The sequence below is a fragment of the Cricetulus griseus genome, chromosome 3 (genome assembly GCF_003668045.3).
Source record: "Cricetulus griseus strain 17A/GY chromosome 3, alternate assembly CriGri-PICRH-1.0, whole genome shotgun sequence".
NCBI classification, from domain to species: domain Eukaryota; kingdom Metazoa; phylum Chordata; class Mammalia; order Rodentia; family Cricetidae; genus Cricetulus; species Cricetulus griseus.
The window spans coordinates 116,410,534-116,471,943 of record NC_048596.1 but is presented as its reverse complement, the minus strand read 5'-3'; the positions used below and the strand labels follow the sequence as shown (position 1 = coordinate 116,471,943).

General features: G+C 47.9%; 2 protein-coding genes and 1 long non-coding RNA gene across 4 annotated transcripts; 2 read left to right on the top strand and 1 right to left on the bottom strand.

The window, feature by feature from the left end:
- The first annotated feature begins 5,890 nt into the window (after window positions 1-5,890).
- LOC118237613 (sodium/nucleoside cotransporter 1-like) lies at window positions 5,891-12,770 on the top strand. The gene is made up of 4 exons (XM_035442421.1): window positions 5,891-5,986; window positions 6,734-6,819; window positions 7,909-8,000; window positions 12,583-12,770. Exons 1-4 carry the CDS (start codon window positions 5,891-5,893, stop codon window positions 12,768-12,770), a joined length of 462 nt encoding a protein of 153 aa, XP_035298312.1.
- Window positions 11,229-23,740, bottom strand: LOC103161061. Of its 2 annotated transcripts, none has more exons than XR_003483941.2 (4): window positions 23,478-23,740; window positions 14,110-14,246; window positions 13,637-13,738; window positions 11,229-12,910 (listed from the first exon to the last, which is right to left on the bottom strand). It is a non-coding gene; the product is annotated as an uncharacterized LOC103161061 (long non-coding RNA). The 2 variants fall into 2 exon arrangements; XR_004769141.1 differs by lacking the exon at window positions 23,478-23,740 and adding an exon at window positions 19,496-23,260.
- A 1,645-nt stretch (window positions 23,741-25,385) lies between these two features.
- On the top strand, window positions 25,386-49,734 carry LOC100751684 (sodium/nucleoside cotransporter 1). Its single transcript, XM_035442420.1, has 11 exons — window positions 25,386-25,511; window positions 28,625-28,705; window positions 30,787-30,867; window positions 34,005-34,130; window positions 41,307-41,437; window positions 43,694-43,862; window positions 43,963-44,160; window positions 47,081-47,162; window positions 48,093-48,191; window positions 48,303-48,414; window positions 48,707-49,734. The coding sequence occupies exons 2-11, from the start codon at window positions 28,658-28,660 to the stop codon at window positions 48,777-48,779; spliced, it is 1,119 nt and encodes a 372-aa protein (XP_035298311.1). The 5' UTR covers window positions 25,386-25,511; window positions 28,625-28,657; the 3' UTR covers window positions 48,780-49,734.
- The last annotated feature ends 11,676 nt before the right edge of the window (window positions 49,735-61,410 follow it).

Here is a 61,410-nt window from a genome sequence, read left to right as displayed (position 1 = left end):
CTTTGGGGGCCATTTTCTTTCAAACCACCACAGATACCTCAAAAGCAAGCTCAGATTCCCCAAATCCCAACATGGTATACAGCTGCCTGCTCAGTTCAACTCAGGTTGTTTCTGTCCTGAGCAGTCACTCCCTTATGGTACTGGCTCCCTGTCACACACACCTCTGTGGAGGACAACTGGAAAGATGGCAGGCAGCACCTACTTCACTGGGTCATTGTGACTGAGGATTCACTGAGACAGTGCAGACAGAGCTCTATGTGCTCAGCTAGCCATCCGTGCAGCTCCCAAGTGACCAGATGGTCGTCACCATCTCCTGGAACTCTACGACCTGCATCAGGACCCCCCCCCCCACACACACTGCTTTTCTCCTCCATGCCAGGGGTCTCAATGTCTTTCCAGTCCCTGCAGGATAGGGACTAGCAACAAATCTCTGTCCCTGACCCTGAGCACTGACTTTCCAGCTCTCATCTGTCTGGGAGGAAGCAGTCAGCTCTGCCTAGGAATGGAAGACTGGTGGGAACCAAATGAGCCAGGAGCCTGCTGACCCACAAGCTGGCCAGGACGTAGCCTTGGGGTGGCCAGGTTCATCTACTTACTCCTAGTCATGGAACTGAAGGGAGGGGTGATGTAACTTGCTTCTGTAGGCATGACAAAGTGGGAGGAGTGTTTCCAAATGAGTCGTGTGATGCAGGGATATAGCTCGGTTGCTGGAGTGCTTGCCTAGCATGTAAGAGGCCCCGAGTTTGATCCCCAGCACTGCATAAGCCAGGTGTGGTGGCTGTCCAGGCCTATAATCCCTGCATTAGCACATTGAAGGCAGAAAGATCAAATGTTTAAGATCATCTGTGGCCACAGAGTGAATTCCCGGCCATCACAGGATACATGAAACTGTATCTCAATTTTGTTAAATTAAAATAAGTTGTTTTTTAAAATTTTTTTAAAAGCATAATAACTGCTGGGTGTTGGTGGCGCACACCTTTAATCCCAGCACTTGGGAGGCAGAGGCAGGCGGATCTCCGTGAGTTCGAGACCAGCCTCGGCTGCAGAGAGAGTTCCAGGACAACCTCCAAACCCACAGAGAAACCCTGTCTCGAAAAATCAAAATAAATAAATAAATAAATAGGATAATAACTGGGTTTGTAGTGCATTAGTCAAGTTCTCAACAGGGAGCAAGGCAATGTACTAAACAATGAATCATATTTGCCTGTATAATTAAATTCTCCCATGAGTGTAGAGTTCTAGGTTAACAAGGCAGGAGAAACCAAAATGAACAGCTTCCTCATCTCTCTTCACCCTTGCCAGTGACAGAAGGAAGAGGTAGCCTTTGCTGGAAAACCCAAGGAAGCCAGAATGGCTGGAGGGAAGGTGGATCTTGGTTTGCAGAATATCTTAACTTGCTCAGACTGAAAAGGAAACACCTTAGTCCCTCACTGTGTGGCGCGTGTAAGAGAAAGTAAACAGAAAGTAAAAGCACGATGAAGTGGCATTACAAAGCTCCAGCCCATTAGATATTTGCAAACAGTGATCTCTTGACTGAGTCAATTCTCCCTGGCTGATGGCATGGACCACTGCTGGGTGCGGGGCCAGATGCCCTTCCTCTAACTAGTCCTATGCTGTGACTGAGGTCCATGTGCAGCAGACCAGTCCTCTCATTTGGTGTTGGACAGTTGCCATGAGCATCAGGCTGCCAGGTGAGAAGAAGGGCTCCTTGCTAGCTCTTTGGCTAAGAATTTTCCTGAAATGGGGAGTGGCTCCTACAAAAGCAAAGTCAACTATGGGTTGCCTTCAAGAAGTACCTGGGGCTGGATGCGCCAGCAGCTTCTGTAGGGGAAAAGGGCCAGCCAAAGAAACACACCCTGAGCAGAGCCAAAGAAACACACTTTGGCCCTGCAACCAGAACCAAAGAAATGCACCCTGACCCTGAAACCAGTGCCAGAGAAACACACTTTGTCCCTGGAATCAGAGCAAGTGAAAGAAATACACCCTGGCCCTAAAACTAGAGCCAAAAGGCTAAAAAGGACCAGTGAAAGAAACATATTTTGGCCCTGAAACCAGAGCCAAATCTGACCCTAAACCCGTGCAGAAAACCAACCAATCTCTGAGCAGGAGATCTAGCCAGGGATTGAAATCTGACCAATTCCCACCCTGGAAATCTCCCTGGAAAAACCCTGCCCCTAAGAAGCCCTATATAAACCCCATGTCTGTTCAGCTTGTGGCTGTCCCGCTGCCTCCTTCCACCCTAGCAGAGGCAGCCACTCTCCTGGATTCTTCTCTCCCAATAAATCTCTTGAATGAGGTTTGGGTGAGATCTTCTTTCACCAGAGCAGAGCCAACCCTGGGCAGAGCAGAGCAGGACTCTAACACTTTCCCTGGCGAAGCAAAGTTCTTACACCCTGCTCTCAGGGGGACCAGAATTGTAACAACTTTGCTGGGGAAACCCTCTCCTGCAGGAGCAGAGCTGTAACACTGGGGAAGCCTTCCCTGAAGCAGGGCTGTAAGCTGCTGTGCTTACTGTGGCCTGTGGTATTCCTTGGCTCCTGATTGCCAGATACCTTTTCTTCCGAGCTGTAACACTCAGTATTCTGAGCCTCCGGAGTGCCAGAATCCCTGTGGTAACACTTACAGCTTTTTCTCGCCATTTGATGTCAGAGGGATTACATATGCTCTTCTCTCAAATGTTTCAGGACCCAGCACCCTGCTTACTTATGCTTGTGCCTTCCTTGGCAGGCCTAGCAGGGAAAGTGGGACCTCAAAGAATCATTCCCTCAGGAAACAGACTGCAGCATCGGGGACCAGTATGGCAGTGATGTGGAAAGGCAGGAGGAGTAGGACACCCACCCATCCCCCTGTACCCTGTCTTTCCTTGGTGTCTGCATCTCAGACCCTCTTCAGCTTCCTGACTGCCCAGCCTCTGCCTCAGAGAGATTGGACTTCCTGGGTGTGATCCCCGATGGCCACTCTAACGCTGAGGGGAGCAGCCTGCGAAGGACACAGGGCAGGCATCCTGGGATGTAGGAAGGGAGCAGTGTGCCAAGACAGTCCAGGATGGGCCTGGGACAGCAAAGACGGCTGCTGACCTGCCAGCATCAGGCTCCCTGCCAAACACTAGGTTTAATCCTCAGAGTTAGTTCCCAGCCTCAGCAGTTCACACATGAGGGGATATGTTAACTTAAGAGTCCGGGGTGAATCTAGATCTCTGGGCTCCAAGCTCAAGGTTCATCTTGTGACAAGGATCACATTAAATCCTTGTTTAGAGGCCAGGGCCTCTGAGGCTACAATGTAAGGTGGACAGAGAAGCAGCCTACTGACTGCTGGATGCATTGCACCTCTGGCCTGCTTCTGGACACTGAGAGGAAGAAAAGGCAGAAGAAATGGTGGGGTGCGTGAAAGGAGTCACCGAGAAGGACAGAGGCATGAAGATGGATAAGATCTTTTTCCTTCATTGAGGCTGAGGGGACCCCTTCAGTATCAGCTCTGGCCCCATCCCAGGCTCACTCAAGGTAAACATTTATTTTATGACTGAGGGGGTCCAGTGCCCAGACAAGTGGGTATTGGATTTCTTTCAGATAAACAAGCTTGGAAGATCCTGGGGTAGTAAGATTTCCTATTGGAAAATGAATAATACAAAATAGTATACAGTTAGGGGGGAATAAGGAAAATTCCTGCTCTCTGTATATACACAGTGATCGAAGACTAGGTCAACTGTTATGATGAAGCTCGAGGGGAACCTTGTGTGAGGGATCCTTGCGTGGGGGACCTTGGTGGATTCCATATAAAACATGCAAGGCAGACAGAGCTTAAGTGAGAAGTTTTATTAGAAAGGGAAGGGAGGTGGGAAGGAAAGAGAAAGGAGGTAAAGAGACGCAGAGACAGAGACGGGACAGAAGAGAAGAGGAAGACAGGAAAAGTCCTGCTGCCCCAGGGGAACCTCGGGGAAGAGGGCTGGGAGAGAGAGTAAGTGGGCAGAGGTCTGTCTTTTAGGGATCCTTTGCGTGAGCAGACTACGCAACCATGGAATCCTGGGCTGACCAGGATACTGCCTGAGTGAATTCTGCCAGGTGACGGGGCAGGCCGGCGTAATGCCTGAATCCTTACAATGACTGAAGGCCAGGTGTGGAGGTGCATACCTGTAATCCCAGTATTTGTGATGTGGAGGCAGGAGGATTGGGCATTTAAGGCCTTCCTTGGCTACACAGCAGGCTCAAAGCCAGTCTGGGCTAGATGAGATCCTATTCTCCCAACCCTAAAAGAAAAAGAAATTTTCCAAGAGCAGGGGGTACCATTGTCTCCAATCTCTCCTTTTCCAGATTTCTGAAACTGCCAGTGTGTGTCTCTGTGTAAGGACGATCTTTTGTGTATGTCACAAAGGGTCATTAATTATTAAAGAGACATTGCTAATCCTGCCATGTAGGTTTAATGTTTAGCTTGAGGGATGAAAGCATTGTCCCTCAACTTTGCACATGTTGTTTGGATGTTTAGGAAGGAAGGGGAGGGAGGGAGGAAGGAGGAAGGGAGGAGGAAGGAAATGGTGTGCTTTTGGTTTGCTTTTGTGACCGTGTGATGCTTAGACCTGAGCCGCCCACTGTTTGTGACAGTGACGCTGCTTTCTGTATCTTCCAGTTTCTGAAGATGGGTTGCTGATCCCTTGAGAAGAGGAGGTTGAGATACAGGGCGAAGACAAATCACTGCAATGTCTGACAGAAAAAGGAGCAGGGGAGAGTGGGGACAACCAAGGTGGCTTCCTAGAGGAGGCGGCCAGAAGCAAGGCCAAGAAGCAGTAGGTGTGGGAAAGGGAAACAGATAGAGCGCCTGGCCTTGAGTGGGCCTGGTTCCCCCATCTCCTTTTCCTGAGACTGAGCTGGAGTCCCTGCCTCAGCTGTGACCCTGAGCTCTGGGGAGGCCCAACCTACTCCAGCTTTGGACTCTGCCCAGGAATTTCCACAGAAGTGAACAGGCCAAAGCCCAAGCAGGTTGGACTCAGCCCTCCCCACAGCAGCCTGTCCCTCAGCCAGTCCTTCCTGACACCACCTGCTCACTACAGGATCCTCTCCTGCCTCTGCTGCAGCCAGGTAGCGGGCACTCCCCAGCGTGCTCTGCCAGCTTCACTCCTTGTACAAGTGTGTGTCTGGGGATATCCACTTAACCAGCGGGTGTTTGACTAGAGTAGGATACCCCCAAGGCTTAGAGAGGAGAGGGAACTATAATGAGAAGGGGGCTTGGGGGCTCTTATTTTCAGATGAGCTAAAATCTAAAAGCAGCTTTGTTGGAAAGGAAGTGTTTTTGTTTTTTTGTTTTTTGTTTTTGGTCTTTCGAGACAGGGTTTCTCTGTGTAGCTTTGGAGCCTGTCCTGGCACTCGCTCTGGAGACCAGGCTGGCCTCGAACTCACAGAGACCTGCCTGCCTCTGCCTCCCGAGTGCTGGGATTAAAGGTGTGCACCACCAACGCCCAGTGTGTGTTGGGTTTTGAAAGGAAAACCCAGGAGTAGGATTGGCTTCAGCTACGTTTGGATCCAGGGGCTGCTGGAACGGTGTGTTCAAGATGGATGAAACAAACACTTCATTCATTGGCAAGGGTTTTCAGCTGTTGCAGGAGTGATGGACATTATTAGGGCCTCTTTTCTGAACAGTGCCCATACCAAGTGCAGACACCACTCCTTCTTTTCCTTCTCGGTGACAAAGGGACAGTTCACCTTTTCTCCAGGAATACCCGAAGCTTATAAGAACTTGTCTCTCAGAGGATCAGAAGTGAGGGCAGGAAGGACTCTCTCTCTCTCTCTCTCTCTCTCTCTCTCTCTCTCTCTCTGTTTGGCTCCTCTTATTCTCACCTGGCCCTCCCTTCAGCTTTGGACCCTTCCTGGCCTCTTTGTCTTTTAGCTGAAAAGCCTGGCACATGGCAGACGACACACGGAGGCAAAGAGAGTCCGTCTCTCTCACACCTGTGACTCATGGCCTGGAGAACATGGCGGCTGAGTTCTTGGAAAGCATGGTGCGTTTTCCCCTTCCCCCACAGCTTGACCACAGCCGATGGGTGGGAGGTGCCTTGGTCTACCAGCTTCCTCTACTTTGTCCTGCTAACCTCTGCTTTCATAGTGCTGCCCCCAGCACACCTTTATTTCACCCCTTAAACGTGTCCTGAGTACCCACTGTGTGCTGCCTTGCCTGTCGTCACCTGAAGAAAGGTCAGTAAATGTCCCAGGAGGGAAGAACATCCCATCCACAGGAAGAGGAGAGAGGTCGATGATGGGGTGGGGTGCCTGAGGGAGCCTCAGCTTTCAAGGAACTTGCAGTCTTGTCTTGGCTCCCCAAAGGTCAAGCCCAGGACCACAGCTCCAACTATGAAGCCTAATATGATGCCCTCTGTCCTCCTTCTCTTCCCTAACAAGGCTCCCTCTCCTTTACTGAATGCCCTCACTCCCCAAATAATTACATGGATAGTGAGGCAAGAGGGGTCCTGGAGTCACGTGGTGTGTGTGGGGGGACCTGCCTGGGACTTTCCTTAGGTATTCCCTTCTGGTTGCTAGGAAGCTACAGTGTGTCTGTACATAGTAGATGCTCAATGTATGCTTTGCAGAATTTAATTAAGTAGCCCTCTATTTCCCAAGCAAAAGTCTGGTCTCTACCTCAGTCCTCTCATGTGCACAGGGCAGCCAGTGTCTTTCCTATCTCTATGCCCTTCAGCCATAGTTGTCTCCTGGTGGGAAGACTGTCCCTGACTGCTCCCTGTTGGTTTTAGGAGGAAGGCCAGCTCCCACAGGGTAACTCAAGCCTGTCTGAGGGTAGAGACATCTGGGACAAAGCATCGAAGCCCATCTCCAGATGGTAGGTGATCTTAGTGAGGAACTCGGGTCACCAGGAAAAGAGGATGAATGGCTGTCTAAGGGAGGTCAAGGGGAAGTGAGTTTTGCAGGCCTCTGCCTTAGGGGTGACCCAGGCCCACGTGCCCACCTGCCTGCTTATAAGCAGCCAGGATGTCATTCCAGTAGGAAGCCCTATGTGTGCATGGGGCTTCTCAGGCCCTGAACTGGCCAGATCTCCCTGCAACCTCCCTCATTTGCCTTTACTCCATTCAGTTACTGAGCCTCTTTGGGAACTCCAAGACTACTAGTTTGTAACACTGCTGCCCTGGGCCAGACTTCCCACTTTACACAGAGGGGAAGGGACCAATCCACAGGGCCTGGTATGAACCTAGAGGGTCCTGGCTGGCCAAATCCAGCTCTGAGAAGAGCAGGAAGGACACCCCAAGGACAGGGTGTGTTGGTAGAGGGTTCTTCTAGCTTCTGGGGGGACTGGAGAGGATGCCTTGTTCCCTCCAGGTGGGGAGCACTTGGAATAGCAGCAGAGGGCTAAATTTTACCAGCAATGAGGTGCTTGGCCAATGGGACCCTAGAGGAGATTTGGGTAACAGCCCTTCTTCCAGGGACAGGCTAGTGACCAACTAACCAGAGGACAAGTGTCTATTCTGGACACCCAAGGCAGTGGGGATGACGGACTGCATACTTTTACACAACCTGTCTCTTGAGTAGGCACTGAGGACTCAGACAGTAAATGTTCCTGTCCCAGGGAACCAGTACAGGGTTGAGAATCTCTCCATCTTGCTCACTGGGCAGGTAGAATCAGGGAAGAGGCTAGACAGCCGTGTTTGGGCCTCTACCTATTGGTTAGTTGCTTCCATCACCCCAGAGCATGGGTAGCCTTGCAGAGGCCTTAAGTCTCCACATGAGCAGAACCATGGTGTGTGTCCTTTGGACTGTGGTTGCTTTTCAGCCTTGTTGAGTAGCAAGGCCAGCCTGGGTTTATCCCATTATGCACTGGGAGCATACCTGAGTAGCTTGTACCTGTGGGTTTGGAGGCTCTCCAGTGGGGTGGAAGTTGGGGGTCACTTATGAAAGCTGGCGGATCTCTCCTCAGGAGGAGTCTACAGCTGACGGGGCGAGCGAGAAGCTTCTGCAGGGAGCACAAGCAGCTGTTTAGATGGGTCCTCACAGGCTTGCTCTGTACTGGTATGTTGGGGCCCACCCTACCCCATTTAGGAGACAGTTACTGCCTCTCTGGTCTTCACATTACAAACCAGGCTCATTCACTCACCCCATCAACCAATATAATTTGTAGAGCACCAACTCGGCCAGCTCAAGATAGGAGCTCAGGTCTCCATCAAGCCTGACTAGATCCCATTCCCTAGTCCTTCACCAGGAGCAACAAGCCACCTGGGAGGATGGTAACCTTCAGGGCTTTGGTCTTGGACCAGCTAGGTAGAGGGGAAGGCAATGAGGACTGAGACCCTCCCATACCTCACCCCTCAAAGCACAAAGGTCAGGGAGCAAAGGTGAAAAGCAGCAGGGTGTGGGCTTTGATAGTCTAGTGTGGCTGGAGGGTAAAGTTTCTGAAGGGTGCCCAGCCTGAGTGTCCTGAGGCTGGAGGACTCTGAAGAGCCTGGAAATCAGGAGCAAGGAAGGTAGTTGATCTATTCGAGAACTTGGATTTGAGACAGGCACGGAAGGATTTAAACTGAGAACTGTCCAGACTGACATCACGCCGTGAGCCCAAACATGGCTTCAGGAGAGACAGAAGACAATGGGGCTTCGGGGTGTGTGAGGATGAAATAAAGGCAGACTGGAGCGATCTGACAATCAAGGCAGTGATTGGTGCTTGCTGAATCTGGGAAGTGTGTGCAGGACGGAGAAGGTCTTGGGTTAAGGCTGCCCCTGCTTCCTGCTTAGATGATAGACACAAACTCACACATATAAATACACACACATACATACAAACACACACACACACACACACACACACACACACACACACACACACACACAACATGACAGATACAACGGTTCATTCCACAGAGCACAGGTGGAGGAGATAGTCTCCACAGGGAGGGAGAGACCAAAATCTTTTGCTAGGGGTAGAGCGTCTAAGCCATGGGCAGATGAAGTCGTTTGCAAAGGATCTTTGCAGAATGATCTGAGAAATGGGTTAGGGACAGAAAGTCTGGGACCAGCTACATAGAAAGAGCTTGCAGAAGCCAAGGGCTTCAAAGAGGGAAAGACCAACAGTATGTCTGTAAAGGATCAGGGATAAGGGCTGAGCAGTGAGTGTCCACTGATTTAGGGACAGGGGTGTAAAAGTGGGCTTCAGGGTGGTGGTGCATACCTCTAATTTTACCACTTAAAAAGCAGAGGCAGGCAGATTCTGTGAGTTCTAGGCCAACCTGGCTTACTTAGGGAGTTCTAAGTCAGTCAGAGCTACATAGTGAGACCCTGCATTTAAAAATGGGAATGGATGAGAGGTCAGGCAGGGAAGACAGTAAGTATAGATGGCTAACTCTTTGGAGAAATACATTTGTTTGTTTGTTTTTGAGACAGAGTCTCACTTTGTAGGTTTAGGCTGGTTTAAAGTTTACTGTATCATGCAGGCTAGCCTTGAACTCATGGCAATCCTCCTGCCTTAGACTCCTGATTACTGAAATTCTAGGCATGAGACGCTATTCCTTGCTGAGAGCTAGAAGGAAATACCAGGGGTCAGGGTGTGTGACCAAAGGTTGAAGATGGCCATGTGTGTTTTGTTTTTTTTTTTTTGTTTTTGTTTTACCAAGACAGGGTTTCTCTGTAGCTCTGGCTGTCCTGGAATTCTCTCTCTGTAGACCAGGCTAGCCTGTACTAACAGAGATTTGCCTGTCTCTGCCTCTGCCTCCTGAATGCAGAGATTAAAGGCATGAGCCACCACCACTCAGCTTGGCTGTGTGTTCTTGATGGGAGACACTTTGAATGTATTTCTGAGCTAAAGGGACTTTTTAGACAGAAGGTGCCTGGAAGACTGGGAGGAAAGGCCAGCCTCATCTATATAGTGAATTGGAGGCCATCCTGGGTTACATTAGTCCTTGTCTCCAAAAATAGCTTGGTCAGGGAGATGGTGGCTCAGTGGCCAAACATACTTGTCACACAGGCCTGAGGACCTGAGTTCTATCCCTAACGCACAGGTAGGTGTATAAGGAGAGAACAGGCTCCCAAAAGTTGTCCTCTGACCTCTATACCTGTGCAGAGGTACCTGCATGCCAACCCATGATAAATTCCAATTTTCTTTTTAAATGGTCTGTGGTTACAGCTTACTTGGTAGAGATCTCACCTAGTGTGTGCAGAGCTCTGTGTTCAGTTCCAGCACCACACACAACTGGGAATCTTTGGCTACATGGCAAATGTTTTGCCCTCATGGGCTTCTTGTTGTTTGGTTGGTTTTAGGATTATAATAGTGGTTCTAGGAGGGAAGGAGGAAGGCAGGCCATGCAGCTAGAAAGGGTAAAGAGAGCCCTGTTCTGTGAGAGCTCCCTAGTAAGAGAAAGGGAACTTCATTTGTACAGGTTGACTTACACTTCAATTTTGTCATCCCTTGAGTTACCGGAGCTTGATTTCTGGGATCCTGGATTGTCCTTTGGAACACTTTCCAGGAGGCCCTGACCACTACCATTCTTCAGTGTCTACTGCAACTATCCTAGCTTCTCTCAGGGCAGGTGACTCTGGTGTCCCGTTTCCATAGTGTGCACCAGCCCTGGACTCCCACCTCCCCTGCTTTCTGCACCACTGTGAGAGGTTTTTCCAGAGTCCCTGTGCTTGCTGTGGGTATGCGATACTCATGTGCTCACAGGTTCTGCCTACCTTCAGGTCATACAAAACATTTCTCTCTGAAGGTCTGTGTCCTGCTGGGACTCCTTTCAGGAAGCAAGGCCTATGGTCCCTCGCCCCACCATGTCACAAACACCCTGAGCTCAGGCCATTGTGTCAGGTCCACCCCTGAATCTTCTCCAGGCCCCCAGCCCCTCGCTGTGTCCTGCTCTAAGTAACCTGGTAGCAGGTTGCAGGTGAATAATTTTCTTAAATTGCTTCACCTCACATTTTCCGTCGGTGGCTCAGTCTCTTCCACTCTTCAAGAGCCCTGGATTTTGAAACTCAAAAGTCAGGGAGAAGCATTCCCTCTCTGCTGTTGCTGTGTTCCTTTTCTGAGGCAAATACTCAGACAGGCTCAGTGGCCCACAAGAGAGCCAGGCCAAGGAAGAGGAAACTGCAGGACTAAAACTGTCATTGGTGAGGCTGAGAAATGGCTGTCAGTAAAGTGCTTGACACACAAGCTCAGGTCCCCAACATCCATGTAAAAACTCCATCATGAGTCTGCCCGTCTAGGTAGATGTATTAGTGGTGTTGTGGGGTATCCACCAGAGAAGACTTCTCAGTCACGGGTTCAACGGAACAGAAAGTCTTTATTAGCTGCATAGCAAATACGCTGGGTGTTTGGGATCCCCAAGCCTTTCTCAGGGTGAGTTTTTAAGCACAAAGACCATGTCCTGGGTTGACATACTCCTGTTAACAAGAACAGTTAGAAGCAAATCTACAGAAGCCAAAAAGCAAGATTAATATTTTTGAGACTGTGGACTTTGATGGGTTAGGTCTTTGTTTTTTGTTTTGGCAGGTGGTGCTGTCTACTTGCTGAGTTTTATGGCTGACATCATGGTGTCATTCAATCATGAAGTCTGGGGCCCTGTTACAGTAGAGTTCTTAATACCATGGGCAAGCAGCATGGCAGGGACTGGATGAGATCAGGCCCAGGAGACAGAGTAGGGTTCCTTCTCTTAGAGCAGTGGCTCTCAACCTTCCTAACACTGCTTCCTAATACAGTTCCTCATGCTGTGGTCAAACCCCCCCCCCCAATATTATTTTGTTGCTACTTCATAACTGTAATTTTGCTACTGTTATGACTCATAATCTAAATATCTGATAGCAGGTATTTATGACCCACAAGTTGAGAACCACTGTCTTCAGGGTTTCAAAGAGAGGAGGACAATCACGTTCCATGTAGTTAATGAGTAGTCAGTAATATGCGTTTGTAGCCAGGTTGCCTGGGCAGCAGGGAAGGCGGAAGCTATCCTCCTTAGCCAGCGCAGGGTCACAGCAGGGGGCTTATCAAGTTCCCAGAGGCTAGTAACCTGAGCTTTCTGAACTCTTAGAAATGAGGATTGCAGACCCACAGACCTAGTAGGGTGCCTGCCATGTCTTTTACTGCAGCTGTGAGAGCAGAGAGAGGAGGAGGCTGTTATGGATGAGTGTGGCCTAAACCGAACCTAGCAATCCTATGCACAAGCATGCACACACACACACACACACACACACACACACACACACCACATGTGCATGTATGAGAGGGAGGAAGAGAGAGATCGTTATCAACAGTATAGGGTAAAGGCACAATCTGGAGTCCAGGAGTCACTGACTCATCCAGCCTGGCCCGCTGGAGACTTAGCATGGCTCAGGCCAGTTGCTTTGTTGATGCCCATAATGTCATCCCCCAGTCTCTGCTACCACTTTATAACACAAAAAAGCCTTTTTTACACATTTTGCCAGGGCCTCAGGTATGCTGGACAAACCTCCACCCCTGAGCCATGTCCCCAGTCCCCTAATAACATTCTGACACAGTGGGGACAATTGTTTCACTTCCAGGTGAGGACAGCTAGGCTGGGAGGAACTGAGTGACAAACCACGCTCTGGGTTTAGAGTCGTTGTCTTCCCCTGCTGAACCCACCAATGACTCCTCCTGCAGCGTACATTGCTTTCTTGATCACCGCCTGCCTCCTGGACTTCCAGAGGGCCCTGGCGCTGTTGGTCATCACCTGTGTGGTTCTTGGCTTTCTGGCCTATGATCTGCTGAAGAGACTTCTGGGGTCCAGGCTGAGGAGGTGTGTGAAGTTTCAAGTCCATTCTCGCCTGAGCCTCTGGCTGAAAAGGTGAGTGAACCCTCAGCCTTGGGCCTCCTAGAAGAAGGTGTCCCACTCTGCTTGTTCCCTGGAGCTCTGAGCAGAGGTGCTGGGTGGCTTCAAAAGCATTGGCCAGCTCTGGCGTCTTGCTAGTTTTTGTGATGCCACAGGTCACTGAGGGTTAAAGTCAGGCTGATGAGAGTTTTCTATGTTCAAGAGCCTGGCCACTAAGCACAGAGGTCTTTCCATGATGTCTTATTAGGTAGATCACCAGGGGCCAGCTTATAAGCCAACTGCAGAGATCACAGACACCTGGGAACATCCCCAGTGCCCAGTTCAACAGGCTAGCTTGGGCCATGTGCCAACACTTTAAATTAGCCCCCAGGGGATCCTGATATAATTAGCCATGTCTCTGAATAATAGTTTGGTGTTTGATCCCTGGAGTCCATGGTGGAAGGAGAATACTAACTCCCTAAAGTTGTTCTTTAACCTACACACACACACACACACACACACACACACACACTAGTAATAAATAATTTTTAATAAAACATTATTCTAATAGTTCTAGAACTTAAGAAATGGCTTGGTGGTTACAAACATTACCTCTATTGCAGAGGACTCTTGTTTAGTTCCCAGCACCCACACTGGATGGTTTACAAGTGCCTGTAACTCCAGTTCCAGGGGATCGACTGCTCTGGCCGCAGCAGACACCTATACACAAGTGCACATGCCCACCTCCCCACATATATACACAACTAAAAATAATAATAAGCCTTTAAAAAATTGTGTTTTGGAAACCACAGAAACTCCATAGAGAGAGAAGAGGGAGTGCCACCCTTTTCAGTTGCTATAACTAAATACCACAGACAGAGCAATTTATAGAGAAGAAAGGTTTACCTTGGCTCATGGTTCTGAAGTCTGAGAAGTTCAAGAGGTTGGCTTTTTTTTTTTTTTTGACCTTATGTTTAAGCTCATGGCAGCAGAAGGGCAAGAGAGAGCCTGTAGGAGAGAAGAATCAGAAGAGGCCACCTTGATTTATACTACCTGCCTGCTCCCCATAGTAACTACTCCAGACCTGTGGAGTGACAATTCACAAATGTCCCCTACGATTAACCTGTTTCTGCAAGAGAGGACCTAATTATCTCTTAAAGGACTCTCCTTCCAGCACAGAGACAGTTCAATTTCACCATGAAAAGTCAGACATGGTGGTGAGTACCTGTAGTCCCAGCACTTTGGAGACAGAAGCAGGGGACTGGCAAGTTTGAGGCCAGCTTGGGCTATATAAGACTCTGTCTCAAAATAAAACAAATTCAACATGAGTTTTGATAGGAAAAACCACACCCAGACCATAGTATCCCTGCCTGGCCCACCTTGAACCCTGTGCTTTTCACACACACAACGTGGCTTCCTGTCTCAACTGTCTAGTCTTTGCTTGGTCAGATACCGACTGGAGAGTCCAGAGTCCAAAGTCTCATCTGAGGGTCAGGGCCAACTCCTCTTAGTGAGCCTGTAAATAAAAACAGGTGTTTACAGCAGGGCAGTGGTGGTGCACACCTTTAATCCTAGTACTCAGGAGGCAGAGGCAGGCAGATCTCTGTGAGTTCGAGGCCAGCCTGGTCTCCAGAGCAAGTGCCAGGATAGGCTCCAAAGCTACAGAGAAACCCTGTCTGGAAAAACAAAACAAAACCAACAACAGCAAAAAAAATCAAACAGGTGTTTACTTCCAAAATACATCAGGTGGGTAGGATACACAGTCTAAAAGGGTGAGAGAGACAGGAAGATGGGGAAACAGTACCAAGCAAGTTTGAAAAGTTTGAAGTCCAAGAAGGCAAGACCCTAATTTTTAAAATCTATCTTGTTATGTTATATTGTTATTGTGTGTGTGTGTGTGTGACACATGAGAGTTTTGGGTGGGTATGGATGTGTATGTGTGGAGGTCTGAAGACAACTTTTGGGAGTTAGTTCTCTCTTTCCACCATGGGGGTTGAATTCAGGCCATCAAGTTGGTGTGGCAAGCCGAGGCATCTTGCCAGCTCAAGACCTTCAGATTCCAGAATCGTTTTTCACTTCCTGCTGCTTCCTGGGCTCCTGGGATGGTTGGACAGTTTAGCCCTGTGACTTTGCTGGGCTCAGTCTACAGGGCTGTTCCCACGGGTCGGAATTGTACATTAATGCCTGTGGCTTTCCCAGGCTGATGTTGTATATTGCTCTTAGATCCATGGCTCTGGGGTCTCAGGGTGGTCTTATGCTACAGGCTTCTTACACCCACACCCACCTAGGCTGCTCCCAGCATCCTTTGCAGTCAGGAAGAAGTTAGGCCCTACAGTTCTTGCATCACCATGTGGACAGCTTGAATTCTTCCATATTCTGTTATTTGTACCTTCTACAGTGGTGGCACATTAAACTGGAAATGAGGTAGTTGCCCAGAGAGAAAACTCCAGAGAGTTACAGGGTTTCACTGGTACACTCAGCTGTGTGCTGTTTTGTGAATACCTCTGAAGAAACTATCCCAAAGAACCACCCAAAAGGATGGGAGGCAATTGGGTCTGGAATTGCCAAGAACCAGGAAGAGGGTCTGTTCCCAACAGTCAGAGTAAAGGACCTGTAAGGGTCACTCTTTCCCTGGGTCCCTAAGGGTGTGTGTATATATGTGTGGGTGTGCAAATGTGCATGTTTGTCTGTGTGTGATCCTAAGGCTGATGGGTTTTTATCTCTCTCTCTCTCTCTCTCTCTCTCTCTCTCCTGTAGAGGTCTAGCTCTTGCTGCTGGTCTGGGCCTAATCTTGTGGCTATCTCTGGACACCTCTCAGCGGCCTGAACAGCTGGTGTCCTTTGCAGGGATCTGTGTGTTCCTTGTCCTTCTCTTCGCTGGCTCCAAGCATCACCATGCTGTGAGTGTTCAGTTGACTACCCAGGCTGGAAGCCAGTGGATGCTCCTTGGGGGTTGTGGCTGGGATGAGATGGATGCCCCTATTGGGAGAGCATCTGAAGCTCAGCAATGTGCACTGGGACAAGTTCCCAATGCAGCTGTTGAGGGGCACATTGGACTGGCAACCCTAAGTGGAAAGTTATCTGTCTAAGAAGCCCTTGAATTTCCCAGTGGACAGGAGGCTCTCTGGGGACGATTGCTGATCTCTCTCCAAATTCACAGGCCACTGGAATTTATTTCCTTGGTAACATGTTCCTCAGGTCTGTTGGCCCAGGAACCACCCACCCCAGAAAATAGCGGAACTGAGTTTCCGGTTCTGTTGGAGAATCCAAGGGAATTGTGAAATCGTTAGCTTACAATAGTAGTTCTCCAGGTCTACTTCCCAGACCAGAAGCCACAGCATCTCCCCGGAACGTATTAGAAATGCTAAATCTTAGGCCTGACTCCTCACCTATTGAATTAGAAACCCTGGAGTAAGCCTGGCCTCCCAGGTGACTGGTACACGAAGTGCCCTGTTATGAGGGAAGTCCCTGTTGTACAGTACTGAGAAGAGATGGGCTCTTCTCTCATTGTCTCCGCAGCTGAGCAGCCATGCCCCAGAATCAGGACCCCTGTGTCCTTCAGCATGGCTGCACAAGTGTCAGAGGGAGGTATCAAGGAGTCATTCTGTGCTGAGTAGGAAAAGCAGCCCTAGGGCCTGGGCACTCCTCTGTCACATGGGACATCAAGAGACCTGAGGTCAGGGTGCTGAGATCCCATGGAGGATAGAAGGTGAAGGTCCAGGCAGACAGAAATCATACCCTGAGATAGAGAGGAGCTAGGCCTGGGCAGGCTCATGCCTATATCCGAAGGTCTGAGAATTGAATGTTATGCCATGCTCAAAAGCAGGTAAACTGCACATTAATCCGTAGAATTCTGTACTTGCCCTGTCTCACTGCTGCCAAGAGCCTGGCCTAGTCTGAATCCCATGTGATTTTTAGCAAGCTGGCCCCGTGCTAGGCTAGACCCAGGCAACTGCAGGCAGGACAAAGCTCATGGTGTCCTCCCTGCTCCCCCATTACCACCCCCAGCACCTGCCGTGGACCTGTGGATCCTCCAAGCCTCTGGGCTCACTAGAACCTTTCTGTTGGCTGGCAGGTGTCATGGCGGACTGTGTCCTGGGGCCTTGGACTGCAGTTTGTGCTTGGCCTCTTTGTCATCAGGACAGAACCAGGATTTGTTGCGTTCCAGTGGCTAGGGGATCAGATCCAGGTGTGTATGTTGGGTCCTGCTTCTGGGGAGTTGGGGAGAGGCCACTTGATTCAGGGAAGATCAGAGAGATGGATTGGAACCAGGAAGATTAGAGCCCCATAGCTAGGGTGAGGATGTGGTGCTGGCCAGGAGCTTGCAGAGGCCACCAGCCCAAAGAACCCAACCATTCTTATCCTTTCAGAGTCTGGGTCTGGTGTTGAATGGATTCCCAGATGGTGAGGTTCTCAGGGTGTGCAGATGCCAGGTCATATGACCTGCAGTGGTTTTCAGTGGATATATATATATATATATATATATATATATGAGCTCAAATTGCTAACAAAGAAATTACCCACTTGGCACTTGGATTTAGAAATGATGTTTATTGAAGTCATACTTGGTTTTGTTTTCTTTTTTTTTTCAGCTGCCTACTTTTTCTTTTTAGACAGTGTCTCGTTATGTAGCCTTTGATGGTCTGGATCTCACTTTGTAGACCAGGCTGGCTTCAAATTCACAAAGATCTGCCTGCCTCTGTCTCCCAAGTGCTTGGATTAAAAGCATGCGCCATAGTGCCCAGTTTATATCATCTGCTTTTTTTTAATTCTGAGTTGTTCCACGTGAAAACTCTTGGAGTTGGCCTGGCTTAGCTTATGTGCATGTGTGCATGTGTATGTGTGTCTTCATGGTGTAGCTACAAGTGTACATGTATGTAAAGGTTCGAGAACAGTCTTGGGTGTTGTTCCTTAGGCAACATCTCTTTCTTTTGGGACAGGGTCTCCCACTGGCCTGGAGCTTGCCGAGTAGGATGGCTGTCCAGAGATCCTGAGGGTCCCTGTGTCCACTTCCCCAGCACTGGGGTTATAAGCACCTGCCCCCACACCTGGCTTTTTAAAACTATGGATTCTGGGGATCAAAACTTAGGTCCTTGTTCCAATGAGGCAAGCACTGTGCCAATTGAACTAGTCCCTTCAACTTCAGTGGTTGTTGTTGCTTTACTCTTTGAGACAGTCTCACTGTGTAGCCCAGGCTGGCCTTGAACACCTGGTAATCCCCTGCCTCAGTTTCCCAACTGAGATTACAGGCACGAGCTACTTACTATTACTAGCTCTTGAAGTTATATGTCTCTTTTGTTTTGAGAGCGTCTCGTGTAGTTCAGGTTAGCCTCAAACTCACTATGAAAAAGTATATATAACATAAAGTTTACCATTTTCATGTTTGTAGGTTTCATTAACTAAACACTGTTGTTGGAGGCCACACACAGGGACTATGTCCCAGAGCTGGAACATCTTGAGGCAGGAAGGCCCGTGACTGTGGCATCCTTCTTTCTTCTGGGCTGGACCTACTCCCTCCATCCTGGTTTCTGGCCATGGTTTCCCTTCCTTTGTTCCTAGGCCCACTTCTTGTATTTGTGTTCCCCCAGGTCTTCCTGAGCTACACTGTGGCCGGCTCCAGCTTTGTCTTCGGGGAGACTCTGGTCAAGGATGTTTTTGCCTTTCAGGTCAGTTGATTCTTGCTCCAGCAGGGGTTGACAGCTGCTGCTCAGGTCCCAGCTGAGCTGAGAGGAGTTGCGCTCAGGTGATGAGGGTTCCTGTGGGCACAGCCTGCTTGTCTGGTGACACTTGGGCTATATTTTGTAAAATGTGGGGAAGTTTGCTACTTCTGCATTACTTTTCTTAAACACTAATCACAGAACCGCTAGAAGGCTGAGGGCAAGAAGTGGGGAGGGACTGAGAGACAGCTCCCAACTTGCTGCAGGGACACTGGCTCCATAAATGCAGTTTCCTGTCAGGCCACCTCCTTAACCCCTCACAGCCAGCCTCCTCCACAGAAGCTTCCCAACCGACATAGGCTACAGCCATAGGCTATGGCCACAGGCTACAGCTCCCTCCCTCTGTCCTCCTCTTTCGTCCCCCTCTTCTCCCTCTCTCCTCCCTCTCTTCTCCTGCTCTCTCAACATTTTATTGTACATCTACCATCATGCAGAATATTATAGGAGAAATTAAGAAAAGTTACCCCTCTGTTTTCAAGACTCCATTGTCTCATGGCAGAGCCCAGACAGGCCTAGTCTAAAACAGAGCAGCTCATGTTGGGGACACTGCTGATGTGCCCCCCCCCCCTGCTGTTCTGGAGTTCTGATTATATTTCTTTTCTCTCCGGTAACCTGGCCAAGCCTCTGAAATGCCTTGTTTAGTGAGGATTTTGCTCTAGTCCCCCCCTTTAGTATAGCCTGCTTTACAGCCAAACTGTGTAGAGACCCTGAAGCTCACTCCAGACTTACACTGCATTTCCAAAAGCCAGGCAGAGAGAGTGACAGCCTGGCCCCAGTGTTTTGCCTCTGATGCCATAGTAACAAGGAGATGAATCATTGTTGCCAGTCTAGACCACTAAACCCATGGAAGGGTTGTACAGACAATGCTGGTAGGTTCTGAAGTTTCTGCCTTTAATTCTTACTCTGGTTGCTCTTCCCAGAGCCTCTCTACTCCGCTGGGGATGTTGGACCCAGGGGCCTTCTAGCCTCAACTATAGACTTCTGGGCGTGTGTAGAGCCAAACCAAGAAGTCCAGACCTTTCTCTTGGGCCTAAACCCTGACCTCTTACCAGTTTTCCTTGAGGCTCAGTGTCTGTTGTGCCAGCGACCCTTTGAGGAAAATCCAGCCTGTCCAAAGAGTTTGAATGATGCCAGTGCTACAAGGAAAGGGAAGGTCTCAGATTCCTAAACTCTGCCTGACCCTGGGCAGATTTGCCCCGGAGATCCATCATGTATACAGATATCAGGATGGGCAGCCTTGGCCATCCCACAAACTCACCCAAATACCATTCCCATAGGGTGTGGGGAATGTTCTCTTTATATCTACATCACCAAGTAGGGGGTACCCAAAGTTCCAGGGAACAGAGGTGAAGATTGCTGCAGGTCACTTCTTGAAAGAACCTCACAGCATAGCCCTGACAGCTTCTCAGCTTCAAACAACATAAGATGACCCTACCTGCTTCCATTGTGTGGGTTCAAGTGCCTGAGGCAGACGCAGAGCCTGCAGGGGAGAATGTGTCACTAGGGATGCTGAGTGAGACTCCCTAAGGATGTGGAGGAGTCAGTCCCAGGACACTGAGGATTGCGAGGTCCTGGAGGTGGAAGCAGGATGGTGGTAGTGTGGTAAAGGCTTGGAGGAAAGCTGGTGCATCTAAGGGACAGGGCCAGCTTCAGTTTGAGGCATGAAAACGTCTGGAAGGAAGTCAGAGATGGTCTGTGATTTCAGTGGGACTCTGCCTTGAAGAGTCTTATGCCAGGCAGAGGCATCTGGGGATCTTTTGTTGAGACAGGGCCTGGATGTAGTCCAAACTGGCCCCAAACTTTTGATCCTCCTGAGTTCTGGGATTACAGGCATGTGCCACCATGTGTGCCTGGCACCTGGGTCTTCTCCACTAAAGAGGAACCACTGAAGAGTTTTGAGCAATCCCAACTATATTGCTGGTTAGTTAACATGTCAACAGCAGATAGGAAAGATAGTAGGCAGGATGCTGGTGTGTGTGCTGGGAAGGGACCCAGCAAAGAAGATGCATTGTCATCTAGGGATGCCAGGTTAGGGACAGCAGACAGCTGTGCATCATTTAGCCCTCAATCTTACATGTTGCTGTTGCAGTAGCATTTACCATTTGAGGACAAGGCTTGGTCTTGCTTTGCATCCTTCGTTCAGCCTTAAGCCTCACAAAGCCATGCCTGGGGGCTCTGCTGTTCACTGAATGAATGAAGTAAACAAGTGGTGGCTCTGGAGTAGACCTGGGAAGTTTCCCTGTGTCTGCTAGGAAGGGTGTGCAAGGGCACCATGTCCCAGTAACTGACTATACGGTCCTGGCGTCATTTCCCTGAACTACCTTTGTTTTTCAAGACAGGGTTTCTCTGTCCTGGAACTCTCTCTGTAGACCAGACTGTCCTCAAACTCACAGAGATCTGCCTACCTCTGCTCGAAAGTGCTGAGTTAGGGTCTCATGTAGCCCAGGCTGGCCTAGACATCATCACAGAGCTGAGTATGAACTTAAATTCATGATCCTTCTATCAATACCTGTGAAGTGCTGGGATTACAGGCATACAACACCATGTCAGATTCAAGGGCCCTCCTCCCCTTGAACTCCTGCAGCAAAGCCCAGGCCTTCTTATCCCTCAAGGGCCAAACACAGACTCAGAAGCAATTCAGGGTTATTACAAACCACTTTGTCCCACTCAGTGCTGGATATTCTAGTGGAAGAGAAAAGTTTGGGGGGTAGGGGGTGGGGCAAGGGGGGGAAAGTCCTAATAACTGCTCCAACTTACAGAGAGGAGATGTCTCATACCAGCCCTTCCGAGAAAATATGATTATCCCCTTTATAGATGAGGGACCTGAGGCTCAGAATGGCTGATGCTTTTGCAGAGTCACAGGCCAGTGAGTTAAGATTGGAGCCCCAGCCCAATGTTCTTACTTTTTAGTTTCTATGCCCTGACATTAGAGCCCTTTGCTTGGGTGGCAAGGGGATCTGGGTCTCAGAACATTTGTTCTCCTCCTGGCTTATAAGAGAAAGTGTTCTTTGGGATTGCTGGTTGAGCAGGGCAGAAACCTGCTTACCTCTAGCTTCCCAGAGAGGAGGGGGCAGGGCTGCTTCTTGGCTCACAAACTAGAAGGGCAGGTAGAGCAGGCAAAGGCCAGAACCAGGTCCCGTAACAGCTGCAGCTTCACAGCCTTTCTACTTAGCCTTCAGGGTCAGCTTCACCCCTCACACAATGTTTACCCCATCCACACCAGATGTTCATTCTTACAGGACATCAGCTCCATGGAACCACCTTTCTCTGCCAGATGGACAAGTCCAGGGTTCTGATTGGGCTACATTAGATAATATGTCCATGCTTGAACCAGTTACCCTGTACCCAACGACTGGAACAATTGAGCTCTTGTGCTCTACTCTGAAGCACTGATTGCACACCTTTGATCTCCTCACCCAAGAGGCAGAGGCAGGTGGATCTCTGAGTTCGAAGCCAGCCTGGTCTACTGAATGAGTTCCAGGACAGCTAGGGCTAATGTCCCAAGCTTGTATTAGGGGTTTAGGAAGGGATCAGAACAATGATGAAGATGGTCCCCCCTGCCTGGGAAAAGCAGTGACAAGCATGGCACCTCTGGCTGGCTGTCTTCCATCGTGTCTCACAGCTAACTGGGGCTCTATCTGGGGGTCTGGGTTGTACTTCCTGAACAGTGTTTAACTCTTTCATTAATATGCAGAAAGGCAAACTCAAACTGGCTTTAGGGCACAGGAAAGATTAATTTCTATGATTGGGAAGTACAGGGACTTCAGGTCCTGCTGGGCCCAGGTGCTCAACGTGACCCAGGATCTATCAGCCTTCGTCTGATTTTGCCTCTCCTGATTCTGATTCCCCGAGTTAGCTCTGAGCAGACTATCTTGAGGTGGTGGCAAATATTTACCAGGCTTGTATCCAACAAGCTTTAGCAACATTAGAAAGGAAGAAGAGGAAAGGTGGGAGAAGGGATGGAGAGAAGGAGACAGACAGACAGACAGAGACCAACATTCTCACTAGTTCCCACTGAGTGCCTCTAGGCCTGGCTGGCAGCGCATATCTGAGCAGGACCTACACCTGACTTTCATTGTCACACCAGGAACCCACAGGCTGGCAGTGAAGAAGGTGGTTATTGATGGACAGGAAAATCTTTGCACAAAAGAAGGAAGGGAAGGGAAGGGGCTCCAGGCCGGACAAGCAGCAGCCACTTCTCGAAGGCCCCCATTCCAGACTGTCAGTGTCCCTGGGATGGCTGCTGTGTCCTTCCCTCTCTGGTGGAGGCTATGACATCCTTTCTGGAAGAACACACATGCATACATCTGCCAAGTGTGTCTCCTCAAATCACCCTTTAGAGCCATTGAACCTCATCTGTCAGTGCTAGGCAGGAGCTCTGTTGGCATTTGACCTCCCCTTTTATTTATGGAGGGTCTATCCAAGCCCTGGGCCATAATCACCTAAGGAGACAGGGCTGTCCAGGGCTAGACCTGTCACTGGGCTTCCAGTGACAAGAGTCAGCCCCTTCCTCACACTCTGAGGTGACACCAGTAATAGTGTGTTTTTTGTAAATCCAGAAGCACCCTTAATAACACTGGAGAGGCACTCATGCTAACAAAATACTTGAGGATTCACTATTCAGTTAGCAGGAGAATAACACATGACTCATCATTGATTAGCCTCAGAAGTTCAATTCTAGAAATTTCCTGGATCCTGGGAGGTCAGTCCAGCACATAAATTTCTGGTCAGTGTGTTAGCCAATGGCAACCTTAGCAAAGCCAGCCCCCCCCCCACACAAATAGAGAGAGAGAGAGACAGAGAGACAGAGAGACAGAGAGACAGAGACAGAGACAGAGAGAGAGAGACAGAGACAGAGAGACAGAGAGACAGACACAGACAAACACAGAGACACACATGGACACAGACACAGACAAACACAGAGACACACAGAAACACACACACACACACACACACACACACACACACACACACACACACACACACACACACACGCACGCACGCACGCGCACACACACACCCCTCACACACCTTTCCACCTTGAGACTTGCCTCCAGGTAGGGTGGCTGTGTTGGGTACTGAGTTGAACTCAGGCTCTTCTGTGAAGCTCCAGAATCTAGTCTAGTCTCTGGCCAGCGTCCACTCCAGGGAAGCCTTCCCTGAGTGCCTGCAGATTTTTAGATTCAGGCTGTCTCCTGCTGGGACTTAGTCCAAATGATCTTTTCTCCAGGAAGTAGAATCACCCAGGGACTTCTTCAGCCTCCAGTTTCTCCTGGACCCAGAGTTCTGCACAGTCCACGTGGTGTCCCCCTTCTGGCTGCATCTGTTGGATTAGTCACTCTCCCACCCCTGCCCCCACCCCTGCCTTGGCCCCATCTCCCTTCTAGTAGCTTTCCACCCAATCCTCCTGTGCCCCCCTCCTCACACCCCCAGTTCCTGCTTTCTTGCTGGGTCTGGCTGACCCAAGATCACTCTCCTTTGCCTTTCACAATGGATAGCTGCAGCCTCTGGCACAGGCCCCATTCTCAGCTAAGCAGTGTTGTTCAATGGCTCCCCCGGAGGAGCCCCTGAGACGAAAGAAACTTTTTGTCTCCGGAGAGTTTGAGGGTATCTGCTTAAGGTAGACTCCAATCCCCTCAGGTAAACACTACTATTTTCAGAGATGGGGTGGGAAGAGAGCAATGGAAGGCTGAAAGGAAGGGCATGGGATGGCTGAGGAAAGACAGCCAGTTTGAACAGGTTTGACTTCCAGGCAGGATGAAGTTTGTTCCAAGGGTGTGGTGCAGGGGAACCTCTGGAGCAATGGTCCTCAGAGTATGGGATGCTGTGATTAAAAATTATAGGTGTGCTGGTTCACAAACAGCAGGAAACCATTGCCTAATGTTCTAGAGGCTGGGGAGGTGAGCAGAGCGCTGCCATGATCATGTTCTCACGAGGAATCTCTCTTCTTGTCCTCTCTCCTGTGGTCACATGATGGAAGACCAGGGCGTGCTCTAGTGCCCTCGTGTATAAGGGGAGCTGACCCCATTCATGAGGGCTACACCTGTGACTCCATCACCTCCTTGGCCCGTCTAATCCTGTTGTCACCCAGGTTTTGGTATCGTCATGTGAATCTGGGAGATTCAGTCTATTGCAGGGACACATGCTGTCCTGAACACAGAGAAGCAAGCTTTCCCCAGGGCAAATGCCTCAGCCATACAGGACTTTGGCAGCCTTCCTGGAAGCTAGGAGGGCTCTGCCCATTCTCAACTGTGTGGCCTTGGACAGGCAGCCCATACCTCAGAGCCTCAGTGTACCCATTGGTTAGGTGGAGATGGTTACAGACACCTCAGTTGCTTTGAGGACCAATGAGCCACCATATATTGATGAATATCTGACTTGAAGTAGACCTTCCTATCAGGCACATAGTAGGAGTTAATAGTACTTTTTTCATCCTTCCTCAGTATCACTGCCCTAACTTACCTACCCTTAGTGTCTACCATCCCAGGCACTGTAGGTCCAAAGGTGGCATTTGGGCTGTGAGATCATACTGGCCACAGGGGCATTATTACATACCCTATCATAGAAAATTAGCCTGCTTTCTGCCTTCTCCCCTCTCCTCCCCTCTCTTCCCTCCATTCCCTCCTTTTCCCCTCCCCTCCTTCTTCCTTCCCTTCCCTTCCTTTTCCTTCCCCTTCCTTCCTGCTTTTCTTCTATTATTTCTGGCGCTGGGGCTCCTGGGGCTCAAACCCAGGGCCTCAAATGCTAGACAAATGCCTTATCACTAAGCTACACAAAGGCTTCTCTTGCATGACCTCTTCCTTCACCATCCACCCTTCATCCCTAGTGCAGCTTCCCTGTCACCAACAGCCCGCATTTGCATTAGAACATGCCTTCTGATGCCCACTCTGCCAATCCTGGATGTATTTTCCTGGCTTGAGCCTGGGACTGTAGCCAGCCAGTCGCCCTGGAGTCCCTTGAATGAGCAATCACACCAGCTGACTAGGCAGTATGCAGATCTGGCTTCTGGGAGAGCAGAATGATGTCACCACCCTGGGCTGTGGGTAGTTCCAGCTCCATGCATTGGTAAGGAGGAGTTACAGGGCAGGAACAGGGTTTCTGAAGCCAGTACCAAGGTTCCCTGTAGTGTGATGTCCCCAGCAGCAGGCAGGCCGCAGGGGTAGGTGTGGAGTGGAACAATTGCAGGGAAGGCCAGTGATGTTGGTTGGGGAGGGGGAGGGGAAACCTCAGCCAGACTCCTCTCTCTTTTCCCTAGCTGGGCTGCTGGAGCAGATCTTTGCTGCCACCTATGACCATCTGCTTGTTTTGAGAGATTGTGCAAGACCCTCCCTTTTCAAAACACAAATGGCCAGCTCCTGCCAGTCAGTTTTCCCTGCCAGCTTGGCCTCCTGGAAATGCTGCCTGTCCTGGCCATCTCTGGGTCTCTTGGTCCTTCTCAATGTTACTTGGCTTCTGGTTGTGTCCACACACCCTTTCCGTGACACTGCCCATACCTAGCTAGGCTTCTTGCTAATTCCACAGTCTGTCTCAAGCCTTATCTTGCCAGAGTGCCAGGGTCACTCATAGTTGGCTGGCCATGCCTGCTTTTGGCCCCTCTAACTCTGGATGTTCTCAGGCTCCTTTGAGACTCTTTGTTCTCCTCCCACTGTAAGGATGCAGACTCCAGGGTCCTGCTCTGCAGTATTCTGTGAATGGCATTTGTTCTGTTGCTTAAACTGGACCTCTTCATACTTTTTTCTTTTAAAATAATTTTTAATTAATTAATTGGGTATGTGGGTCGGGTAGAGGTGCATGGGTGTGTGCCACCTGTGTCTGTGGAAGTTAGAGGACAACTTTTGACTGTTGAGTCTCTCTTGCCACGGGGCTCTCAAGGATAGATCTCAGGTTATTAGACTTGGGGCAAGCCTTTATCTGCTCAGCCATCCGGAAGGCCTCAACTGCATTTCTTATGGACCAAATCCCAAATCCAGTCAGTCCTGTAGCAGACTTTTTCTTTTGGGTCAACAACCAGCTCCCAAATCATGACACAGAGACTTTTTTTTTTTTTTTTAAGATTTAAAGAGGGCACCAGATCTCGGCCTAGCTTAGGTGCATTTCTAGCTAGCTCTTTTTTGTTTGTTTGTTTGTTTGTTTTTGTTTTTCGAGACAGGGTTTCTCTGTGTAGCTTTGGAGCCTATCCTGGCACTCGCTCTGGAGACCAGGCTGGCCTCGAACTCACAGAGATCTGCCTGCGTCTGCCTCCCGAGTGCTGGGATTAAAGGCATGCACCACCAATGCCCGGTTCTAGCTAGCTCTTTTAACTTAACCTGTTTCTCTTTATATAGGTTTTGTTCCAGGGCTTTTTACCTTCCTTCCTTCCTTTCTTTCTTTCTTTCTTTCTTTCTTTCTTTCTTTCTTTCTTTCTTTCTTTCTTTCTGTGTATCTTACCTTCCTGCTGTTTCTATGTCTGGCTGGCTTCGGGCCCTGGGCATCTCTCTTGTTCTCTCCTCTCTTCTTCCTCTCATTCTTCTTTCTAGATTCCTACTATTTTTTCTCCCTGCATGCCAGCCCCTGTCTAGTCTTCTCCTGCCTAGCTATTGGCTGTTCAACTTTTTATTAGGTGTCTTAGGTAGGCAAGGTGAAACAAGTGCAGCACATCTTTACATAATTAAACACACATCCTTATATTGTTAAGCAAATTCAAGACACCTTTACATAGTTAAAGTAATATTCCACAGCATAAACAAATATAACACATTTTTGCCTAGTTAAAACAATATTTCACAACAGTCCCCATCCAGTGTTCCTGCTCAGCCCTGGACCTTTTCATCCAGTGGGACATTCAACACAGAGATTCTGTGGACCTCTCAAACCCACCAAGTTCGCACAAATTTATATGTCCATTGTAAGCCTCTTCTTTTCTCTTTTAACAACCTGGTTTTTGTTTGTTTGTTTTTGTTTTCAAGACAAGGTTTTTCTGTGTCCTGGCACTCGCTCTGTAGAACAGGCTGGCCTCCAACTCACAGAGATCCACCTGCCTCTGCCTCCCAGTGCTGGGACAAAAGGTGTGTGCCACCACCACCTGGCTTGGTAGCTTGCCTTGAGAATCCGCTCATAAGTTCCCACAGGGAGCTCCCGCCTACTTACCTATTCCCTGGTTTTATTCTTAGTATGAGCACTGATCGAGAAGGGCTTAGGAAAAGGGCATATACTCAAGATGTGGGTGCAACTTCCCAAGAGACTCCCAGAGCTTCCTTGTTCTCATTTCCTGACATTTAGTTCACTACATGCAGCCATGCTATGGGCTACTAAAAGAGCCCTCTGTCAAAAGACATGTAAGTTCTGCTGCTACAAATGAGCTAAAGTTGGGGCTGGAGAGATGATTTGGCAGTGAACAGCCTTGCATGTGGACTTGTTTGGTTCCCAGAACCTGTCTCAGGCATTTCATGACCATCTGCAATTCCAACTCCAGGGCATCTAAGGCCCTCTTTTGGCTTCTGCAGGTACCTGCACTCATGTTCTCGAGTATCATGCCCCTCCATCTACACAATTAAAACAATAAAATAAATCTTTAAAAACAAAGAGCTATAGCAAGAAAGCCCTGGGGTGGGGCTGTGGACCTGGAGGAAAGGAATGGATGGCTGTGAGGGTCCTAGCATGATTGAAGAGGAGGCCGGGTGACAGGATGATATGCTAATATGGAATTGCTAGGATAACTCTGCAACAGGTTTGATGGCCCGAACAGAAGCAGAAAGCCACATGAGGACGGCTCCCTCATTCGGGCCCAGAGTGCAGGAGGCCCAATCAGTCCAGAGCCATAGACCAGAACCGAACTTATGCAGAGGTAGGGTAGTCCATCGGGGTGCTAGACCTGAGCCAGCTCCTTTAACCCTCATGACAATCCCAAGAAGGATTCATCCTCACACTAGATAAATACATGGTAAAGGCAGCCCACACCCCAAGACCAGCACAGGCTCCTGTTGGGGAGAAGCAGGGGTCTTCAGGGGTCTTACTAAGAACAGGGGAGACAGAGGGACCTGAAAGAAGCCTCACTGGGGATCACCTGAGACTTCCACAAGACCTCAGGGCTTCTCCGGGCACCTGGCTGACCTCTGAGGGACAGGGCTTTGGGGGAGTGGACTGTCTCCAAAGCCCTGTCCCGCACGCACCTCTAACCAGGATCTTCTGTTTCCTGGCAGGTTTTGCCCATCATTGTTTTCTTCAGCTGTGTCATGTCGGTTCTCTACTACTTGGGCCTCATGCAGTGGGTGATCCTGAAGGTGAGTCCTCAGGCCTGTGCTTGGTTCTTCTGGGTCACCAGCTCTCAGGTTCACACCCTTCCAGAAGCCCTCAGCTTTTGGAAGGTGTCCCTGCCCTCAGCACCCATGCCTTCCCAGAATCCTCTGCTCCCACACTTCACATTCTCTCCAAACCTAATCAAACATCCCTTCAGAAGGTCTCTTGTCCTAATACGGGGGCGGGAGGGGGGATGGCATCAAAATTCAATTTAGTCTCTATGGGAGGGAGAGTTGGGATCTATGGGGCAACAAAGGCTTTAGGAGAAAACTTATTTATATCAAAATGATCCTGAGAGGTTATAACATCAGGCCACATTGGCCAGACCAAGCTGGTATAAACATGCTTACTTAAAAAAGACTATTGCATTTATCTATTTGTTTATTGTGTGTGTGTGCATACATGTGTGTGTATGCATACATACCAGGACGCACATGTGGAGTTCAGAAGACACATTGCAGGAGTTGGTTTTTCTCCTTCTGCCATGTGGGACCTGGGGCTCAAACCCAGGTTGTCAGGCTTGGCAGCAAGCACCTTTACCTGCTGAGCCATCTTCACAGCCCAACCGTGCCTAGGTTTATGAGATCTTCTGCATAACATCAGGTGCTGGAAATAGCATTGAGCAGCGCTTGACAGCATCAGACCTGGCAAAAGGTTCTGAGGATTTAGTTGACAGAACTCAGAATAAATCAGCACCTTTGGATGGCAGCAAGAATAACAAGTGACCCATGGCTATGTCAAGAAGAATCCAGTGGAGGGGATTATCCCTGGATCTGGAGAATGTGTTCAACTTCGGGCTCGGACAAATGGTGCAAGCTGCAAAGTGCAAGGGCTTGAATCCAGCAGGGCCGGAGGGACAGAGAATGATGGGCCTGGACAAGAGGGAGAGCGGAGGGAAGGCTGTTTCCAAGTGCGTATGAAGAGAGGCTGAACAAGGACAGGCTGAGGGCAGCAGTAGTGCAGAAACATTCCAGGGAAGAACTTCCTAGGACAGTGTGTCCCGAACCCTTTCCCACTGAACTCTAGACCCTGGCATGCTACCAAATGTTACTTGGAAAAGGAAGTCTCTGGTGAAATAGCCGAGGAAAACTAGGCTAGACATTATGGCAAATAAACTTAAATGTTATTTTGGAGACAGGGTCTTACTGTCTGTCCTGGAGCTCACTCTGTAGACCAGGCTGGCCTTGAACTCACAGAGATCTGCCTGCCTCTGCCTCTTGAGTGCTGGGATTAAAAATATATGCCACAAAGCCCAGCTAACGCTTTTTTAAATTACTTATTTGGGGGCTGGAGAGCTGGCTCGGCAGCTAAGAATATGTACTATTCCTGCACAGGACCTAGCTGGGTTCCCAGCATTCACCTTGGCAGATCACAATTCCCTATAACTCCAGCTCTGGGGAATCTGATGCCTTTTTCTACAAGCCTCAGGAACCTGCACATACATACACATCAAACAAACAAACATATACATATATATCAAATATATATATATATATATTTAGTATGTATGTATGTATGTATGTATGTAAGTATGTATGTATGTATGCCACAGACCTATGTAGCAGTCAGAGGATTTGTAAGAGTTGGTTCTCTCTTTCCACTCTGTGGGTCCTGCAGATGAAACTAGGTCATCAGGCTTGGTGGCAAATGCCTTTACCTGATGAGCCAGTTGACTGACCCTCCACTTTATTTTCTGAGATAGTCTCTCACTGATCCTGGAGCTCACTTATTTGGCTAGACTGGCTGACCAGCAAGTCTCAGGGATCCCCTTGTCTCTATCTTGCCAGCACTGGGATTACAGTGCATGCTTTTTACACAGGTGCTGGGAGTCCATACCTGACAGACTGAGCTATCATCTCCCCAGCTCCCCGATCGCCTCTTAATACTGCCCCGGTGCTAATTAAATTTCAGTATGAGTTTGGGAAAGGCATTTAAACCACAGCAGGGCCCTGGGCTGGAAGAAAGACTTCTAAGATACCTTCACCTCCCAACTCTTTCTGAGTCTGGACTTGTTAATGTCCACTCATGAGCATTCTGTTATGTTTTTTTGTTTTTGTTTTTCCAGATTGCCTGGCTGATGCAGGTCACCATGGGCACCTCAGCCACTGAGACCCTAAGTGTGGCAGGAAACATCTTTGTGAGTCAGGTAGGTACTGAAGCTACCCCAAACACACTGGGGGGGGGGCAAGGATCCAATTTAATTCAAGGGAGAGCCATTTGAACCTGTCCCCAGGGTCATTGAAGGCTGTTGCCCAGGGATGTTCAGTTTGGTGGCTGAATGCCCTGCCTGTGTCATGCCAAACCCAGACATGGCCTATTTGGCACCTCTGCCACTCCAGCCTAGGCTGTTGTTATCAGCTTAGAGACTCACAAGCATTAGATGGGGAAACTGAGGCCAGGAAGGTATGAATGGTTTGACCAAGATCCCCCAGGGATAAGTGAAAATAACATTTAGGTTTTGTTTATTTGTTTCCTGAGCAGACTTCTTTCCACTGTATCATTTGTCTAAGCTTTCCTCTGTCTGAAATGTATTTTTCAAGATAACTATGGCTTTGAAGGCACTGGGACTCCTGCGCCTCTTCAGGCTTGACCTTCTTGAGAAGGAAACTGTGTACATCAGAGAATCCCTATGAGATACCCTTGTCAAGCGATTTCTTATTTCATTGGGTAGTTTAGGAATTTTTAGAAAATACCCACCTATTTTTTTTCTATGATGCAAGCATGCTAATTTCAAAGGGTTTGGTATTGTAGACAGGTATGGTTGCAGATAAGTTGTTCCCAAAATGATTGACCTCTGTCTCTCTAGCTCTTTCTGTCTGTCTCTGTCTATCTGTCTCTTTCTCTCTCTTAGCTTTTGTTTGTTTTGTTGTTTTGCTTTTTTGAGACAGGGTTTCCCTGTGTAGCTCTGTAGCTCTGTAGACCAGGCTGGTCTTAAACTCAGAGAGACCCACCTGCCCCTGCCTTCTAAGTGCTGGGATTAAAGGCCTTCAGCTGCTGATCCTCTTGTCTCTACCTCTTGAGTATTTGAATCACAGGTATGAACCACCACCCACATCTCTTTAAGATGTTCAAACTGAGGTTCAAGAAGAGGAGGGCCCCAAACTACACAAACCTGACTGTTGTGAAAGCTTAAAGCCATAGCCTGTTTCACTGAAAAAACATCCATAGCAGTGGGTGTAACATTGGCTGCCATAAGAAGCCCTGAACCATATTAGAGTGTCTAAGTTGGGGATCCAATTGCCCTAGTTCCCCGGCTCTTTGCCTCATTTCCATCAAAGGGAGGGATGGAGAAGGAGCCTTCAAGGTTTGTCGACATCATTACTATCTATAACCATGGCAGGCCTGGGCCACCTATGCAGTCCACACTCCCTCTCCAAGGTTTTACAGTAGTTTTACAGTTTTACATTTACAGCATTACAGGCTGTAAATGCTTTATATGTGTCCTAATCTGGAGCCCTGAGCCCATCCTTCCTCCCTCAACTCTAGACTGACAAGTTTCTTACCCCTCTGAGTCAATAATAACTCAGAGATGTCTCAAATTCACCAAACAGGACCTGGATTCCCTCCCTTGGCACAGCTACATTTTCTTAAGACTTCCAGAAAGCAGTAACATCTCTCATGAGTTGTTCAGACAACTCATAAAGTCATCTTGCCTTCCTCTGCTTTTTCCTCACCCTGCTCTACCCATGCATCCCATGGGGTACTAAGTCCCTGAGCTCTGCCTCTGCATCCATCCATCCCTTATCCTGCCTGTCTTCCTTGCTGTGAGCCATACTGCCAGTCTCCTGGACCACTGCAATCACTACCTGTTCTCCATGCCTCCATCCTTGCTCCTGCCATCCATCCTTAGACAAACAGTTGAATGACCTGTCAAAAACATGTACAAGGAGCTTGGGGGGGGTGTGACTCAGTGGTAGAATGCTTACCTAACATGGGCAAAACCCTAGCGGTTCCATCCAAGTAACACACACACACACACACACACACACACACACACACACACACACCTCATGCCATGCTCCACCCAAACAGGTGATCTCCTTCCCCCAGTGCCATCTGCCCTCTTCTGCCTCCATACCAAACTAGTCCTCACACACAGCACTCTGTGGCAGATGTGTCTTCCTCCTCAGAACTTCTCAAACTTGGCCAAACTTATTCCTGTCCCAAGGCCTTTGTTATGTCTGGACTGCTGATCCACCAATCTGTAGTTGGCTCCTTCCCATCTCAGCTAACATTAACCCAATGCTATAGCCTCAAAAAGGCACTTGCTGATACTCCCTAACCATGAAGCCGTCTTTCTCACATATCTTCGTAGAGTCTATCACCCTCTAAAACCACAGCATGTATCTACCTGGCTTCTTATTGTTATCTATATCTCCTCCCCTTGACCTCCCTCCCTCTCCCATTCTCAGGGAGGAATCCTTGCCCCTTCTGTGTATTGTTTAGATTTCTTGTCCCTTGTTGGGTCATGACATACCCAACACGAGCACTTTAAGGAAGGAAGAAGATACCTATTTGGACTCACAGTTTAGAGGTACAGTCTATCCTGGCAGTGGGAGTGTAAGGCAACCAGTCCTAGCGTGTCCACAGTCAGAAGCAGAGTGAGGTGAATGCTGGTTTCCAGCCTGCTTTCTACTTTGTATTCATTCTGGGCCCCAGCTGGTGGGATGATGCCATCCATATTCAGCCTAGGGTCATTCCTTCTCAGACCTCTCTGAAACAGAGGTGTGTTTCCTTGGAGATTCTAAACCCAGTCACCTTGACAATGAAGATTAGCCATCATCCTCCCATCTCCTATTCTGCCAGAGCAGTACCAAGATGTCAGTGGAGCTGAAGCTTTGGGAAAAAATAAAAAGTGGGCTAGACTTCTCCATAGGTCCCAAAGCAAATGCCCATTGCATACCCAGCTCCTTTCTTGGTGGTAACCCCCTTGGCTTCATCAGAAGTTCAAGCTTGCTTCCCCTCCCAAGCTTCTGTCTGCTCCCCTGGAAAATGAGGAACTTTTCTGTCTCAGGTTGTAAGCAGTGAGGAGGTGCCTGGGTGTGAGGCACAAGGTATGTGTCAACACAGAGAGCATTGTGAAACACAGTGTCATATGGAGGTCCTTCCACGGAGTGGGAGGGCAATGAGGTCCAGAGAGACTCAGCTGAATAGGAACCCACCCTTCTGTTTCCTCCTCTGAGATCCTTTGTCACTCACCATGGCCACCACTTCCAGGGCAAGGGCAGTGAGAACAGAGCCCAGCCACCACAACTCATTGTCTGCCATCTGTCTTGTTTGTAGACCGAAGCTCCTCTGCTTATTCGGCCCTACCTGGCAGACATGACTCTCTCTGAAGTTCACGTTGTCATGACTGGAGGCTATGCTACTATTGCTGGTAGCCTCCTGGGTGCCTACATCTCCTTTGGGGTAGGTAGAACCTTCAGCTGCTTGGCTATGCCAAAGTCCTGAAATTGCCATTCTGGAAGCCCCACACAGTCACAGCAGTCACGGGGTGTCCCCTTTCTGAATCAAAGTCCATCTTTGCCTGAGCAAGGCAGGCCTGCTGGGCTGAATCACTTGCTCAGGCTTCTTACGTGCCTGCTGGGGCAGATTCCCAGAATTCCCTTTACTAAGCTCTGATTATGTATCAGGTATTATGCTGGGCACTCTAATATCCCCATTTTATAGATCAGCAAATTGAGGCTCAGAGAATGAATTAATGGTTAAAGTCAGGATCTGAACTCAGATCTATCTGACTCCAAAATGTGTGTTCGTTCACTTTTCCATAGTCTCACATCTAGGCTATCCCAGGAGATCTGTCCTATCACCACCACCACCCACACACACAAAAATTTTTTGTGTGTTTTCAAGTCAGAATTTCTCTGTGTAGCCTTGGCTGTCCTGGAACTCTCTCTGTAGACCAGGCTGTCTTCTAACTCACAGAGATCTGCCTGCCTCTGCTTCCCAAGTGTTGAGATTAAAAGTGTGTGCCACCACCCCTGTACATCCCCCCTAATTTTTTTTAAGAGCTGTAATCTTAGCACTTGGGAGGTACAGGCAGGAGGATCAGAAGTTCCAGATCATTAACTACATATGGAGCTGGACTGCCTCAAAAATAAAACAAATCAAAACCAAAACAGACAAAAATTGAAACCCCAAACTTTGTGGAACTATTTCTCATAGTGGCATATTGGACCTACCATTTTCACATATGAAGGTCTTTAAATGTCTTAACTTTGCTCTGGGCCTCGTGATCAGTATTAAAAATAATCCCTATGTTCTTTCTAGCCACATGAGCTTTGCAGAGACCTTTAGTTATTAATTAGGACTTAAAATATAAGAGATCTATCTCACAAGTAGCATTTGCCGACCATCTGGAAAGCCCTGAGTTCAGTATACCACACTAAAATAAAAATAAATAAATAAAAGATACATCTGTCGCTAACACCTATAATTGTAGCCCTCCAGAAGCTGAAGCAGGAGGATTAGAAGTTCAAAGCCAGCCATGGCCACATAGTGAAACCCTACTTCAAAAAACAAAATAAAATAAAGCCGGATAGTGGTGGCACATGCCTTTAATCCCAGCGCTTGGGAGGCAGAGGCAGGCAGTTCTCTGTGAGTTCGAGGCCAGCCTGGTCTACAGAGTGAATTCTAGGACAGCCTCCAAAGCTACAGAGAAACCCTGTCTCAAAAACAAACAAACAAACAAAACAAAACAAACAAACAAAAAACCCAACCAACCAACCAAAGAAACAAATAAATTAAACAAACAAACAAATCTTAAGAACTGTTGCCTGTATTGTGTATACAGTGGACTAATACCCAGTAAACACATCTATAAATGCATCGTAAGATGAAAATGCATGGAATATGTCTAACCTACTCCATTGTAGACAGTACACTGTCAGTACCAAGCCTTCCCCTGGCCTGATTGGGGGCACAGAACTAGATCTGGGGCTTGGCTGGCTGCTGCCACCAGCATTGCAAGAAAGCATCCCACTGCATTTGGATAACCTAGAAAAGATCATTTCAAAATGTCAAGTGCAGTTTCTACAAAATGCTTATCACTTTTAAGACCACCTCGATGTAAAAAGTATTTGTTTGAGCCATTAAGTCAAAGACCATCCATACCGGAAGACCTTTGTCCCTTTTACACCATCTGGCTTAAAACTCAGTTCCTTCCTTCTCTTTTTCAGTCATGGGTCCAGGCCTAGCCTTGGGGACATTTTTCCTCCCAGCTGACAGCCTGGCTACTCCTCCTCTGTAGCCCTACAGATGTATAGAGGCTGCCACAGGGTTCCCGGTGGGGAGGGGGGAGCCCCACCTGCAACCATAGCAGGGGCTGGGAAAGGGCGTAACTGACCTTCCCGCTTCCCTTCCTCTCCTCTTCCCTTCTTCCCTGCTCTGTTCCTCCCATCCCCAGCTGAAGCTCTCTTCTGCCCCCACCTGCCCTTGGCCGTCATTGCCTGGCCTCCTGCCCTGTCCCAGGGAGACTCCCAGAGTCTGTCTTTGTTTTGTTTTTGTACAGCTGGGTGACAAACTCAGGACCCTGTATATGCTAGGCAAGTGGTTGAGCTACACTGCCAGTTTACAGATTCATTTAAAAAAACTTTTCCATTGTTGTTTGTGTATGAGCACAGCGACATACATGTCAAAGGCATGCATGTGTGGATAGGAGGACAACCTACTCCTTGGGCTCTGGGGATTGAACTAAGGCTCGTTAGGACAAGTGCTCTTACCTGCTGAGCCATCTCCCCTCAGTTCACAGATTGCTCTTTGTGCCCCAGCTTCTGACTCTTCGCCCACATCCTGCCTATCGTAGGTATCTGGGTAGTTCCAGGACCTGTCCAACAGTAGCTAAGAGCTACTGAGCACTTGAAACATGGCCGGTTTGAAAAGAGGTGCGAGGGAGGCTTTGCACAGAAAAAAATTAAGATATTTTATTAAATAAGTTTAAGTATTATGTGGGTGGAAAGAAAAACTTTGGAGATGTATTGGGTTAATTAAAATGCATTAAAAATGAACTAAGAACTCTCTCTCCTCCACTTTCATTCTTCACTAAGTTACTTAGACTGGCCTTAACTGGTGACCTCCTGCCTCAGCCTCCCCAAATAGTGTTACCAACTTGCTCTCTACAGGTCTGGCTTTCTTTGCACTTTTAAAAATGTGGCTACTCGACACAGGAAATGTGTTGGTGTTTTTCTGTGTGGTGTCACGTATCTTATAGGCTCAGCACCTGGGATGTAGAGGAGAAAGATCCCAAGTTTGAGGTCACTATCAACTGCATAGCAACTTTGAGACTAGCCTGGGCTATACGAGACCCTGTGTAAAAGAATGTGGCCGGTGTAAAATTGTGTGTGTGGTCTCCATCATGTTTGTATTGGACAATCCAGCCTATGTCTTCTCTTTTGTCACACAGCCTCAAGTGCCACTTGACTGAATCATTTTGTTGTGACTACCACATGTGTTTCCAACTATGCTGTTGCTCCAAAGGCTCTAAAATAGACACCAGCTTTTATTACAAATCCAAATGAACTGGTCTCTTGTTGCAGGGGTCTTTGAACCCAAGCTGGTCAGGATAACATTCAGGAATTGGCCACTTGTGTTTCTTAGTGAATTGTACCCAAGTGGAACAGGGTCTTCAAGATTCTGAGTGGACAAAGTGACTCTGTTGTCTAGTTTCCACATGTGTAAAATGGGCAGATATACTGGCTGCCTGACTTCAATAGATGGACTGAAGACGGACAGAAAACACATAGCATGATGCTGAAAAAGTGGGCATGGTAAGACTGGAAATCTGTCCTGTGACTGGCTCCTTTATTTCCTTACTCCCTAAATACCTTTCTGAAAGGTGGTGTTCTCATGTCCTCTCTTTCCATGTGGAACACCTGGGTAGAAGGGAGTCTGGGTAGCTGATGGAGGGCATTCTTGATTGAGCTCCTGGAGACAGGGATGGGAAAAGTGCAAAGGTGCCACAGTAGGCTGGTGTGGGATGGAGCAGTGGCAGCTTCCCTGCCTGCATGCAGGTCTCCACCTCTCCATGAAGAGCAGGAATGGCCAGTGTGACTGCAATGGCTCTGGCATATGTGTTCCCCACTAAGGTTGAAGCTTACAAATAGGGTGTACTCTTCAAGCTGAAGAAGAGGTTTAGGATACAGGTTGGCAGATGGAGAAGCCCCTGACTGCAGGTGTGGCACTGTCCACATTGGAGCTGGGCAGTCAGGGAGGATTCAAGTTGTTGGGCCCCGGCCCCCCATGGGGTCTCTGTGAATTGACAGGTGCATCCTGTTCTCTAGTCCTGGCTTACAGCCCGGCCTTGCCCCACTGGTAAGAGGAAAACACGAGCTCTTACACCTGGGGTCTCTCCACTGTGCTGTGAGTCTGTATATAAGGCTGCTCCCTCCTGCAAAAAAGACAGACGGGCAACACACATTGTCTTAGCACAAACGACTGGAAGTCTCTGCTTTTAACTAAATCTCCAGGCTTTCGCCTGACATTTCAACTTAGTCACGGTGTGAGTGCCACAAGTGGAGGTTCCATTAGACTTAATTGTGGAGCAGGAGCCACACAAGTGAAGCAAACTGCCCCTTATGGGGAAGGATCGGGATTCTGGGTCTGCCATTCAGTGCTTGTGACAGGAGATGGGGGCTGTCGCAGGCTTGTTTTCAAGGTGTGTGGTGAGCTTTCTGTTACTATGACAAAGCTCCCCAGAGAAACACTGAAAATGAGGATTTATCTTCTTAATTATACCTTCACAAGTTTCCACCCATGCTCACTGTGGGCTTGTGTTGAGATGGAACAACATGGCAGAGGGGTGGTGGTAGAAGGATTTCCAGCCTACCTCACGGCAGCCAAGAAAGCAGAGACAGACAAGAGTGTAGGAATAAGATGTACCTTAAAGGTATGTCCCAGTGACCTATGTCCCAGTGACCTACTTCTTCCAACCAGGCCTTCCCTCCCGACTCCATGGATTAGCCTGTTGGTGAAGCTAGCCCCCTCCCTGCTATAAGCCAGCGACTTCTCAATTGCACCAGCTGAGGACCAAGCCTTAACACTTGAGTTTTTGTGAGCCGCACTTCATTTTCACACCCTGAGTGGTTTCTTCTTCTGGCTAAGGAGAAACCAGCAGGGTTAGGAAAAGGAGGAGGAATTCAGAGCCTGAAAATCTTCAGGCCTTCTGCCCGGCACTTCCTGGCTGTCCCTGGGAACTTCTGCCCTCTGCTTTTATTAGCTCATGCAAACTCACCTCCCCCTCCCTCTTTTGAGACAGGGGCTCACTGTGTAGCTCTGACTAGCCTGGAATTTACTACGTAGACCAGGCTGGGCTTAAACTCAGAGATCTGCCTGCCACTGCTGGACCTAAAGATATGTGCCACATGCCCAGAAGAGGGCATCTGTTTTGATGGGGGACGGGGAACTGAACTCAGGTCCTCTGCAAGAGCAGCAAGCATTCTTAACTGTGGAGGGAGGCCTACCCCTTTTAAAAACAGGTTCTCATGTATCTAAGCTGGCTTGAAACTCACTGTGTAACCAAAGATGACTTTGAACTTCTGATTCTTCCATCACCGCCTCAGAGTGCTAGAATCACAGGACGGTACCACCCTTCCCAGATTCTGTGATGCCAGGGATGGACCAGCACTTCTTGATGATAGGCAAATACTCTGCCAACTGAACTGCACCCCAGAAAACTGCTATTGGCTTACTAAAAAATTGAAGGAGAAAAGATCTGTTTCACTTTTCTGTTTATAAAAATGGTGTAGACTGCTGGGCAGTGGTAGTGCACGCCTTTAATCCCAGCACTCGGGAGGCAGAGGCAGTTGGATCTCTGTGATTTCGAGACCAGCCTGGATGACAAGAGCTAGTTCCAGGACAGCCTCCAAAGCCACAGAGAAACCCTGTCTCGAAAAACCAAAAATAAATAAATAAAATAAAATAAAATAAAATAAAATAAAAATGGTGTAGACCTTTGGAAGATATCAAAAAGCAGCAAGGGAGAAATTACTTCAAACCCAGCTCACCAGGGAAAGCCAGTGTGCTCACAACTCGGGGGACCTGTTTCTGGAGATTCTAGGAGGTTTGGTGTTTGTTTCCCCCTCATCACAGTCCCACTCTTCATGCAATGTCGGTGGGTACTTTCCCCTGTTACTGCATGATGCCTGGACAAGCATCATTTTCCAGAGACCATTCTTAAAGATGGAGCAATGACTCTGTGGGTAAGAGCACTGGCTGCCTGTACAGAGAACCCATGTTCCAGTCCCCACATGACAGCTCACAATCTGTAAGGCCCTCTGCTGGCCTCCACAGGCACCAGGCACACAAGATGCACCACAATGCACCACCAGGTAGCAAAACACTCATTCACACAGAATAAACAATTTTTTTTAAAGGCCATTTGCTCATTGTTAGTTAGATAAGTTGAGCTGGTTCTGACTTCCCCGTTTGGTGAATAATGCAGCAGAGGGGAAGGTGGTCTCGTTTGTCTCTTGGAGCAGGGAGGGTATGTGTCTTGGAAGCACCGGCCTCCCTGAGTTGGTGTTATTTTGTCACCCTGCTGGAGTGCCTGTCCACTGTGATTCCTGGAGACAGAGAGAGCCAGAGCCTCCAGAGCAATCAGAGGAGGCTGACTCCCCGAAAAAGAGTTTTTAGAGTATAGGAGTGAGTGAGGTGGCCCACTTTGAGGTGATGAGTGTCCTGTCACCGTAAGAACTCAAAGATTGAAGATAGGGTTGCACTCCTGTACCAGGACATAAGGTATGTGGAGGGATGTGCTGCCTCCTGCATCCATCCCACCTCTCAGTTCTGGAGCATTGTCTGAATCTGTTACAAATTCCTCAGCCAGTGGGAATTAGTGGTCAAAGAGAGACACCCTGGATGAGGAGGAAGAACCGTGAAATTGGGGCCAAAGGCCATTTTGGATTTCAATTCCTCCCTTCCTTTATGTTGAGCAAATCATAGTTATTCCCCTGGAGCCTCAGTTTCCTTGCATATAAATGGGGCAATGATATTTGTGCTGCCTACCATGCAGAAGTATTTTCTTTAGGGAAACAGTGATCACTCTTTTGTTATTTTTTTACATGTACCTTATTTGTGTGTGTAGATGTGTATGTGGGTGGAAGGCAGAGGACAACTTGCAGCAGTCAGTTCTCTCCTTCTACCATGTCATTTCCAGGGATTGGACTCAGGACTTAGGTTTTTAGACTAAACAGCAAGCACCTTTACCTGCTCAGCCATCTCATGGGCCCTTGCAGAAGAAGTACTGGGAGTGTCTTGGAACATAAAAGAGAGTATTAGTGACTATGCCAGAAGTAATACAGCAAAGTCACACTAATGGGATGAAGACATGTCCCTCTGCCTCCACATTTCTTCTACCTGTCCCCTATAACCTCCCTGTCATTACTTATTTATATTTTTGAGACAGGGTCTCTGGCTGACCTTGAACTCACTACATAGCTGGGGATGATCTTGGCTTTCTGATCCTCCTGTTCCTACTTCCAGAGTGCTGGCTTATATGCATGCACCTCCATGCCTGACTCTGTGGTTCTGGAGAGCAAGGGCTTCATGCAAGCACTCTGTTATTACCGCCCCCCTCCATTGTCCTTGCAGATTGATGCTGCCTCCTTAATTGCTGCCTCCGTAATGGCAGCCCCCTGCGCTTTGGCCCTTTCCAAGCTGGTCTACCCGGAGGTGGAGGAGTCCAAGTTCCGGAGTGAGGAAGGAGTGAAGCTGACTTATGGGTGAGCATGGCAGGGGGAGGCTTTGGCAGAGTGTACTGGTGCCAGGTGTGAAAACAGAGGTGGAGAGGGACAGTGTCGTCCTTGAGTCATTTCTGTCCTCCATGGATCTTTCTCTCCCTTCACTACCTTGATGTGGCCTCACACACAAAAACACACTTTTTTTTAAAAAGAACTAATTTATTTATTTAATATGTATGAGTATTTGCCTGTGTATATGTGTCTGTACCAAGAGCTTGAGGAGACCAGAAGAGGGTATGGAATCCCCTGGAACTAGAGTCATAGAGCCCCCAAGTGGGAATCGAACTTGTGTCGTCTGGATGTGCAGCCAGTTACTCTTTTTTTTTTTTTTAAAAGATTTTATTTATTTATTATGTATATAACATTCTGCTTCCATGTATTTCTGCACACCAGAGAGGGCACCAGATCTCATAACAGATGGTTGTGAGCCACCATGTGGGTGCTGGGAATTGAACTCAGGACCTCTGGAAGGGCAGTCAGCACTCTTAACCTCTGAGCCATCTCTCCAGCCCCACCAGTTACTCTTAACCTGTGAGCCATCTCTCCAGCCTGAACACAGACTTGCTGAAGTGGTTGTTGTAGGAAAATGGAGTGTTCAAGGTTACATAGCATAGGTCTAGGCCAACTTGGGCTGCATAGTGAGACTTGTATCAACAGAACAAAACAAAGAAAAAAAAACCAAGTACTGATTTCACCCTTCAAATCATAATCTATTTCTGACCAGTAAGAAAAAAGGGGTCTGGTCGAGGTTCAGGGTGTGAAGCTCAGCTCTTGGTGTGGCCTCGCCTTGCTCCCTGCCACTTTCTCTGCATGACTGATCTCTCTGACCACCAGGTGGCAGCCTCACATTGACAAGTGGAGTGCCAGGCTCCAAACATGGCTTTGTCACCATCTTAATCATCACCATTAACCAATCCTTCAAAAATGTTGAAAAGAAGCTGGGTGTGGTGTTGTATGTTGATAATCCCAGCACCTGGAAGGTGGAGGCAGGAAGGTTAGGAACTGGAGGCCATCCTTACTACACAGTAAATTCCGGGCCAGCCTAGGTTGCATGAGGCCCTGTCTCAACACTCAGATGCTGAAAAGACACAAGGGCTTTGGGGTTACTCTGCCATGTGGAAATAGACTACAAACCACCTGTATCATCTCTCTCTCTCTCTCTCTCTCTCTCTCTCTCTCTCTCTCTCTCTCTCCTCATCTCCCTTTTTTCCTTTTTTTTTTTTTTTTGGCGGGGTCTCAAGTATCCTATCTATCTCAAACTGGCTAGATATCTGAAGATGACCTTGAGTTTCTGATTCTCTTGCCTCAACTGCCTGATGCTGGGATTATAGGGGTACTATCACATCCAATTTATGGGGTGTGTGCCTCTTGAGAGCAGGCACCTGGTCCCAACCAACTCTCATGGAAATTAGTTCTCTGCTTCTACCATGTAGGTTCCAAGTATCAGACCCAGGTCATCAGCCTGGGCAGCGACATCTTATTTTTTTAAACTTAGACACAGCTGACTCGGAACTCACTATGTAGACCAGGCTGGCCTCAAACTTACAGAGATCTGCTGGGGTTAAAGCTGTGTGCCCTCATGCCTGGCTTCTGGTTGCTTTTTTAAAATAAAGAGAAATGGATGCTCTTAATAAAATCTTTTGCTCAAACCAATCTATCAAAAACATTTTCATTTCATTGTGTGATCGACAAAAATAGTATGAAGCCAGACATGGTGGTGCAGGTCTTTAATCTTAGCACTTGTGAAGCAGATGGATCTGTATGAGTTCTAGGCCAGCCTGGTCTACATAATGAGTTCCAGGATAATCAGGGCTACATAGAGAGACCCTGTCTCAAAACAAAACAAAACTAAGATATTTTCTTCTCACTCCCTCCCTTCTCCTCTCCCTCCCTCCCTCCCTCTCTCCCTCCCTCCTCTAAGATCCTCAAAATGTGAGTGGTATACTGAATTTACAACCCAACATGGCTGGGACCAGCTTGCTTTCAAGTGGCCAGAGACCCACTGAACTCCTGTTTCTCAGCACAGCCCAGATAACTGGGTCTTTTCTCGTTCTTTGATCAGCCAGGTGTTGTGCCCCCTGACCCCCAAAGTTCTTTTTTCTCCCTGCCTCAGAAAGAAAACACAGCTCCTTGGTTCTGAAGCCCTCCGTCCAAGGTTCCTCTTTGAACCTATAAGGTGGGGACCTTTCCTGCTTCTGGGGACATGCTAGTAATGACACCTATTGATCCCAATGGTAGAGACGCTCAGAACCTCGTGGAAGCAGCCAGCGCTGGGGCTGCCATCTCAGTGAAGATCGTTGCCAACATTGCTGCCAATCTGATTGCCTTTCTGGCTGTCCTGGAGTTCATCAATGCTGCCCTCTCCTGGCTGGGGGACATGGTGGATATCCAGGGACTCAGCTTCCAGGTGTGGCTATCGTGGAAGGGATGGTCTCAAGACAGGGGATGATAGATAGAGACCCAGAAGAGCCCTTGTGGACTCGATTCTCTTGCCCCTTTATCCTTAGCTCATCTGCTCCTACATCCTACGTCCCGTGGCATTCTTGATGGGCGTGGCCTGGGAGGACTGTCCGGTGGTGGCTGAGCTGCTGGGTATCAAGCTGTTTCTGAATGAGTTTGTGGCCTATCAAGAGCTTTCCCAGTACAAGCAGAGACGCCTGGCAGGGGCTGAGGAGTGGCTTGGTGACAAGAAACAGTGGATCTCTGTGAGTGTCCCATCCCTTCCTGGAAGCCCGGGGTTGGCACAGTATTCCCTAGGCCCCTGTTTTTGTGTTTCCCTGGGCCTGCCTGAGACACACTGAGGTGGCGATTAAGCATCCATATCCTGCTATCCTGATAGACCAGACAGAGACACTGTGGGCTCCCAAAGAGATTTGTCTGAGATCAAGTTCCTGCTTGCTTTGGCCTGGGGTGAGCTACTGTGCCTTGCCTCTCTTTTGGAAAACAGGGGTATAGCACCTGCCACCTCTCCCCAAAGGGGCATGTGGAAGTGTTCGGTGAGCTACAAGAATAAATGAGCTAGGAGACCCTCCCCGTGTATGTGTGTGTGTGTGTGTGTGTGTGTGTGTGTGTGTGTGTGTGTGTGTGTGTATGCCATGTTGTACATATGGAAGCCAGAAAACAACTTGCAGGAGTTGATTGAACTCATATTGAACTCAGATTATCCGCCGTAACAGCATGTGTTTTCCATGCTGAGCCATCTCACAGGCTCAAATGTGAGTGTCTTCCCATATTTACCAGTCTTGTGCTGCTGGGTCACTCATCTGAACTCCTTATTTGGCTGTGTGTATGACGATATTGAAATGAGTATCTCAGTGTGTAGATCTTTCCCTGGCTTCTGGGTCATTTCATTTCTTTCTTATTTTTTAAAGGTTTATTTATTTATTTATTTATTATGTATACAGTGTTCTGCCTACATGCATACCTGCAGGTCAGAGAGGGCACCAGATCTCATTATACATGGTTGTGAGCCACCATGTGGTTGCTGGGGATTGAACTCAGGACCTCTGGAAGAGCAGGCAGTCAGTGCTCTTATCCTCTGAGCCATCTCTCTAGCCCCTTCTGGGTTATTTCTTTGGGAGCTTCCTCAGATGTGGGTGAGCAGAACCCCATGCAGAGCCTGCCTGCAGCAACTTTCCTAACTATGTGCGGTGGTTAAGTGCTGCCTTGTCGGTTTCAATCACTGCAGTCACCACCAGAAACAAAGCAGCATTGGAAGTCTGTACTTAAACACAAGTTTGGGGGCTGAGGATGTAGCTCATTTGGCATCCTGTTTGAATAGCATGCACAAGGCTCCAGGTTCAATCCCCAGCACTGACTGCATAGACTGGCATGCTGGCAATCCCAACACCCAGCTACTAGAGGCAGGAGGATCAGGGCCAGCCTTGGCTACATAAAGAGTTCCAGGAACCTTTTCTGACCTTTACAAATGTTTCAATTTTTTGTTTTGAAACAGGGAAGTCTTTAATTCACAATCCTCCTACCTCCATCTAGGAGGATTATAAAGCCCAAGCCATCAGGCCTGGGTTCAGTTAGCATTTCTCACTTTCATTTCGTTTGAGAGAATTTAATTTTTTAATTAAAGGCTCATGCCTTTAATCCTAGCAGTCAGGACGCAGAGGCAGGCAGATCTCCGTGAGTTCAAGGCCAGCCTGGTCTACAGAGCGAGTGCCAGGACAGCCTCCAAAGCCACAGAGAAACCCTGTCTCGAAAAAGCCAAACCAAAACAAAACAGTTAATTTTTCAAACATCAATTTTTATACCAACTATTTCCCTTTTCTCTCTTTTTAATTCTTAGAAGATGATCTGGAGAGCATTAAATTCCCAAAACAATGAGATGAAATAGTTAAGACCGTGAGTTGAGTCAGATAGGACTGAATTTTTTGGCACAGCTGACTTTTGTTTGAGTTTTTTTGTTTGGTTTGGTTTGGTTTGGTTTGGTTTTGGTTTTTTGAGAGTGTTTCTCTGTGGCTTTGGAGGCTGTCCTGGAACTAGCTCTTATAGACCAGGCTGGTCTCGAACTCAGAGATCTGCCTTCCTCTGCCTCCTGAGTGCTGGGATTAAAGGGGTGCCCCACCATAGCCCAGCTACAGCTGACTTTTGGATATACGAACTTCCAATTACTTAACTCTCTGAGCTTCAGTTTATTTAGTTTACCCCAAAATGAGTATAATAATACTACCTTGTAACTATAATCATTATTGTCATATATATCCTATCATTTTATACTTCAAATTGTTATTTCCCTCAGTGGTCTAAAATTAACTTTATGGCATGAGGCATGGATGGCAACCAGTTATTTTTTTTCCAAAAATGTTTCATTTTGACTCTTGACATTTCTTTCTGGAAAATTAAACAACTGTTCAGAGCACAATGAAAGAAGAATCACTTTGCTTAATCGCCTATTGTATACCTGGTGTTTTCTGTACACTACATGGCCCTGTGACTGCTCTGACAGGCTAGCACTATTATGTCCACATTCCAGATGTAGAAATTGAAATCTACAGAGGCTGTTGACTTACTCCAGCTGATTATGGTGGAGACAAGCTGGGAAGCCAGGCAGGTTGGATTCCCAATGGCTGACTGCCTCTGATTACCTGCTCCAGCCTGGCAGTGCCTAATCGAGGTCTGGGTTTTCAGGTATTTGCAGAGACCAGAAAGAAGCAAGATACTGCAGAGCTTGGAGAAGGTCTGCCTTCAGACTGCCCTTGGCACACTGAACCTGTCAGAACCAGATCCCAAAAGCTGGTCACTGGGCTGAGGCTATAGCTCAGGTGGTAGAGTGCTTGCCTAGAATGCATGAAGCTGTGGGTTCAATCCCCAGCACAGCACAAATTGGGCGTGGTAGTGTATATTACTGTGTGTGACTTCAGAGGTAGAGGCAGGGAGGTCAGGAGTTCAGGATTGTTCTCAGTTACATGAGCTTGAGGACAGTTAGGACACTCCGGATGCAGGCTGAAGGACAGCTGAGCGAGAGGGTTGGGTCTTTGAGGTGTGAACTGGGAGCTGCCTTAAAGAAGCAGAAATATGAGGCTGGCGAATTCACGGAGGGTGCCAAGGCATAAAGGAATTGACTGAATTAAGATGAGGGAGGCTTCATTGCCTCCTTGTAATCTGTATTTCCAGGTCAGAGCAGAAATCCTGACGACATATGCCCTCTGTGGATTCTCTAACTTCAGTTCCATCGGCATCATGCTGGGAGGCCTGAGTGAGTCCCTGGGCTTCGAAGCACCCAGGAGCCGGGAGGACTCACAGGGGAGGGCTGGAGAGGGGTGGTGAAGGCATCAGGCAGTGTAAAGGGAGAGAGGTCATGGGTGAGTGAAGGATGCTTCATCCTGTCCTCTCTATGCTACTTCCTGCTTCCTACTTTCTTCCCCCCAAATGTGAGTTTTCTGGATCATCTCTGCTTCCCACTACGCCCTCACAGCCAGCTAGGGAGAGGAAGGCCCCTCATGAATGTGGCTCAGCACAGACGGGCACAGCAGCCTTCAAGGTGCAGCTGGCCTGGTTTAGAGAGAGTAAAACTGTGTGTTGGAGATGTGAGGTGGTAGCCAGGACATGGCTCGGCCTGTATTTAGTCCTCATTATGCCACACCCCAAACTTATCTTCCTAGATGAGCATAGTGGCATACATCTGTAACCCCAGCACCCAGGAGGCTGAAACAGCAGAACCTTGACTTCAAGCCTAGTCTTGGCTATATGAGACCTTGTCACAAACCAAACCAAACAGATAACAGCACACACACCCTTCAAGGCTTGGGATGACGCTCAGTTGCTAGAGCACTTGCTTTCAGAACCACATCAATGGGCACAGTGGCTCATGCCTGAAATCTCAACATTCAGCAGAAAGATCAGGAGTTTAAAGTCATTCTTGGCTACATAGGGAGTTCAAGGCCAGCCTGCTATGTAAAACCCTGTCTCATAAGAAGAGAAAGAGAAACCAACTTCTTTTCTTCCTCCTGCTACAATGGGTGGGGTGAAGGGGACATCACTGAATTTTTCCAGCTAGGCCAGAGGACAATGAAGGGCCACATCTGCCCTCCTGTCATTCAGCAGCAGAGGGAAGTTCCAGAACTTCAGGAGATAGGCAGAGGGGTGGGTGGCTTTCTTGGCCCTAAGCGCTCTTGGCCCTCTGCAGCCTCTCTGGTCCCCCATCGGAGGAGTGACTTCTCCCAGATTGTGCTCCGGGCGCTGATCACTGGGGCCTTCGTGTCCCTGGCAAATGCCTGTGTGGCAGGTAAGTGCTGGTCCAAGTCCAACAGGCTCAGAACTCTGCCCCCTGGTTTTCTAGCCCCTCTTAGGCAGGGCTGGCCCCTGGGCCAAGCCTCCAAGTCGCTTCCCTCCACAGGGATCCTCTACATGCCCAGGGGGCTCGAGGTGAACTGTGTGTCTCTTCTGAATCAGACCCTCACCAGCAGCAACTTTGAGGTGTACCAGTGCTGTGGCCAGGTCTTCCAGAAGTGAGTGCCTGGGCTGTGGGTGGGTGGTGGCTAACCTGGACTGCCAGTCACAGAAAGACAAGTACCCTAGTGCTTTCTGTACTAGGGGGCAGGATAGGAGGAATGTTATGGCTGCAGCAGCTCTGATGGAGACGGGGTGGGGTGGGGGCAGGGGGTGTCTGAAAGCTTAAAGACCACGGCTGGGGAGGAAAGGTGAACCAGAGATGGGCAGCGACTTTCCCAGGGCTGCACAGTCTATTAACTGCTGCAGATGTGGCCTGATATCCTGCTATGGCTTTTGCTTTCTTTTCAGTACCAGCTTGGAGTTCGGCCCAGAGGCGTTGGACAACTGCTGTCGATTTTACAATCGCACCATCTGCACATAGCTGGAACTGAACATCTTCCTACCCTCAGGGGTCATTCATCCCAGAAAGTGTCTGTCCTCAGGAGGCCGTGGGACTCATCACTTCTTCCACAATTCTACAATTGGGAAAGGGTGCTACGGGGAATGGAGACATCAGTAAATGAAAACACCTCCCACCCCTGGTCACATCACTGCTCCCCCATGTCCTGCCTCTTAACGTGTGAGTTCCCAGCATCTCTTCTGCTCCCTTGCCCTCTGCCAGTTAACCTTCTGGTCCCCTCTACTCCTCTTTCCTTGGGATCCTCATGTGCACCTGTCCAAAGACTCCTTCCTGCTCCCTCCCAAGCATCACACTTGTTGGCCTCACCCCCTCCAGAAGCTGCCTCGAGAGACACCCACCTTCACTCAGCCCCCCCAGAATGCTTTCCAAACTGGTGTCCTGCAGGACAACGTCTCAGTAGGTGTGATGTTCTGAGAGGCCTATGACCCACTAAGTTTGGAACACTGAGCTAAATAAAGTTAGACAGGGTTTGCTTGTTATGGTTTTTCGATGGGGCCTCATGCAGCTCGTTCTGGCCTTGAGCTCATTCTGTAGCTGGGGATGACTCCAGATCCTCTTGCTGTCACCTTCTGAGAGCTGGTTCTTTCCTTCTACCTTTATATGGACTCTGAGGATCAAACTGGAGTCTTGTCTTCTGGCTTGCATGGCAAATTCTTTACTTGAGGAGCCATCTGCCAGCTCAAGATATTTCTTTGTTTTGTTGTTTGTTTGTGACAGGGTATTACTATGTAGCCCTGGCTGTCCTGGGATTCACTGTATAGACCAGGCTGGCCTCGAACTCAGAGTTCCTCCTGCCTCTGTCTCCTGAGTGCTGGGGTTAATGAGGACATGCACCACCACTCCCAGCTCCAGGAACTTTTCTTGATAAAAGTATCTTTTTGAAGGTGTCATAGAATACAGTTGGGTAAATATCTCAGAGTCGAATTGCTTTATTTCCTGATTGTGACACCAGCAAATGTTTGCACAGAACTGGGATCAGGTATGATTCTCAGTGCTTTGTAGGTTTTCTTTCAGTCCTCCCAACAATCCTGTGAGGTTGGCATGGTTGTTATCCCTAGGTGAGGATCAGAGCCCCAGAGAGGTTAAGTAACTTGTCCAATTAAACATAGCTAGGAAAAAGAAAAGACAGGCTTTGAGCCCAGGGCATTAAAAAGTTTTGTAATCAGTGATACACTAGCCAGCCAGTGTCTGAGGAACTTCCTGCCTCTCTCCTCATGCCATGCCCTGAGCTCCATTAGGTCAGGTTTTGATATTTGTTTCCAAATATCTCCAAATCCCTGTGCTGATGCAAACTAGAGTCACATGGGAAGAGGGAACCTCAACTGAGAACTCACCTCCACTGGCTGGTGGGCAAGTCTGTGGATCATTCTCTTGATTGTTGGTTGGGAGGGCCCAGTCCACTGTGGGCGGTTCCACCCCCAGGCAGGGGGCCATGCATTGTATAGGAAAGTAATCTGAGGAAGATGTAGAGAACAAGCCAGTAAGCGGTGTTCCTCTGTGGTCTCTGCTCCATCTCCTGCCTCCAGCTTCCCTAGGTAATGGCCTGTGCTTGAGATATGTAAACCAAATAAACTCTTTCCTTTCAAGCTGGTTTTGGTCAGCTTTATCACAGCAACTAAAGGATAGTGAAGAAATTGGTACCAGAGAGTAGGGTTTTGTTGGTTTTGGAGAGGATTGTGCATGCCCGTGTAACTTCAGGCTGGAAAAACTGTTGAGTGCTTGGAACTTATTGGGCTGCTCTCTGGGAACTTGGAAAACAATGGTGTTGAGAGAAATGCAGATGGTGGAGACCTGGCTTATGAAGTTTCAGAGTCCCTCAAAGACTATCAAGGCCATTTGTATGATAGTTTGCATTAAAAGTTCATGGAAGTGAAACTTTTAGTTTACTGGGACAATCAATGCTGATGATCTGGCATGACCAATCTGCTGTGATTAACATAAAGCCAGAATCACTGAGGCAAAATCTTCTGGGAAGTGTTTCCTCAAGATCAGCATGCCGAAACTGTGGCCTATTGGAGTGCCAAGGTGGTACGTCAAGCCGGCAGCAGAATATGGCAATGAGAAAAAGTCTCACACATCATACTGATTTTGGTTTTGTGGTTTTTCGAGACAGGGTTTCTCTGTATTGTTTTGGAGGCTGTCCTGGGGCTCGATCTGTTGACCAGGCTGGCCTCAAACTCACAGAGATCCACCTGCCTTTGCCTCCTGAGTGCTGGGATTAAAGGCCTGAGTCACCAACACCCAGCCATGCTGATTTTGAAGGCATGAAGGGGTCATGGAGAGCAACAAGAAGTCCATGAGGTTTGGAGCCAGTGGAACTAGGAGGGGCCATTGGTGAAGGTGCAGCCTCGTTACAGTGGCAGCCCTAGGACTGAGGGGTCATGGAGAGAAACTGAAGCACAGCACCATGTGTGAGAGTCAGAGTTCCTGAAGAGACCAGGGGAGAACACTGGTATAGGTGCAGCCTCAGTTGCAGTGGAGACCCCAGCATATGGGAGATGCCAGGACTGTGGGATGACCACCAAGGACAGCAGCAGTGGTGGAGTGGAGCTGGCCTGTGCCTATGAGTCTAGCTGTGCATGTTAGAAATGGCAGAGCTGGGGAAATGGGACTGCCCAAGCCCTTTGGAGCGCAGAAGATCATGAGTGAGTCCCAAATGTCAGAGATTGAGCTTTGTATATTGTTGGGTTTTGGGTTTACTTTGATCTGATTATAATTGTGCACTGGTTCTTCCCTTTTGGAATAAGAAAATGTGTAATTAGTTTGGATTTTATAGGAGCCCACAGTTAAGGGACTTTGAGTATTTAAATTTATTTATTTTTGTTGTATATGTGTATAAGATGTATGTTTGTGGGCACATAAATATTACCGTGTGTGTGTGTGTGTGTGTGTGTGTGTGTGTGTGTGTGTGTGTGTGTGTGCCAACAGACAACCTTGTTCAGTCTGTTTTCAGGGATTGAACCCAGATCATTAGACTTACATGCCAAGCTCTTTACCCACTGAGCCATTTTACTGGTTCTGATGTTTGGTATTTTTAAATAACTTATTTTTATCTTATGTGTACAAGTGTTTATGTGCATGTATTTATGTGTACTATGACTGTGTCTGGTACCCTCAGAGGTCAGAAGGGGGTGTTGGATCCTCTGGAACTGGAGTTAGAGACAGCTGTGGATGCTAGGAACCCGGGTCCTCTGAATGTGCAGTAAATACTTTCAACCTCTGAGCCATCTCTCCAGCCCTGACTTTGAGTATTTTAAAGAGATAGTGAACATTTTTTTAAAGATTTTATTTATTTATTTATTTATTTATTTATTTATTTATTTATTTATTATGTATACAACATTATTGTGCTTCCTTGTATATTTCCACACCCGAAGAGGGCACCAGATCTCATTACGGATGGTTGTGAGCCACCATGTGGTTGCTGGGAATTGAACTCAGGACCTCTGGAGGAACAACTGGTGCTCTTAACCTTTGAGCCATCTCTCCAGCCCGAGATAATGAACTTTTAAGTGATGGAATTTGTAAAGACTGTGGGACTTTTATTATTTATTTATTTATTTATTTATTATTTGTTTTTTTTGAGATAGGTTTTCTCTGTGTAACTGTCCTGGTTGTCCTGGAACTCACAGAGATCCGAGTGCCTCTGCCTCCTGAGTGCAGGCATTAAAGGCGTGTGCCACCTCTGCCCAGCAAGACTGTAGGACTTTTAAAAGTTGGGCCTTAGTTTATATTTTGATTTTGGAAACAAAAAACTTAAAGGTTATGGCTTAATAGTGATGTATTTATGTGTCAGGTTGACAAGGATCATTGGCACTCATTGGTCTTTGTTGACTTGACACAAATTAGAGAGAACCTTAACTGAGGAGTTATCATCATTAGATTAGTCGTTGGGAATGTTTAAAGGCATTTTCTTGATTGCTAATTGATATGGAAGGGCTAAGCCCACTGTGGGCAGCACCATCCCTAGGCAGGTGGTCTTGGGTTGTATAAAAACACAAAATAAACGAGCCAACAAGTGGGATTCCTCTATGGCCTTTGCTATAGCTCCTGCCTAAACCTTTTCCTCCCCAAGTTTGTTTTGGCCAGTGTCTTATCACAGCAGGAAAAGCAAACTAGGATACCTGCCTTTGCTTCTGGTGCACCCTCCCCTGTCTCTCCTGCCCAGGCTCCTATCTCAATACTCATCTTCCCCAGTAGCTTTGGCTTCAAGGACCTCTATGCGCCTGCTTCTTCACCCCTTACCTGCCACCTCAAGCTTCCTTCCAGCACTTGCCTGCAACACAGGGAATGTGGAGCCCCGTGTGGCAGGTATTGGCTCTACCACAAGGAGTGGGCTCCTGCTGTCTCCACCATGGATTTTTGTTCCAAGGGCACCTTCCTTGCCCTGGAGACCCCATAGCAGACCTGAGTCCCAGTCCTCTGGGCCCTTAACTCCTAAACCCCCCTCCCACTGCCCTTGAGCTATTAGCAGGACACTGCTGAAGTTGTATGCACAGCTGTCTTCGAAGGTCAAACCTCCACCCCATCCTCACTATCTGTTGGGTCTAACTGTCCTTGTCCTGATGTTCTGGACTCGCTGCCTACTCACTACATGGCCAGTGATGTTCCTGGGAAAATGGCAACTTCTTGAACATGGGCATCACAGTATTCTGTTTTTCTCCCAAAGTACCTAGCATGGTGCTGGACTTATGTTTGTGGAAATGGATCACAACTTCTCTGAGAGTCCCCTGTGGAGACAACACTGCTGATTTGATCTAAACCTGGGCACAGGATTCAGGGCTCTGTTGTCACAGAGCACTGGACTTTTGTGTCCTCTCTCTCTCTCTCTCTCTCTCTCTCTCTCTCTCTCTCTCTGATTTATTTATTATGTATACAGTGTTCCGTCTGCATGTATCCCTACAGGCCAGAAGAGGGCACCACATCTTAGAGATGTTAGTTGTGAGACATCAAATGGTTGCTGGGAATTGAACTCAGGACCCCTGGAGGAACAATCAGTGCTCTTAACCTCTGAGCCATCTCTCCAGCCCAACTTTTGTCATCTCTTAACTCCTACCATTCTCATCATCTACATCCACAGAAGTTGGGTGTCTCTTGAGGATGGGGCCACACATATGTATTGCTTAGGAGAGTCGTGGTTTCTGGCACCCAGTGTCCGTGTTTCACTGCATTCTAGGCAAAAGCTTCTAGGTTGACTATGATGGCCCATGTCTATATTACCAGCATTTGTGAGGGGGGAGCAGGAGGATCAGGATTTCAAGAATATCCATGAATTCAGGTATACAAAGAGTTAAATGCCAGCCTGGGCTACACAAGTTCCTATCTCAAAAAAAAAAAAAAAAAAAAAAAAACCCAAACAAACAACAACAACAAACAGAAGCAAAATAACAGCAACAAAACCAAAAGAAAAACAGAGAACATCTTTAAGCCAGGTTGGCACAGGTACCTCTGCCTGTTCCTCCAACAGCCACGACAGGTACTGCTAATTGATCTCAGCGCTTCTCTCACCATATCCAGAAAGCTTACTGCTATAAGAGCCTACCACCAAGTAAGTCAAGGTTTCTTTTCATGTTTACCTCAGTGCAAAAACAAAACAACTAAAACTTGCCATCAAGGATATGGGTTATGGCAAAGAATCTAGAAATTGAAGGTGGTATAAAGAGGGTTTCCTGCAAAAGACGGGGTCTATGTAGGTGATCTGTTTATGCCACACCAGTGAATTGTGTGTCCTACAGATTTATATGTTGACATTGTAACCTCTGAGGTGACATCATGAGATGGGGCCTTAGGAGGTGATAAAGTCATAAGGGTGGAGCCCTTATAAAAGAGATTCTCCAATGTTGTGGGATTAGGATCAGAAGTTACCATTCAGTCAGTCAGAATGGAGTTCTCATGAGAGTTCAGCCACGCTGGCATCTTCTGGCCTCAAAACCTGTGAGAAATGAATTTCTACTGTTTATAAGCCATGCTGTTCATAGTATTTTGTAATGGAGACTGATGTGAAACAGAGCCCCACCCTCATGACCTCATCTGAACTAAAGGCCCTCTGCAAGCCCCACCTCCAAATCCATCCACTGGGGGCCAGGTTTTCATCACAAGAACTAACAGGATAGAACCTTGCCCATAGCACCTAGTATGCACTAGAGCTTAAGGGAACAGCAGTGGCCCAGACCCTATAGGAAGCCAAAGGATTGGGTTCTTCCTTAGAGAGGAGGGTGTTGCCTCCCTCTCCCTCCAAAGTGCTGGGCTTACAGATGTGTGCTGCTATGCCTTGAGCCAATGCCATGCTTTGTTGTTGTTTTGAGACAAGGTTGCTCTGTGTAGCTCTGGTCATCCTGGAGATCCGCCTGTCTCTGTCTCCCAAGTGCTGGCATTAAAGGTGTGTGCCACCACTGCCACCCAGATCATACTTTATTTTGTTTTTACTTAATTTTATCTGTATGTTGTCTGAATGTATGTCTGTGCTCCACTTGAGTGTCTGGTACCTACAGGGTCCAGAAGAGGGCACTGGATCTCCTGGAACTGGAGTTACAGATGATTGTGAACCACCACATGGGTGCTGGGACTCAAATCCTGATCTTCTGGAAGAATAGCCAGTGCTCTTAACCACTAAGCCAGCCCTTGGCATGCTTTTTTGGGACTGTTTCTATATTATGAAGTGAAAATAATGCCAAATGAGTTGTTCAAATTCATTTATATTAAGGGATATATATATATATATATATATATATATATATATATATATATATATTATTGAGCCAGGGTTTACTCTGTGGTAACAGTCCTGGTTGTGCTGGAACTTGCTCTGTAGACCAGGCTAGCCTTGAACTCACAGAGATCCACCTGACTCTGCGTCCTGAGTGCTGGGATTAAAGTCTTGCACTACCACCACCCAGGAAGGGTTATCTTTTTAAAGACACAATATGCTGCAGTATTTGGACTGTCTATAAGATAATAACAATATTTATTTGTTAATAAATTTTTGTCTGAAGCCTAATTTAACAATTTGAAAAAATATCATTATATCAAATATGTGACTGTAATTGAATATTTCCATAAGCATGTAGACTCTGTGTTCTTCTGTGGTTGGTAAAGTAATAATCAATGTATTTATGATTTTAAATTAATTCCTGGTGGACTGGTCTGATAATTAACTCCTTTTAGTCCCCACAACCATATAAATGGATGGCTTTGGAGATCTTAGCAAAAACTCTACATTGGCAGCCCTTCATGCATGCCAGGTTCCTGTCCTTTTTTGCTACCCCCTGTATGGACCAGCACACTAGCAATACTCAGGGCACCTTAAGCTTAGTGTGGGCAAGAAACCTCCCAGACAGACCTGCCAGTGGTAATATATCGAGCTGATTGAAGCAGGCTGGAGTGGCCAGAGAGGATCTGTCTTGCTTTTAAGATGGGACAGGACCTGCACCAGGGGTGGAGGTGGTGGGGTGGTGGGGTGGTGGGGTGGTGGGGTGGTGGAAAAGCACACTCTGGGGAAAAGAGATTGGCATAGTAAAGCCGGGACAGTGGCCAGTTTCTGGGTCCCGGCCTCTCCATCACATCTGGAGAACAAGGGAGCATGTCAGTAAGGCGACAGCCCGGAATACCAAAATCTGCATGACACATACCAGGCCTGATGCATTTAGCTTCCTGCATTGTGCCTTCTCCACTCTTGGTCCTGGATGACAATTCTAGAAAGACAATTAGAACAAATGACTAGAAAATAATAACAAAGGCACACAATGATTGTTGTCCCTTAGAGCTTGTCAGGAATTGGTCACAGCATCCCATGCAGATGTCCAAATTACAGATGGTCAGGCCCTTTGTATAAAATGTTGCTGGTTATGTGGGAATCCTGCCTGTAATCGCCATTCCCAGCAAGCTTAAGGCCATCCTGGGTGGCATGAGACACCATCTCAAAAGCAAAAATACACTACCTAAAATAAATGCTGTTCATTTGCATACAGCCTAAACATATTCCACTCCAGGTTAGTTTATAATACATAACACAATATTGGTGTGTGCACACAGTCGTGATACCGTGTTGTAAGGGACTGATGACAAGAACAGGACAAACAAGAGCTCAGTGCACACCCAGTGCCCCACCCCTCAAAGTTTTGTTCTTTAGAATATTTTCAGTCTACAGTTGTTTGGATTCATGGGTATAGAAACCACAGATGCAGAGGGTGAGCTGTATATGACTCAATTGTTTTTCTTTTTATCGTGTGTGTGAGACAGAGGTTAGAGGGCAAATCCTAGGTGTCCTTGCTTTCACCTTGTGTGAAGTGGGGTCTCTTTGTTGTGCTTTGATATGCCTGCAGGGTGAGCTAGCTCTTGAGTTTATAGCGGTCCTTGTGCCTGCTTCGGATTTTCCTGTAGGAGTACAGAGATTAGAGATATATGAACTACTGAGGCAGCCTTTCCATAGGTTCTGGGGTTTGAACTCAGGGCTTCATATTTGCAGGGCAAGCAGTTCAATCACTGAGCCATCTCCCCAGCCTATCTATCTATCTATCTATCTATCTATCTATCTATCTATCTATTTATCTATCTATTTATATATCTATCTATCATCTATCTATTTTCTATCTATCTGTGACAGTGTTTCTCTGTGTAGCCCTGGCTGTCCTGGAATTCACTTTGTAGGCCAGGCTGGCCTTGAATTTATGAGATCTGCCTGCCTCTGCCTCCTGAGTGCTGGGATTAAAGGCATATGTCACCATTGCCTAAGTAACATCAATTTTTTAAAAGCCTTAATTGTTTATTGTTGGAGTTAATAAAGTTACTCTTTAAGTTGTTACGAAATTGCATGTTACTCTCAGTTTCTGTAGCTACATTATTGCAGATGTGAAACAACTAGTCCATGGCTTACATTTTGGTTTTTACAATATTTATTTAAACTGGGTGGTGATAAAGCACACCATTAATCCCATCACTCGGGAGGCAGAGGCAGGTCCATCTCTGTGAATTCGAGGCCAGCCTCGTCTACAAAGTGAGTTCCAGGACAGTTACATAGAGAAACCCTGCCTTGAAAAACAAACAAAAAAATTTATGTGGGAGTATACATGCACCATAACATTCATATGGAGGCCAGAGGAGGACTTGTGGGAGTCGGTTATCCTCTGCTATGTGGGTTCACGAGAGCCAACTCAGGTTGTCAGGCTTGGTGGCAAGCACCCTCACCCATGGAGCCAGCTCCCCAGACTCACGACTTATGTTTTGCATAGCTTTGTCCTAGAGTATTTTTAGTTAGTTAAAACTAACAGAGATTTATGTGCTCAGAGGCTGGGCCTGCATTTGAAATTCTTTCAGAAGAGCTGGGTCAAGGCAGATTGAGTGTGTGTGTGAGTGTGTGTGTGTGTGTGTGTGTGTGTGTGTGTGTGTGTGTGTGTTTGTGTGTGTGTGTGTGTGATTTTTTTTTTTTGACACAGGATTTCATGTATACTATGCTGGCCTCAAGCTTGCTATAGTCTAGGATGAAGCTGAACTTCTGATCCTCCTGTCTCTACCTCCTGAGTGATGAGATTATAAGTGTGTACCAGCAGACCCAGTTTCTGTGGCTCTGGGGATCAGTGGCTCTGTGACTTCGAGGCAAGCACTCCTACTAATTGAGCTACAGTCTCTTTCATGTGAGAGAACTGAGCAAAATTTCAAAGACAATGGAAGTAGTCTGAATAATTTATACAGATACATCTCTTGGGGACAGTAGCATGACTCCCGTCTCCTAAGTGTGGTTCCAAAAAGCACAGCATGGAAATAGAGGAAGTAAGAAAGGAAGTTTGCAGGAGAGAGGCCTCCTAGGTATGGTTAACACCAGCTGGGAGGGCAGGGTGACACACACTCTCTGGAGGCAGTGCTGAGAATGGCTCTTCTCCTCTGTGGTCTCCCTCCCTCAACCTAGAACCTCAGTATAAACACAAGGAAAACATTGAACAAACTCAAGCCATGACATACTCTACAAAATATTTAACCACGATGCCACAGAACTGTCAGAGCCTTTGCCCACAAGGAAAACCTGCCCAGTGGAACCTAAAGGAGACGTTGTGACTAAGTGTGACATTGTAGTGGTTAAACTGTGTTGTCTCCCTACCCCCAAGAGCTCAAGCCCTAATCTCCAGCATCTGTGAGCACACCCTTATTTGGAAGCAAAGTGCTATGGTTTTGGATCTAGAGTATCCCTCAAAGGCAGTGCGTTGGGGGCTTGGTCCCCAGCCTGGGAGATGGTGGGAACGGGGCCAAGTGGGAAGAAGGTAGTTCACTGGGGAGATATTGCACTGGAGGAGGTATCTGACCCCTACCTCCTTCCTGTTTCTCTTTCTTTGCCTCCTGATCCCCTTGCAGTGATCCTAAACAACAGAGCCAAAGGACCACAGACCAAACCCTCTGAAACCATGATCCCAAGTAGGCCTTGTTCCTAGTAAATGGCTTATCCCAGACCGTTTGTCATCTGACCAACACATAGGTCCTGCAGATGCAAATTAAGGATCCAGGATGAACTCATTCTGGATTTAGATATGACAGGGAATGGCAGGTAGAAGAAGAAGAAGGGCAGGGACTTCTGAGACTCTCAGACCCAGAGACACAGACAGAAGAAAGGCATGTGAAAATGGAGGGCTATTAGACTCCTGCTCCTACAAGCTGGGAAGGACTGGAGCCTGCAGGAGCTGTGAGTGGGCAGAGAGGGCACCTCCCTTCTTTATGGGGTTTAGCCAGGCCTGCCCAGCAGACCCCTGAGAATAAACCTCTGTTGTAAGGCAACAACTCTAAGGCAGCCTTAGGAGACTGATACAGGTATCCTGGAAAGAAAAAGAACATCAGTGTGGGGGTCTCTGGTCCCACCACGGCCAGCAGAGTAATGATTAGCAGGAGACATGACTAAGTAGCCAGTGTTGGTTCAAACTTCGGGAGTCTGACCCTGGGTAGTTTATTTTAGGTATGTTTAAGCACAGCACAATTTGGTGAAGATTTCCTGGTGATAATTGAGTCAATTCTGTGTGCACAATAAAGCTTTCCATGTAGCTGGGCGGTGGTGGCGCACGCCTTTAATACCAGCACTTGGGAGGCAGAGGCAGGCAGATCTCTGTGAGTTTGAGGCCAGTCTGGTCTACAGAGGGAGTTTCAGGCCAGCCAGAGCTATGCAGAGAAACCCTGTCTGGAAAAAAAAAAAGCTTAATATGTGACTACATCAAAACTCTTTGTAGGGCTGGAGAGATGGCTCAGAGGTTAAGAGCACCGACTGCTCTTCCTGAGGTCCTGAGTTCAATTCCCAGCAACCACATGGTGGCTCACAACCATCTGTAATGAGATCTGGTGCCTCCGTCTGGTGTGCAGGCATACATGGAAGCAGACTGTTGTATACATAATAAATAAATAAAATCTTAAAAAAAACTCTTTGTAAGTACATGTGGCACCTTCCATAAAGATGGGTTCTATAGATTGACTACATGTGGCACCTTCTATAAATATAGGTTCTATAGACTGCCAAGCTCTATAAGGGTCTGAGGGAGGATATGGTGTTGTCTCAGCCACACAGTTAGTTCAAAGGTCACCAGTCTATTAACCATATCCCTCCCTTTGAAAGGACAACCCTGTGTGTTTAACATTCCTGGTCCCTCTAGTGCTTTTCTGTGGGCACAAGGACCTCTGTGCCTCCTGCACATCAGGGAAAGACTATTGAAGGCCAAATCAAATTTGGAGTTCAGCTCCTGTAATATATCCGCAGAACTTCATTGATTGTAACAACGAACCATAGTGTCTCACTCTACTTGGGACGCTATAACGAAACAGATGCAAACCGCTTGGCTTACAAACCACAGAAAATTTTCTCTCACTATTCTGGAGGCTTTGAAATCCAAGATCAGACCCAGCATCTGGTGACGGTCAGTGGCTCAAAGATGGCCTTCTTGCTATGTCCTCGAATGGTAGAAAAAGCCAGTGAGCCAATTCAGGCCTCTTATAAGGATGTCAGGCCCATTTATGGAGGGTCTTCTTCCATTACATAACTGCCTCCCAAAAGCCTCCCTTCCCTTTATGATCACCTTGGAGTCATAGAATTCAGTGTATCGTGTAGTAAAGCCTGGCATTGACAATGGGGGAAACTGGGTCAGGGCAAAACCTTTCTATAAATCTAAATTTCTAATTTTTTTTTTGCAGATTTTATTTGAATTAGAAACAAGATTGTTTTACATGACAATCCCAGTTCCCTTCTCCCTCCTGTCCTCCCCTACTACTCCCCCCAACTAAAGACCTACCTATCACATATCCTTTCTGCTCCCCCTGGATGATGAGGCCTTCCATAGGGTGTCATCAGAGTCTATCATATCCTTTGGGATAGGGCCTAGGCCCACCCCGTGTGTCTTGGCTCAGGGAGTATTCCTCTATGTGGAATGGGCTCCCAAAGTCCACGCCTGTGCTAGGGATATAAACTTGTAAAATTTAAAGGCTTATTCCATTGAATTTTTTTTTACATTTTGTTTTGTTTGTACACATGTGTGGGTACACATTTGCCATGTCATGTCAGGGCATGAAGGTCAGGGGGGCATCTTGCAGGACTTGGTTCTCTCCTTCTACCTTGTAGGTTCCATGGATCAAA

Bases quoted from the DNA above. Each gene is read 5' to 3' on its own strand.
- LOC118237613 (XM_035442421.1), top strand. From the start codon at position 5,891: ATGGCAGACGACACACGGAGGCAAAGAGAGTCCGTCTCTCTCACACCT. The intron at 5,987-6,733 runs GTGCGTTTTCCC...TGTTGGTTTTAG, and splicing joins CTGAGTTCTTGGAAAGCATG to GAGGAAGGCCAGCTCCCACA. The intron at 8,001-12,582 runs GTATGTTGGGGC...CTCCTCCTGCAG, and splicing joins CACAGGCTTGCTCTGTACTG to CGTACATTGCTTTCTTGATC.
- LOC100751684 (XM_035442420.1), top strand. From the start codon at position 28,658: ATGTCGGTTCTCTACTACTTGGGCCTCATGCAGTGGGTGATCCTGAAG. The intron at 34,131-41,306 runs GTAGGTAGAACC...TTGTCCTTGCAG, and splicing joins GTGCCTACATCTCCTTTGGG to ATTGATGCTGCCTCCTTAAT. The intron at 48,192-48,302 runs GTAAGTGCTGGT...TTCCCTCCACAG, and splicing joins GGCAAATGCCTGTGTGGCAG to GGATCCTCTACATGCCCAGG.